Source organism: Quercus robur, chromosome 8 (genome assembly GCF_932294415.1).
Source record: "Quercus robur chromosome 8, dhQueRobu3.1, whole genome shotgun sequence".
Lineage (NCBI taxonomy): Eukaryota > Viridiplantae > Streptophyta > Magnoliopsida > Fagales > Fagaceae > Quercus > Quercus robur.
Window position 1 is genome coordinate 63,880,402 of NC_065541.1, and position 52,319 is coordinate 63,932,720.

Sequence of the window (52,319 nt, forward strand, 5' to 3'; positions counted from 1 at the left end):
TCCCTGTTTAGCAAGAAGCACTAGATTAAATGCTTTTAGGTCCCTCAACCCCATTCCTCCTTCCATCTTAAGGGCGCACAACTTTTCCCATGATACCCATGCCATTTTCCTCTCCTTCTCCTTTTGGCCCCACCAGAAATTGCTCATTATGGAATTCAACTCCTTACACAAAGTGTTGGGGATTTTAAAGCAACTTATCGTATAAGTAGTCGATGCTTGAGCAACCGCCTTAATGAGAATGTCTCTACCAGCATGTGAGAGGAGCTTACCCTTCCAACCAGCTATCTTCCTTCCAACTTGGTCTTTAATTTGATTGAAAGCCTTTCTTTTCCCTTTCCCCATAAGCGGTGGCAGCTCCAAATACTTTTCATGGTGCTGAACAATTCTCGCCCCAAATTTCTCCTTAACATACTCCTTAGTCTCCCTACTTGTATTTTTATTGAAGTAGAAGGAGGTCTTATCCTTATTAAGTTTTTGCCCTGAATCCGCTTCATAGTCTTCAAGTACTTTGACTACCCTATTGCATTCATCAGCTGTAACTCTGCAAAATATGATACTATCATCAGCAAACAACAAGTGGGAAATACTTGGGGCTCCCCTACTGGCTGCAATCCCCTACTAGCTACAATCCCCTTCCCTTTCCTCCTTTTTTAGCATGGCCGATAGGCCTTCCGCACATAGCAGAAACAAGTAGGGGGATATTGGATCGCCTTGGCGAAGCCCCCTTGATGGGGTTATCTTTCCTTTTGGCTCCCCGTTGATCAACACTGAATAGGACACTGTGCTTATGCACATCATTATTAAGGAAATCCACTTCTCATGAAGCCCCATCTTTCTCATCATTGCCTCCAAGTACAACCATTCGACCCTGTCATAGGCCTTGCTCATGTCGAGCTTTATAGCCATTAATGCCTCCTTCCCTTTCTTCCTTTGATCAATGCAATGCATGGTTTCAAAAGCTACCATGACGTTGTCAGTAATGAGCCTTCCTGGGACAAAAGCACTTTGAGAATCATCAATCACTGTTGCAAGAACTTTTTTCAGTCTGTTTGCATGAATTTTTGAGATTAGTTTGTAGATAACATTGCAAAGACTAATCGGCCTGTATTCAGTAATTTTTTGGGGGGATTTCACCTTTGGGATAAGGCATATATATGTTTCGTTGATTTCATTCTGCATCCTACCCGAATTGAAAGTAGTTAGCACACAGTTTACCAACTCAGGCCCCACAATATCCCAATAGTGTTTAAAGAAGATTGGTGACATACCGTCCGGTCCGAGGGCTTTTGTTGGATGCATTTGCTTAAGAGCACCCTAAACTTCCTCGGCCTTAAACTTCGCGATCAGCACCTCGTTCATATTAGGGGTAACCCGAGTTGTAATTGAATTTAGACTAGTATCAAACCTGGTTGGCTGGTTTGACTTCTATATGGAGTCAAAGTAGTCCAAGATGATTCTTTCAATACTCTCCTTATCTTCTTGCCACACGCCCCTAGAGTTTCGCAACCCCACAATCTGATTTTTCCTTCGTCTTTGGCTTGCCATTGCATGAAAAAACTTTGTGTTTCTATCTCCCCATTTTAGCCAAAGAGCTCTAGACCTCTAATTCCACATTATTTCCTCCCTTACTTGAATTTCATTAATCTCCTTTCTCACCTTCTTAATTTCCTCTACTTTTCCATGTAGGCTGTCCCACATTTCCAATTGCTGTAGCCTCTCCTTTTTTTTGTTTCAAAAGATAGTTTACATTCCTAAACTCCATCCAATTCCACCTCTGTAATTGATCTTGACAGCGCTTAATTTTGCTCATGATTCCCTCCATTGCCTCCACCCTACCCAAATCCCACGCCCCTTCCACAATCTCTCTACATCTTTCCTCTCTAATCCACATAGCTTCAAACAAAAACTTTTTCACTTGCATGAAATTGAATCTAATTAATTTCACTTGGCTAATTAATTGATTAAGTTACCAAAAGGCTCAATACATTCTTGGCCTATTAGTAGACATTATATATTAGTATACTAGAGCTACAGAAGAGATCAAGATACTTTACACTCAACTATTCAAGTTATTCTACCCAGCAACAATTACAGAGCATGCTAAAAAAAATCAATCAATCAATATACAAATACAAACTTACTAATAAAATTATATATAATTTTTTTTTAGTAATATTATATAACAAATTAGTATATTGATCAAACAAATTTAACAACATTATAGCTTGAAATGTAGCAAAGCCAATATTAATTTTTTCATTTAGAAATGATGAAGCATTCCTCCATTTTGATTACAAGTGAACTAGAACTAGAAAACATTTTTTTAGGTTAACATAATTTTATAAATAAAAAATATAAAGTCATACCATCACAATATAGAAAAAAAAAAAAAAAAAAAAAAAAAAAAAAAAAAAAAAAAAAACCCTTAAAGATTCATCAAAACCAAAAATTTAACCCATAAAAATAAAAAATAAAAAATAAAAAAACCTAAAAACTGATGTTTTGGTAGGATCGGTAGAATTGGTAAGATCCCATACGATCCTATATGATTCTAGTGTAATTCTAAACGTTTTGGTGAGATGGGATCGTAAAATCGTGTGATCCTACAATCCAGATCATGATTTTGACAACCATGATTTTTGCACAGTTGCAGTAATCATTTTTATGCAAGTATGCATGCTAAAAAGGAACATGTCATTAATGATTATGACTTATTATTAATTAATGTCATGAGGTGTAACGTTAGGGATAATTTATTTTCGTGTAAGTTGTGGCAATAATTGGACGAACTTATTGGTGGGTTCTAGTTAATTCAATTAGTAAAATCTTTTTAGTGTTGAATATGAGATCTAAGGTTTTAGCACCGCCTACATTAAAAACCGAATTAGTACCTAAGTTTGATGATAAAGAGAAATCATTACGGATTAGATTCCATAAGTTGATTTTTTATTTTTTGAAATCATATGGAGCGAATATCATAGGTTAAAATTCTATCATATATATAAAAAGATAAAAATAAATTTTTGGCCAAAATGCAAAACTCACCTTCTAAGTTTCTCTACTTTTCATTTTAGTCCTCTAAATTTGCATTTTGTCATTTCAGTCCTTTAAGTTTCAATCCTCCTCGATTCAATTTTCCGTTAACATTCCATCTATTTTTGCCATTAACTTGCCATTACTTTAATATTTATTTTATTATTTATTTCTTAATTAAAAAAAATCTAGAAATTAAAATAGCAGACAACTCGTCCCTCCCCATCTGAAGAACACGAAAAGAAACCCCACCCACCCTTAGCTTAACCCATTGATAACTGAGTAGCAGATTTCCAATTGGCACTCCACCTGGTAAGACTTAGTTTTGTTCTGATTATATAATAATAGTATAAGAAAATGTTTGAGAATAATTGAGAAAAAACTAGCACTGAGAATCACCAATCATAATCATCAAGAAAAAGAGATACAAAAGTAGTATAGTTTGTCAGCTTTGGCGATTGACTTGTTGGGATTGGAAGCGGCCATCGCCATGGTCTATGAGCTATGGCTAATTCCGTGGTTTTAGACCCAAATCCCTGATGCAGTTGCAGCTTGCACTTTCCACTTTCCAAATTCTAGCCTGCTTACTTTTTATAAATACTACCCTCCCCTTAGCACACCTTTTTCTTTTTTCTTTTTTCCTTAACCCAGATCTCTCTTAATTTCTCTCTTTCTCCCTCTTTAGTCTCAGTTATCAATGGGTTAGGCAATGGGCGGGTGGGGTTTCTATTCTTGTTATGGGGAACGACGAGTTGTTTGTTATTTTAATTTCCGGTTTTTTTTTAATCAATGTTTTTAAAATTAAGAAATAAATAATAAAATAAAAATTAAATTAAATATTAAATTAAGGGCAGGTTAACGACAAGAATTGATGAAATGTTAACGGATGACTAAATTGAGGAGGATTGAAAATGACAGAGTTCAAACTTAGAAAACTAAAATGAAAAGTGGTGAAAATGTTTTAGACTAATATTTTTTTTTTTTTTTTAAAAAGACTAACTTAACCTTTACATGGATTCATTAGTGACACCATTTTTATGATACATTAATTACAATAAACTAGGTCATTAATTATGAAAAAGAAAAAACATTGTCACCACATTTATTACCATAAAAATTTGAATAGTATCATCTTTCTTAATTTGCAATTACAAGGGAAAACCACCTGGTACTAGAATTCTAAACAATAACAACTCGAGAAATGATAGTACATACTATTTGGTTGTAGTCATGCTCATTAACCATATATCCTTAATCAAATGGTCCAAATTACAGTAAGAAAGCCCACCATTAGTCACACTTTCTTTGGCCAACCTAGCCTTCTCAGCAGTTGATTTCATGAAAATATCTGTCCTCTCCTCCATTAGATAATTCACCATTTTTTCTACTATAACTCTATCACACACATCCTTCATGTCCATTCCCAACTTCCAGACCTCACTCACAAACCTACTATTTACTTGTTGATCAGCAAAGTAAGGCCAACAAATCATGGGCACCCCAGCCACTATGCTCTCTAAGGTAGAGTTCCATCCACTATGAGTCAAAAACCCACCTACGGCCTTGTGGGCCAAAACCTCCTCTTGTGGAACCCAACCCACCATATACCCTCGATCCTTTGTCCCTTCAACAAGTTCATGTGGAATTTGACCTTCGCCATCTTTTTGGGTCACCAAGTCAGGCCTTATAGCCCATAAAAAGCGTTTCTTGCTATTAACCAAACCATACCAAAACTCCATGAGTTCTTCCTTTGCCATGACTGTAATGCTTCCAAAGCTTACATAGATTACAGATTTCAAAGGTTGAGCATCGAGCCACACCATGCAACTTTTGTCCACTTCGAAGAGGCTATTTGGAGACCGATATGGCAACAATGTCGTTTTGGATTCAAGTTTAGATTTAAGAATTGCATGGAGGGGTCCAATAGTGTAAGTTTTGGGACATTTTGTGCGTATGTAAGAGAGTATAGGTCCTTCTAAATCTTCAAATGTGTTGAGTATAAGCGCATGGGCTCGAGGGGATTGCCTAGTCATATTTTTAACGTATTGGAGATTCGAGTCTGTTAGGTTGCTTGCTCGGCAAAAACTAGGTAAGTCTCGGATTCGAAGAAAATTTTCCATGCCTGGCACACTTCTTATTAAGCAATCCATGTCTTCATTTTCTAGAGTGATTACCATACTTCTCATTAGTAACAAATTTGACATAAACGTTTCTTTGTTGAGAAACAAATCAAATGTTAGTAACAAATTTCACTAATATTTATAATTCATAAAAAAATAATAAAACTATCATAGAATTATTTATACTTTCAAACTGAGATAATTATAGCTATGTTAAAATAAATAAATAAATAAACAAATATATATATATATATATATATATAATTGTTTTGTGCAAACAAGTGATCATCTGTGATAGCAACAACACCAAGAAATGAAGGAATGACGACTTAAAAGAAGGATATTGAATATACTATGAAACTCGAAGATCAACAATGGAGTTTATAGAGAGTTTGTGAAGAAAGATAGTTTTTTATTAGATTGATAAGATTACAATGCTATTGATAATAGCTTAGAAGTACAATATTATCTTAGTTTTGGTAGGCATTATCACATGTATTTTGTGTTTATTCCCACACTCACACATAAATATGAAGTTTGCAAGTTTTCTCTAAAATATACTCATTACGTGTATTTTTCTCTTGTAGGAAATTTAAACTAATAAGTTAAACATGCAGACATGAAGCCAAGAGAATGCAAGGGTGAAGATCAATTGAGAAGTGACTTTTGAAGAATTTAGCGAGACAAAGATGTGTGGAAACATAAAAGGAAAGAGAGAAATTCGTTTGAGCCAAAGATGGAAAAAATCCTGGCATGGAAATATTCTGATCAGTTTTGGTATTTTGGCCATATCTTTTTACTTTAATATCGGATTGACTTGATTCTTGCGGCCACGGAAAGAGGACTTAAAGATCTAAAACTTTGTAGTTTACCAAAATTTCAGAATCTGCTGTATGAAAGGCCAAAATCGATCTGGAAGTTGACTCACTGTTGAAAAACGGGAATGACATTTTATATTTTCCTTTTTGGGAAGTATGTGTTTTAGGGTTTTGAATGTTATAAATATTAAAGGGATACAAGAGCAGCCACATTTTTAGCTGCTGAGAAATCTTATTTTTCATCAATTTTTAAGAGTTTTTATTTTCTATAGAAGCTTAAGAACCTAAGTTAGGGTTAGGGATGAAGCCCGTTGTAAGTTGTCTACTATTCAATCCAAGCATATTTTTCACGTTTTGATTATTGAAACCAATTGTTCTCTTTTTATAATTGTTTTATTAGATTAATATTTGATTTCTAATTCTTTCATAAGTCTATTCTTGAATCTTCTTATTGTTAGAATAGAGTTTTATAATCTCTCTAGTAAAACGTGGTAATTTTGTTATCTATTACTTTTGTCATAGAATTGCCTTTAGGATATGCAATGTTCTCAAGTTTTTCTAGCAAAGTTCTTATTTTCTAGACTAAATTGTTGGAAAAATTGATGAATATAATCAACCAAAGAGAGTTTTATCAATAAAGCTTATTTCTAAATCTTCCAATCAGATAATTTATGAGTACTTACCCGATTGTGTAATAAATTGGATAGGTAGTGGATGCTTAACAATATTGGTGGACAAACCCTAACACTCTAGTGATTTTAATTATTGAATTTTACCATACTTTATTTTTCCTAAGTTTCAATCATATTTTTTATATATATTATTGGTGCTTTTGACGTGTTCTTATTTTCCTTATCTCGGTGGAACGACAACCTTAGCTACACTATAATTTCTGTTACAAAATTAGACGACATCAGCTCTGTATATTGATGCTATAGCAGAGAGGTGGGAAAGTCTAACTAACCAAACTAATAAATGGCCAAACTATAAGGATCAAATAAAAGATTGACATCTGTCCCCTAAAACTGTAACTATGCAACTATAAAATACAGCTAATATGACAAACAGATTTACATATACAATGATAAAACGACTTGTAGTTCCAGTTGTATTATATACTTTCTCTGCTTGTCTTTAACAAAAAGAACTATCATGAATTGATTTCTCGATAGGATCAAATACATATATGAGTTAGACAATCATGGAGTGTGAGAGAGAGAGGCCTGAGCGTGAGCGGTCAAGAGAAGAAGATGCTGAACTCCAACGGAGTACCAAAAAAGTCAAGGAGTCTACGGATTCCACTGCGTTTACACCCCCGATTTCGTTCAAGAATAAATTGCTGGGTGAAATTCTAGGAGCGTTTATGCAAGCTTTCAACTTAGAAGCAGCAAGCATGGAGAGTAGTGTGCCTGCTGTGGACATGGATGAATTGAACAAGGGTCTGATAGCGGTTAATCTCCAACCGGAGACTAGAAGTCACATTAGAGCTAAATGGGCTCATGCACTTATTGTGAAGGTCTATGGGAGATCAGTGGGCTTCCATTTTCTACACTCCAGGGTGATAAGCATATGGAAACCAGCGGGCAGGTTAGACTGTGTAGACCTGGGGAAGGACTTTTTTTTTATTCGATTTGGCCTTGTTGAGGATTATGATAGGGTGCTTAGGGGGAGACCTTGGTTTGTTGGGGGTCATTACCTAACTATGAGATGTGGGAACCAAACTTTAAACCTTCATTGGCTGTTTGCAACCTGGTTGCAGTTTGGCTCGCCTACCTGAACTTCCATTTGAATATTATGAGCTTCCCGTCCTTAAAGAGATTGGTAATTCTATCGGACTAGTCTTAAGGATTGATGCCAATATGGCTTCGGAGACGAGAGGAAGATATGCCAGGATTTGTATCCAAGTTTACCTTAATAAGCCATTGGTAAGAAGAATCCTTTTAGAAGGGGTGGTTCAAGAAATCCAATATGAAGGTATAAGCTCTTTATGCTTTTCATGTGGTCGTGCTAGTCACCGGCAAGAAGCTTGCCCTTACACGGTCCGGGCAAGCAGCCCTGAGCAGAGACAGGAGGAAGAAAATGGTCCAAATGGAGGGGAAGATAGTGGGACTAGTGGGCCCGAATCCCGAGTGATGGACAAGCCAATTGAAGAGGTGCGTGAGGAATTTGGACCGTGGATGTTGGTCACTAGAAGAAAGGCTGGGCCCAAAACAAGTAAGCCTCGTTTCCCTGCTAATGTGACAACCCACGGTTCGGATGCAAATGCAAAAGGGAGTAGGGAAGGCCATGTGCCTCGAGCCAATCACCAAGCTTCCAGAAATGACTTTAAGTCCCATCGCGGATCTTTTGAAGGAAACGAGAAAAAAGGTAGACAAGACCTCTCCAATATTGCCTTGGAAAAGAGTGGATTTTGCTCACAAGACACGGCAAATATAGCCGTTGAGTCTACTCATACCATCCCCTCCAGTCAGTATTTGGCTAATTCTCTCTCCTTCGTCGTAGGGGTTGGGTCACATCCCAACTCTACTGGCATCAAGTTTAGAGAGAGTGGCCCATCTAAAGGCGTGAACTCGCTGAGTGCTTCTGCTGTGCGAAAATCAAGTGGGAAAGGAAAAAATTTGGCTAGTCCTCATGGAAGACGGAAGCAAGCACCAGTGGGCAATTTTTCGGCAGGGGAAAGTAATGGCATTATCAGAGGGGATGATGAATCAAATAAAAGCAAGCCCAACAATGATATGGGGGTGGTTCGATCAAGCCGAGATGGAAGCTTGGAGCCATATTTTTCCTTTGACTCTGGTAAGCAAAAAGACAGGGATGCTCCCACTAAGCGATCCGACATGGATGGAGTGGACAAAGCCTTGGTGGGTCTTCCCCTCGGACAGGCCAATGGAAGCAGAAGCCAAGATATTCGAGTGGAGAGCGCTATCGCCTCTCTCTCTGGAGCTAAGCTTGAAAGCCTCAAACTGCTCGGACGAAACCGTGGAAAGGAGAACTGTGAACGTCGGGATAGTTGCTGTGGGTTGCAAGGGAAATTTGAGGAACAAGATTCTTCTGCAAGTGGTTGCCCCACTTCCACCACTCAATCTGCTGATAAGCTCAAGGGAATACCCACTAGGGATACTAGAGCATGCAATAATCTTAGGGGAAGGGGAGGAGTTTCCCAGGAAAATCCTGAGGGAGATGGGATGGAAGGCATTGAGCAAGATAGGAGCCTTAAGTCCCAATGAGACTGGACCTTACCCCACTCAATCCAATCCAATGAATATACTTTTGTGGAACTGTCGAGGGGCTTTAAACCCTCGTTTTCAGAGTGTTCTTACTGATCTGGTTAATGCACATTCTCCTGCATTGGTGATTGTCACGGATACCCGAGTTGGTGGGGAGAGGGCAAAGCAAATTACTGATAAATTCCCATTTGATGGGGCAATACATGCTGATACTATTGGGTACTCAGGAGGTCTCTAGCTTTTGTGGAACTCTGACTCTGTGGAGGTCATTCAACTAGCAAAGACAGAACAGGAAATTCATGTTGTGGTTAAGGTATGTACCTCGAACCTTTCTTGGTTGCTTACTTCAATTTATGCTAGCCCTAGGTTTAAGGAGAGAAAGTTGCTGTGGGGAAATTTAGCTAATGTTGCATCGCTTCACAATTTACCCTGGCTCATGTTAGGTGATTATAACGATCTTTTATCTAGCCATGACAAAATTGGGGGAAATCCCCTTAATCCGAGGCATGTTCAATTGTTCAAAGAGTGTCTGGATGCTTGTGGTATGGTTGATTTAGGGTTTCATGGTCCTAAATACACCTGGGTAAATAAGCGAGATATTGGGATTTTTATTCAAGAAAGACTGGATAGGGGGTTCGCAAACACTGCCTGGAATGATCTGTATCCTGAATCCACCACCTCGCTCGCACTCATTCGGACCATTGTCCTGTTTTGTTGAAATGTGATAATTCCCCTATGATTAGGTTTACCAGGCCATTCAAATTCCAACCTATGTGGATGTCCCACCCCCTTTTCCCTAAAGTAGTGAGTGATGCATGGGAAGATGATAGGATTCTGAAATATAATATAAAGAAATTCACGGATGATGCTAGAATCTGGAATAAGGATGTTTTCGGCAACCTTTTTCACAGAAAGAATAGGGTGGAAGCTAGGTTGAGGGCATTCAAACTAGCATTGCAAATAGACCAAGTGAGAACCTCTTGGAGATTGAAAATCAGTTGAGGAAGGAGTATTTTGATGTTTTACAGCAGGAGGAAGAGTTTTGGTCTTTCAAATCTAGGTATAACTAGCTCATACAAGGGGATAGAAATACAAAATTCTTTCACACCTCGGCGTTGATCAGGAGGAAACGGAATAGAATTGTGCGTTTAAAAGATAGTCAGGATATCTGGTATCACAATGAAGAGGAGGTTGCTGCCCTTATCAGAACTGGGTTTTAGGATCTTTTTAAATCCAGTGTTGTCAGCGCTCCTAGGGGGACGTGGGATATTCTCTCTTGGAGTAACCGGTTGTCACCAGAGGCGAGCGAACAAGTGTCAAGGGATATTTCTATACAAGAAGTTAAGGAAGGTCTTTGGAGTTTGAAGCCTTTTAAGGCTCCTAGACTTGACGGTTTGCACGCTGGTTTCTTTCAAGCGTACTGGACTATTGTGGGGAGTTCTGTAATTGATGAAGTTAAGAGAATTTTTTGCAGCGGTACCATGCTCGAGCACTTAAATGAAACTCTTATTACCCTCATTTCGAAATGCCCTGGAGCGGATAGTTTGGGTTCCTTTAGACCCATCAGTTTGTGCAACACTATCTATAAGGTTGTTACAAAAATGATTGTTAAGAGATTGAGGCCTCATCTCCCTAATCTCATCTCCCCTCTCCAAACTGCTTTTGTTCCGGGGAGAATGGGGATTGATAATATGATCATAGCTCAAGAACTTATCCACATTATGAGTTTAAAGAAAGGACAGACAGGATTCATGGCAATTAAATTAGACTTGGAAAAAGCCTATGATAGGCTGGAATGGAATTTTATCCGAGATATGTTGAAGCTCTATAATATTCCTCCACATATCATCAAGCTTATTATGAGCTGTGTCTTAACGTCTTCCATCTCAATGCTTTACAATGGGGGGAAGCTTGAGCCTTTTTTGCCCTTTAGAGGAATTAGACAGGGGGACCCTTTGTCTCCCTATTTGTTCATTATGTGCATGGAGTTGCTGGGGTATCTTATTTTGGAGAAATGTAGTGCTAAGCTTTGGGATCCTATAAGAGCTTCGAGGAATGGTTCGGAATTCTCTCATCTATTTTTCGCTGACGACTTGCTTCTTTTTGCTAAAGCTGACATGAAGAACTGCTGTAATATTAAGGAAGCCTTGGATACCTTCTGTGAGTTATCTGGGCAGAAGGTTAGTCTTCCAAAGTCCAAGGTTTACTTCTCTCCGAATGTTAGCCCTGAGCATCGCAGTGAGATGTGTGAGGTGCTTGGTATAAGGTCTACCCCTAACCTTGGCAAGTATCTTGGCTTTCCCCTTAAGCATCAAGGTGCTTCTTCTCAAGATTTTAACTTTGTCATTGAGAGAGTTCAATCCAAGCTGCAGGGTTGGAAGGCTAGCATGCTGTCGATGGCAGGTAGAGTTGTTTTGTCTCAGGCTGTTATTTTGACTATCCCCTCTTATGTGATGCAAGGGTGCATAATCCCTTCCAGAGTTTTAAATAGCCTGGATAGAATCAATAGAAACTTTGTATGGGGATCAAATGATTCAGTTAAGAAAATGCATATGATTAATTGGAAGAAAGTCACTAAACCTAAAGCTAAAGGTGGTTTGGGCCTTCAAGAAGCCAAGGGAAGAAATCTGACGTTAGCAGCGAAGTTGTCTTGGAGGATGCATCACTGTAGAGATGCTGGCTGGGTAGAAGTATTGCGCAAAAAGTATCAGTCCCCGGGAGCTCGCAGGAAAGGGGCTCATTCTCGGGTCTGGACTGCTATCAAGAAGGGAGAGACCATTTGTGATTTGGGCTCTAAGTGGAGTATTGGTAGTAATAGCATGCTGACCTGTTGGCACAATAAGTGGCTTAACTCAGGTTGTTTGAGATCCTTGATTGAAGGTCCCCTTACTAGAGGGGAGGAAAACCTTTTGGTTAGAGATTATTGTAGATGGAAGTTGGGATTTAAGGTGTCTGTCCTTTGATTTGCCTCGGGATATCAAGCATGAAATCCTATCCATTCCCCTTCGTAGATTCTCGAACAGAGAAGATCAAAGAAGTTGGACTTCTACTCTAAATGGCTGTTTTGACCCAAAGAATGCCTACCTGTTGGCTGTGGGTGATGAGGGCTCACCTGATTTTAAGGGGAAATGGATATGGAAGGTGCGAACCCTTCCAAAAATCCAAGTGTTTTTATGGAAGTGCCTACATCAGAGTCTCCCCGTGAAGAGTGTCCTTAGTGATAGAGGTATTACTGAGCTTGGTGGATGTGATTCTTGTTCTGAAGATAGAGAAAGCATTTTGCATGTGTTAAGGGAATGCCCCATAGCCAAAAATTTCTGGGGCCTGGCGGGATGCCCCCCTGAACTCAGGGATTCCTTTTCCTTTGAGCTGGACCGATGGCTTCATTTAAATGCCAAAAGCGCTAGCTGTGCAGTGGGTAAGAATTATGACTGATCCCAGTTTTTTCTACTTGGATTATGGAACCTATGGATCCAAAGGAATCATAAAGCCTTCAAAAAACCGTGCTTGTAATCCGAACCTAGTGAAGCAGGTTGAAATGCAGGTGCAAGAATTCATCTATTGTGTGGACAGTCAGCCTGGAAAGAAAGATATGGGGTTGAAGGAGATAGGATGGAATAAACCTGCCGAGGGGTGGTATAAGCTCAACACTGATGGGTCTGTCACCAGTGCAAATGGACTCGCTGGGTGTGGTGGACTTGTTAGAGATCGGGATGGTCAGTGGGTTGCTGGTTTTGCAAAAAAGATTGTTGTAAATTCTAGTCTTGCAGCTGAGTTATGGGGCTTGCGTGAGGGGCTGGCTTTGTGTGTTGATATACAAGCCCAAGCGGTTGAAGTGGAGCTTGATGCAGTAGCAGCAATTTCCCTTATTTCTTGTAACAACAGGTCTAACGGGGACTTCTCTGGACTTGTTGATGATTGCAGGGATCTTCTGCTGCAGTTGCCTCAGGCTAAGGTGTCTCATTGCTACAGAGAGGCGAACTTCTGCGCTGATGCTCTAGCTAAGTTGGGAGCCTCTTCCTCTGATGGTGGTTCACGTTTTGCCCCCCCCCCCCCCCCCCCCCCCCGGCTGTTGTAAACCCCTTTTTGATTTTTGATTCAATGGGTCTGTATCATAATAGGCTATGTCGCAATGGTTGTGAAACTATTCCTGGTTAACTTTTAATGAAATCCGTTATTTACCAATATATATATATATATATATATATGAGTTTTCTTTTTATTTTCTGGTTATCTTTTGCATGTTAGTGTTTAAGAATGTCAATATGTATAAAATCAATAACTCATACGAAAAAATTCTAGTTTAGAAAAAAAAAAAAAAACAAACAAAAGGGTTCGAGTATATATAAGTCAAGGAGTTTCGTAATCTTTGACATATGCGCAAGGCTAATTTTATTTTGAATTTTAAAATGATATTTTACCAGTCCAATCGTCTGCTTATTGTGTATATGCAGTACCGCTGATGTACGCAGTGACGTAGCTCATCAATTTTATTTTATTTATATTTTTTTGGGTTGGACCATGACCATCTCCTTAATTAACACTCTGTAGACGGGTAGCTCATGACAAATAAAAGAGCTGGTTGTCCGTCGTTGTCCAATAATATTATATTTTTTATGAAATTATTAATAACATAATGTTTTTTATACACCAATAACACTAATATTCATTTCAATAATTATGAAAAAGATTTTACAAAAATTTATGTGAACAAGAATGCAAATACGAATTTGGCCAGAGTGAGAAAGATTACCTCTGATGGGAAGTTCGCCAGCTTCTATCATATCTTGAATACAAAAATAAGCCCAGAAGGAGCAAGCACTGATTGTACGGAAATGAATGACCGGAATACCAAGCTCATTGCCAACATCAATAGGAAAGCTCAAGCTACCATCTGCTATGATACAAGTCACCGACTGTCCAGTAGCTGAATTTAACTGACCAGAAGACATCATTTCTTTAAATAATGGCTCAGTTACCAATTTAATGGAATCAAACACTTCCATGAAATGGTCACCAGCTCGTGGGTAATCAACTGGAAGGCCATCTGGGATGGTCTTGAATTGGAATCCAGGAAAGCATGCAAAACGGTGTAGAATATTGGTGTGAAGGACAAGGCGATTGTGGTTGTGATCGGTGTTGAGAAAGGTGATGTTGAGGCCAGCAAGTGAAAGAAGCTGAGCTAGATTGAGCATGGAGTTTACATGTCCTTGTGCTGGAAGTGGAAAGATGAGAACATGTGGAGCTTTCGATTCTGGTTCCATGTGAGCTCGATCTAGGGTGCTAATTGCTAAGACGCCCGATCTACTTGGTATCATCTCTTTTCTCGCTTATTTGATATTGCTCTCTCTCAACTCTTAAATATCTGCATTTTTGGCAGTATCTTAATTTGTTTTTTGGGATGGTGGTAAAGATAATGATTTCAATTTAGTGCGTGTGGTCATCATGTGAGTGAGTCATGAATGGTTCTGTGACTGTGTGGGTCAGCGGGTGTGAGGTGGTACGTTTTTGGCGGTATCTTAATTTGTTTTTTGGGATGGTGGTAAAGATAGTGATTTCAATTTAGTGCGTGTGGTCATCACGTGAGTGAGTCATGAATGGTTCTGTGACTGTGTGGGTCAGCGGGTGTGAGGTGGTACGTTTTTCACAGGTAGATGTAATATCATTATTAAAGCAACTGTATCAGTTAATACAAAAATTTTGTAAATTCAAAAATAAAAATTATTTTTTTATTTTACATATTTATTTTTACAAATATTCATGTTAATTTGTCCATTCTACACATTTATTCAATAACATATACAATTTTTTTTATAATTTTTTATTATTTCCTTCACCCTTCACACTTCTCTTGAAATCCTCTCACACACGACCCAAGCCACCATCATCAAGCACAGTCACTACAGGCCGTGCACCATCATCAGCCACTAATCAAAACCCAGATCATCAAGCTCTCCCTTCACCTACTGATCAAACAAAGAAAGGAGTAGTCATACATTCAAAACAAATAAAGGGTACGAAAGAGTTGTTGGGTTTGTTTTAAATGTCAAGCTCGATAACTTTAAATCGAAAGAGGCACAAGCCCATGAGATTGAACCCAATATTTTATTTGAAATTTTAGGTCTTTTGCTTAAAAAATCACCAATATGATGTTTGTCAACTTTTTATTTTTGCCGGTGTTATATTATCATTTTGACGATATTATGCCAATGAATATCATGCATTCTTGAAAAAATAGAAATTTTTTCCATAGAAATAATAGTGTTTCACTAAAATTGAAATCTAATGTCCCATATCATATCATGTATCATGATGCTTTTTCAATCCAAAGCAAATCGGTCTTCTTACCACATTTAAAACACAAAAATAGTGAGATACTATTTTTATACTTAAAATAATTTTAAAAATTACTATTTATGTTTTATTGTCTTAGGACATTAAATCTCTAACACCTCTAACCCACTACTAATCAATAAAATATTTTTATTTCTTTCATTTTGGATTTTATTATTTTTACTATTTAAATAAAATAAATGGCAATTCCATGTAAGAGTGTAAGACCCTAAATCTATGGGGAAATATAACGGGGCACTAACACAACACCACTAATTCACGCGGGTTTGTCCCAACAAAGAGTTGGTGGACTGAGGGTGGGACCTCTCACATACTTACTATGATAAGGCTAGTGGTATAGGACTAGGAAAAAAAATGCAATAACTCAAGCTCATGCCATCACATATACAAATAGAAATTGTAGACTCAAAAGGAATTGGTCATTGTTGCAAGAAACAAGATTTTATTGTCTTAATACTTATTGACCTCATATCATCTTGAAAGGTTACAAGCATAGAGGTTATAAGGTTACAAGCATAAATGTTAAGCTACGTTCTAATGTTATAACTTACAACCAAACTAATGAATTTGTTTAATTATTACATTACAACACACTTATTACTAGTAATAAAGATTATAATTCCTGTTGTAGTCCTTATTCAGTGTACCAAACATACCCTAAGTGCCACAAAATAATATTACATGTGTTTAATTTGTCCAATAAAATAATGTCACGTGACGGACTAAAAATGATGTGAATAATAGACACAATTGATACTTATAATAAATTTCACAATAAATTTAGTTTTTCACAAATACTTATAATAAATTTCATTATAATTAAAACAATTAAATACTTAAATAATTTCACAAATACTTATAAAAAGTTGCATTGTTACCATTATTTAATCATTAAATTTAGATAATTGTTTGTAGCAAGAAGCCAAAGAGTCAGTTTAGCCAAAAAAAAAAAAGCAACCAAGAGTCCAAAAAAAAAGTTATCACTGTACTGTGTAAGCCTCTACGAAAAAAAAAAAAAAAAAAAAAAAAAAAAAGTTGTGTGGCTCTTTTTTTACCACGTATCCACGTGAGGACAACATTACTTTTCAGAAATTGTTGTGTAAGGGAACTTGTTTCAGCCAAGGGAGAACTTGTTTCAGAAAGTCTTGTTTCAGCCAAGGTAGAACTTCGTCTTCAGAGGTAAATGTTTCTTCTATTTCAGTTTCACTACAGTTTTTTTTCTTTCTTTCCTTCATTTTCTCTCAGATCCCATCTCTTTCGCTGTATTTTTTCTTTCTTTCTTTCATTCCCTCAACAGACAGAGACCACTAAAATCAAAGAGAACTCAAGCACGAAATGGGGATGGCTTCAAGGAACACCCGATCATGAACCAAGCCTGGCTGACGCACCCATTTGAAGGCCCCTCCTGTCGTCGGCAACAGATAGTTGTTTAGCTTTGAAGTTCCGGCGCCGAGATTCACAAGTATTTAAGACCCATATTGATTTCTTTTTTATAAATATTAAAGTCATAATTTTTTTTATTGATTATATGTTCTGGTTTTGTTCCAGGAACATCTGAAATTTGTATGTATAATTTTTGTAAGTGGATTTTTGTTTTAATGAGAATTTTTGTAAGAAGTTGTTTGGTGGTAGAGTGTTGTTTTCGGTTAGCTTATTTCAGGTGTGTAACTTGTGATTCAACTTTCGAGGAGGAGGGGGAGAAGAAATGAGTGAAGGGTAGTTTAGTTTTTTTGGAAAAATATAATTTGTCAGATGCTTTGCTCTTGTTCCCATAAAAGTCTTTTACTGTCATGTGAAAAAGCAAAACAAAATCAATAAAATAATTCCTTATATGTACGGTTAACGTGTGCCCTTAGGGCACACGTTAACCGGACCCTTTGTTTTTTGGGATGGTGGTAAAGATAGTGATTTCAATTTAGTGCGTGTGGTCATCATGTGAGTGAGTCATGAATGGTTCTGTGACTGTGTGGGTCAGCGGGTGTGAGGTGGTACGTTTTTCACAGGTAGATGTAATATCATTATTAAAGCAACTGTATCAGTTAATACAAAAATTTTGTAAATTCAAAAATAAAAATTATTTTTTTATTTTACATATTTATTTTTACAAATATTCGTGTTAATTTGTCCATTCTACACATTTATTCAATAGTATATACAATTTTTTATATAATTTTTTATTATTTCCTTCACCCTTCACACTTCTCTTGAAATCCTCTCACACACGACCCAAGCCACCGTCATCAAGCACAGTCACTACAGGCCGTGCACCATCATCAGCCACTAATCAAAACCCAGATCATCAAGCTCTCCCTTCACCTACTAATCAAACAAAGGAAGGAGTAGTCATACATTCAAAACAAATAAAGGGTACGAAAGAGTTGTTGGGTTTGTTTTAAATGTCAAGCTCGATAACTTTAAATCGAAAGAGGCACAAGCCCATATTCTAGAGTCTTACTTCTTCAGTGGAAAAAAAATCAGCTTTACTCCTTTAGGATTTCGCCTCTGGCAACCAGCGGCTTCACATCACAGGGATGAGATGGAAAAATGAAAAATCCCTCAAAATCCTCTCCTTTCCTTTCAATCAGAGCACTCCGTACAAGAATTAAGTAGGCAAAAAAGAAGAGAGGTGTTTTTTTTTTTTTTTTTTGGGAATTGATCTGGGTTTGAGGTTGAAACAACGATTGTTTTTTATTTTTTTGTGTTTTTGGGTTTTGAATGAGAAAACTGTTTTCTGGGTTTTGATTTGGGAATTGGGGGATGGAATTGAAAGAAGAGAGGTGTTTTTTTTTTTTTTTTTTTTTTGAGTTTTTTGGGTTTTGGGAATTGTCCGGTTCAGAGGAAGGGGGAGAGGGAGAGAGAGAAGTCAGATGGAGAAAGAAGAGAAGTGAGAGAAAAAAATATAAAATAATGATATGTACATCTACAATTGTGCATTTATGAACAATTTTACCCTCATTGATGTGGCTGTTTTTTTCTCAAAATGTGTCAAATGAGCAACTTTTTCCATTTTGTAAAACTTTACATCAATTGATGCAATTGCTCTTAGGTAAATGCAATGTTATTTCTTCTCGTTGTGGTTAATAATGTTTTCTTAAAAAAATATATACAATATTAATGAGGGATTATAATGCTACAAATCATTTCACAATTTTTTTGCTACAACTTAAATGGTATATTGTAACTAGCTATCTATCATTTATAACTCTTTCTCTCACACCCTATGATAAAAAAAAAAAAAAAAAAAAGAAAAAAAAATGCTAAAATTACAAATTATTTTACAAACTGTTGATGTAGTGAGCGATTATTGATAAATGAAAAAATAATGTTAGTAGCGGACTAATATGACAACCAGTAAGAATTGGTCAAACCAATAATTTATAAAAATATTGTAAAATAATTTGTTCTTGTAACATTACTCCCCTATTATGTTATAGTTATAGCAAGAAGTTGGTTAGGGCCCGTTTGGTAGGGCATTTCAAATACTCATTTTAAGTTTTTAAACAACATTACACATATTTCTATACATTTTTTCACCTACACGTATTTCAAAAATCTACGAACGACACTACTCAAATTTCTCTACTAAACGGTCCTAATTTGTAACCTTAAATTTTTTTTTTTCATATTATTATCGTTGTATATATATATATATATATATATTTTTTTTTTTTTTTTTTTTTGATCAGTATTATCGTTGTATTATTGTACAAGTAGATTCCAAGTTCAGGAATTTATATACACGTATTTCAAAAATCTACGAACGACACTACTCAAATTTCTCTACTAAACGGTCCTAATTTGTAACCTTAAATTTTTTTTTTCATATTATTATCGTTGTATATATATATATATATATATATATTTTTTTTTTTTTTTTTGATCAGTATTATCGTTGTATTATTGTATAAGTAGATTCCAAGTTCAGGAATTTATATACCTCTTACGTAAGCTATATATATATATATATATATATATATTTTTTTTTTTTTTTTGCAACTACTCCAAATGTGGCGGTCCTGAGTCCACATTGATCATTTCAACTCTTCAAAAGGAAGCAAGTCTTATAAAAAAAAAAGAAAAAAGAAATGCTTGGGCAGAACTTTTATTAGGTATTAAAAATAATAAATAGTGGGTCTCGTTGTATTATGGTTCCAACATATTAACTTTTATTTTATCATATAACATATTAGAATAATATATCTACACAATAAAATAATATAACCCAAAACCATACCTATTTTCTCCCATCTCTCTCCTCTCTCTAATTTTTGTCTCTCTTCCTCTATCTTTCTTCCACTGCAACCACCTGCTACCACCACCTCCACCATGAACAAACCCAAAAAAGATACCGAAACTCAAACAAACCACCCTTGCCTCACTGTCCATCACCCACCACCGCCAAAAAAAAAAAAAAAAAAAAATCCACAAATGACCAACAAAACCTAGCAAAATTGGACCCACACCAATCCAACAATATCACCAAAATCGGAACCAAACAAAAACCACAAATGAACAACAAAACCCAGCAAAATCAAACCCAACCCACACCAATCCAACAACATCACCGAAATCGAAACAATCGAAATTGGAACCAAATCGGAACCAAAATCAGGCCCACGCCTCCATCACAAAACCCACACCACTACGCCTCCATCATAGGACCTACCAAACTGTGTCCCCAGTGAAACGCAACAACCTCACCACGCCACACTGATCGCCGATCTAGAAACCAAAAACCTCCACACCACTGTTGGACCCACGACCCACGCCAAATAAACACCACCACCATGAGAGAAAGATGTGAGAGAGAAGCTTGGAATGTTAAGAAAGAGAGGGGGAGAGAGATGAGAGATTGCTGAAGAGAGAGAAAGAGATTTTTTTTTTTTTTTGATACAAGATAGAATTTTTACTCTAGCTTAATCTAAGTGTATATGTGTGTGAAGCTCCTTCCTGGAGACTTGAAACCCGGCCCTTGCCCCCACACCCCACAAGCGCTTATACTTGTAAAGTGACCATCGCACCAACGGTGTGCAGTGGTGAAAGAGATAGATATTTAATGGTGGGGAATAAAAAATAAAAAATTGGTTTAGAATGTTGCTACAATACCATCGTAAATTTAGGATGGTACAGTAGCACAATTGTAAATTTTTTTTTACAATTAAAAGACTGGGTAATGGGTCTTTTTGGTGCTTTGATGCTAAAATATACCGACGTATACCATTTGCATAACCAGGTACTAATGCTCTAATCATTTTTACATAAGTAAGAAGCATGCTAAAGCAACGTCCTGTCATTAATGATTATGACTTGTCATTAATGCTATGATGTGATATGTTAGGGATAATTTATTTTCCCATAATTTATGGTTGTAATTAGATTAACTTGTCAGTGAGTACTAATTAGTTTAATTAGTAAAGTCTCTACCATCAAATATAAAATCTAAGGTTTAAACACTGCATTTACCAAAAACCGATTAGTATATTGATTTAATAATAAAGATAAATCATCATATAGTGAATGCCATAGGTTGATTTTATTTTTATTTTTATTTTTCAACGATATAAAGCAGATGTCATATGTTGAAATTCTATAATGTAAAAAAAAAAGGACCAACCTACCCTTTTACATGAATTTATTACTGACATCACTGTAATGATACATTAATTACAATAAACCAAGTCATTAATTATGAAAATGATGGAAAATAAAATGTGTCACCACATTTATGGCCATACATATTTTTAAACAGTGCCATCTTTCTTAACTTGCAATTACAAGGGGAAACTAGTTGGTACTAGAATTCTAAGCAATAACAACTCAAGAAACAATAGCACATACTATTTTGTTCTAATCATGCTCATTAACCTTATATCCTTAATCAAATGGTCCAAATTATTGTAAGAGGACCCACCTTCACTTACACTTTCTTTTGCCAACCTAGCCATCTCAGTAGCTGATTTCATGAAAATCTCCCTCCTCTCCTCCATCAAATGATTCACCATTTTTTCTACAATAACTCTATCACACACATCCTTCATGTCCATTCCCAACTTCCAAACCTCACTCACAAACCTACTATTTGTTTGTTGATCAGCAAAGTAAGGCCAACAAATCATAGGCACTCTAGTCACTATGCTCTCCAAGGTAGAGTTCCATCCACTATGAGTCAAAAACCCACCTATAGCCTGGTGGGCCAAAACCTCCTCTTGTGGGACCCAATCCACCATATACCCTCGATCCTTTGTCCCTTCAATAAGTTCAAGTGGAATTTGACCTTCGCCATCTTTTTGGGTCACCAAGTCAAGCCTTATAGCCCATAAAAAGCGTTTCTTGCTATTAACCAAACCATACCAAAACTCCATGAGCTCGTCCTTTGTCATGACCGTAATGCTGCCAAAACTTACATAGATTACAGATTTCAAAGGTTGAGCATCGAGCCACACCATGCAGCTTTTGTCCACTTCGAAAAGGCTATTTGGAGACAGAGATTGCAACAATGTCGTTTTGGATTCAAGTTTAGATTTGAGAATTGCATGGAGGGGTCCAATAGTATAAGTTTTGGGACATTTTGTGTGTATGTGAGATAGTACAAGTCCTTCTAAATCTTCAAATGTGTTAAGTATGATTGCATGGGCTCGAGGGGATTGCCTAGTCATATTTTTAACCTGTTGGAGATTCGGGTCTGCTGTGTTTCTTGCTTGGCAAAAACTGGGTAAGTCTCGAATACGGAGAAAAGTTTCCATGCTTGGCACACTTCTTATAAAGCAATCCATGTCTTCGTTTTCTAGAGTGGTTACCATACTTTTCATTAGTAAGAAATTTGACATAAATGTTTCTTTGTTGAGAAACAAAACAAATGTTCGTAACAGATTTCACTAATATTTTTAATTTGTAAAAAATAATAAAACTACCATAGAATCATTTATACTTTCAAACTGAGAAAATTATAGCTATGTTATATATATATGCACACAAGTGATCATCTGCGATAGTGACAACACCAAGAAATGAAGGAATGGCTACTTAAAAGAAAGAAACTATTACATGATATCTCGATAGGATCAAATATATCTATGATTTTTCTTTTTATTTTCCAGTTATTAATTTTTTGCGGTTTAGTGTTGAAGAATATCAATATGTATAAAATCAATAACTCATACGAAAAATTCTAGTCTTCTCTATCCTATTAGTTTAGCCAGAAAACAAAAAGGTTCGAGTATAGCTCATGAAAGTTTTGTCATCTTTGACATGCACCTACGCATGGCTAATTTTATTAGAGTTTTAAAATGATATTTTACCAGTCTAATTGTCTGTTCCTTAATTACTAAATGGGTAGTTCATGAGAGCATTTCCATCAGGTGGTCTATAAATATGCCATTTTGACACATCAAAAAATCTACTTTATTATTTTAACACATCATTTTACAATTCACTGTTCATCACATTTTTCTATTTTTCTATTTTATATATTAAAATAGTATTTAAAAATATTTTAAAAAAACCATCAATATAAAAAAAAATACAAAATAAAAACCCACCACCATACACAAGCACAACCCGCCACCACCACCCACAAGTACAACCCACCACCACCACCACCCAATACTACTTCAAAATAAAATCCCCAAAATCAACACAAAACTCTAAAAAAAATGAAGAGATGAATCAACTCCATTTATACAACTCAAATCACATGGAATCAACACAACTCCATCCCCACCCACAACCACATACAAGCATAGCCCGCCACCAACACCCACAACCACAGGTACAACCCGCCACCACCAACAACATTCCACCGGCTGCCACCACCACCCAATACTACTTAAAAAAAATGACCAAAATCAACACAAAACTCTCAAAAAAAAAAAAAATGAAGAGATGAATCAACTCCATTTATACAACCCAAATCATATGGAATCAACCCAACTCCACCACCACCCAAAATCACATGGAATCCACAACTAATAAATAAATAAATAAACTTACATGCAATCTCTACCAGTCGACCTCATCAGTGAGGCCAAACTCCATGGCGACGGCCGATCTCAATGGCAACGGTTTAGGCGAAGAAAAAAAGAAGAGAGAGAGAGAGAGAAGGAAAAAAAGAAAAAAGAGGGAGAGGTGAAGATTCTGGAGAAGAAAGAAGAAACAAAAAGGAGGAGAGAGTGATGAAGGGAGAGGTCGAGAAAGAAAGAAGAAAAAAGAAGAGAGAGGAGAAACAAAGTCATAAAGGAAGAGAGAGAAAATGAATAATTTTTGTTTTTTTAGCATTTTTGTCTGTAGCATTCTTAAGATGAAAAGGTACTGTTTATATGTGCCAAATATGATAGCATTTAGATCATCTTATGAGAGGGGTTTTTTGGTGTTTGGTGTGTCTGGCATATTGATGGGAATGCTTTAATGTTGCTGTCATTTTGAGTCTAAAATATAAATAGCTTTGCTGCCATGCCATCAAGCATCATACTCCCTAGCTGAATGGTCCATATCTTAATATCTATAGTCCCTAGCTTAGCTGCTTGCTTGGCTGTTTTGTAGTGTTTGTTGTGTTAGACAGAAAAAGAAGTCACTGTCTTGACTCTTGACAGTGTCCCTAATAATTTAGAATAATAAAATTGTGATCGGTGAAATATTATATTTATATGAAATTATTAATAACATAATGTCTCTTAGGCACCAATAATGAAATTCACTACAATTATTATGAAAAGGATTTTAAAATTTTTTATGTAAACAAGAAAGCAAATACGAATTTGGCCAGAGTGAGAAAGATTACCTCTGATGGGAAGTTCGCCAGCTTCTATCATATCTTGAATACAAAAATAAGCCCAGAAGGAGCAAGCACTGATTGTACGGAAATGTGAAAGTTCAAAAACGTGTACAAAACACCTTTGAACGTTTAGACCCCCAAAATACAACTTAACCAATTCAAGCAATATGTCAAACAACTAGTGTGCGGAAACTTAACACATGCTATAATATGAAATTGGTTATAAACTATCTAAGCCATAACAAAATAAAATCCACAGCAGATAAATATAAAGGCAAAGATAGAGAGGAAGGAAGATGCAAACACAAAGACAACACGCGATGTGTTATCGAAGAGGAAACCGAAGTCCTCGGCGAAAAACCTCTCCGCCGCCCTCCAAGCGGTAATCAATCCACTAGAAAATACAGTTGGGATACAAGGACAGCAATAGACCCTCCAAGCCTAATCTACCCAGTGCACCTAAGCCCTCCAAGCTTCTTGCTCCAACGAGGTTGTGCCGAACCTTTTTCTTTTCTAGCTTTCCGGATTCCGTTACTAGACCGTAGCATCAACCAATGAAGATTGGCTCCTTCCTAACTGCTTCCCAGAAATCCAAACAACTGTCTCACAGAGATGATAATGGTGAGAACCAGGTTTGGTATAATGCCTCTCAAGGATTTGACAATGGAGAGGAAGAGAGTTGAGGAATTTGAAGAGACTCTAAGGTAGAGATTGTGGGTGAAGCAATTTGGTTTTTCTTTAGGGTTTCTCTCTCAAAATTCTCTCTGGAAGCTCTCTTTCAATCGTGGGTAAAAGGGGTATTTATACTGGAGTGGGAGAGGAATGTGAAACGTCAGGTTTTACAAAACAGGGGTGGCTCGCGGCTTGAGCTCGCGGCTTGACCAAGTCGCGAGATCCAGTCGCGAGTTAATCGTATGGCCAGTTGTCATGTTTTGTCCTGTAGTGCTCCAGCTAGCATGACTGTTCATCTTCCAGCATGCTTGGCACGTGTGCTGCTTCTGGCGGCTTGCAGCCGCGAGTCCACCCGCGAGTCCCAGCCGCGAGTCTCTGTTTTCTTGCACACTCTTGAGTAAACTTCACTCTATCTCACTCACTACCCTTACAACAAACCCACCTAAATACAGGGTTACTAAATGCTGAATTACAAGCAAATTTGGCACGGAATAAAGCCAATTAGATGGTTGAATAAATTCAACCTTACAAAATGAATGACCGGAATACCAAGCTCATTGCCAACATCAATAGGAAAGCTCAAGCTACCATCTGCTATGATACAAGTCACCGACTGTCCAGTAGCTGAATTTAACTGACCAGAAGACATCATTTCTTTAAATAATGGCTCAGTTACCAATTTAATGGAATCAAACACTTCCATGGATCGGTAACCAGCTCGTGGGTGATCAGCTGGAAGGCCATCTGGGATGCTCTTGAATTGAAATCCAGGAAAACACGCAAAACGGTCTAGAATGTTGGTGTGAAGGATAAGGCGATTGTGGTTGTGATCGGTGTTGAGAAAGGTAATGTTTAGGCCAGAAAGTGAAAGAAGATGGGCAAGATTGAGCATGGAGTTGACATGTCCTTATGCTGGAAGAGGAAAGATAAGTACATGGGGAGCTTTTGATTCGGGTTCCATCTGAGCTCGATCTAGGGTGCTAATTGCTAAGTTTTCAGTGTGTCTTTGGCAAGAACTAGTGCCATATACATGCATATATATGGGGTGGTATATATGTTTTTGACAGGTAGATGCATGTGACTAAAACTTGTTGCACATGTGTATATTTTGGTAATCCCCCTTGTTCCACCTCGGATCAAATTTCGGTCTGTTAAGGTGTGTTTCAGGCGTTCCGGGGAGTTTCGGTCAATTTCGGAAAATACAAGATACGGCCGGTATGAGTTATGGGTCTGAATAGAAGAGAGAGAGAGAGAGAGAGAGAGAGGTTTTGAGGTATAGGGGTGATGTGAGAGAGTGCTTGTGTATGACATAGAGAGAAAACGAAAGGGAAAACAAGTCTAATACATACTTATATTCTTTTGGAATCAAGAAAAAGAGGCAACGAGTTGAAGGAATTGTTCTTCTTCAAAGGCTTGAGAGACAGGATTTTGAACTTGAAAGAGTTGAGAGAGAGAAGAAGAAGTGTGTAGAATGGGTTGTGGGGTAGGTAGGGTAATAAATGGGAGATATATTTAAACAAATTTATTACTTTTTTTATTTTATTTTTTTTTTGAAACTATTACTTTTTTTATTTTACCATATGATAGATCAAGAGATTTTATCTATTTGTTCAATTATATTATTGGGATGTGTATTGCATACGTGGTAGATAGCTAATGTTTCACACAAACTCAATAATTAAGTAGTGGGTATTTAAGGGGAAAAATAAAAAAAATAAATAAGAAAGAAGAGAGAAGAATAAAAATTTATGGGTTGAAGCAAGTTAGGTCCTGTTTGGTATGCGAGTTCAAACACATGTTTTCAGTTTTTAAACAATATTACACGTATTTTCACACACTTTTGCACCCACACGTATTTTTAAAAAAGCTGAAAACTGTTGTTTAAACATACGTACCAAACAGGCCCTTAATATTTAGTTGTTTAACTTTATCATGATATTTAAAAAAAAAAAAAAAACTAAACTCAGTTAATTAAGCATTTTTTATATTTATTTCATTAACTTGTATTATTATTTAACTAAAAAAAAAGTAATACATTTTTTGATGTTAAGATGTAGGACTAAAATAGTTTGCATTGTTTGACATTTAGTTAATTTTATGTTATATAAGAATATATATATATATATATATTTTTAAGAACCCCGAAACACCTTGAAACGATACACCGAAATAAGGCGGTACCGAAATATTCTATTCCACTAGACAAACCGAAACAGGTTCCGAACAGTATTCATAACATTGCAACAAATGCTGCCAATATGAATGTAATATTATAATCATTGTGTGGGAATCATGTTCAATTAGAGCTATCTATATTTTTTTCAAAAACTCCAAATCCAGCGGTCCCAAATTTAAAATGAATAAATAATGTGGCCGTCTAGAATCCACATGAAGCAGTTTTGATTTGATAATAAAAACCAACTGGCATTATTGGTTGATAATAAGACAATTATCATGGAGTAAGTGCTATAGGTTGATTTTTTTTTTTGTATGAACCATATGAAGGAGACATCATAATTTGAAATACTATCATATTTTAAAAATAAATGATAAAAATAAAATCAGACTAACCTTTTACATGAATTCATTAGTGGCATCAATTTTATGGCAAATTAATTACAATAAATCAAGTCATTAATCATGAAACAGTAGGTAAAAAAAAATTTGTCACCACACTTATATGCTTAAAAATTTGAATAGTGCCATCTTTCTTAATTTGTAATTACTAAAGAAAACCACTTGGTACTAAAATTCTGAACAATAACAACACAATAATTGACAGTACACACTATTTTGTTGTAGCCATGCTCATTAATCTAATATCCTTAATCAAATGATCCAAATTACGGTAAGAGGACCCACCTTCACTCACACTTTCTTTTGCCAACCTAGCCTTCTCAGCAGTTGATTTCATGAAAATTTCCCTTGTCTCCTCCATCAGATGATTCACCATTTTTTCTACCATAACTCTATCACACACATCCTTCATGTCCATTCCCAATTTCCAAACCTCACTCACAAACCTACTATTTATTTGTTGATCAGCAAAGAAAGGCCAACAAATCATGGGCACCCCAGCCACTATGCTCTCTAAGGTAGAATTCCATCCACTATGAGTCAAAAACCCACCTACAGCTTGGTGGACCAAGACCTCCTCTTGTGGGACCCAACCCACCATATACCCTCTATCCTTTGTCCCTTCAACTAGTTCCACTGGAATTTGACCTTCACCATCTTTTTGGATGACCAAGTCAGGCCTTATGGCCCATAAAAAGCGCTTCTTGCTATTAACCAAACCATACCAAAACTCCATGAGCTTGTCCTTTGTCATGATTGTAATGCTTCCAAAGCTTACATATATTACAGATTTTAAAGGTTGAGCATCGAGCCACACCATGCAGCTTCTGTCCACTTCGAAGAGGCTATTTGGAGACCGAGATTGCAACAATGTCGTTTTGGATTCAAGTTTAGATTTAAGTATTGCATGGAGGGGTCCAATGGTATAGATTTTGGGACATCTTGCGCGAATGTGGGAGAGTACAGGTCCTTCTAAATCTTCAAACGTGTTAAGTATAAGCGCATGGGCTCGAAGGGATTGCCTAGTCTTATTTGCAACAAGTTGAAGATTCGGGTCTGCTAGGTTGCTTGCTTGGCAAAAACTAGGTAAGTCTCGGATTCGGAGAAAAGTTTCCATGCCTGGGACACTTCTTATTAGGCGGTCCATGACTTCATTTTCTAGAGTGGTTACCGTACTTCCCGTTAGTAAGAAATTTGATTCAATATTTCTTTGTAGTGAAACAAAACAAACGTTAATTGGTAACAAATTTCACTAATATTTTTAATTTGTAAAAAATAATAAAACTATCAAAGAATTATTCATATTGTCAAATTGAGAAAATTCTAGCTATGTTCAAACAGAATTGTGAGATGTAAAGCCTGTAATTGTTCTTTGAAACTAGTGATCATATGTGACAGCGACAACACCAAGAAATGAAGGCATGGCTACTTAAAAGAAGCAAACAAAGTAAAATATCATGATATCAAATATATCTATGAGTTTTCTTTTGTTTCCTATTTTTTTTTTTTTTCAAGTTAGTGTTGAAGATTGTCAATATGTATAAAATTAATAGAGTAATACTACATACACAAACTATTTTACAATATTTTTACAAATTGCTAATGTGGCTTTAGTATTTTCCAAATAGTTATTGTAAGTAAAAATGTGATGTTAGTGATGAGCCCATATTAGAATTAGTAAGAATTTGCCAAATCAACAATTTGTAAAAATGTTGTAAAATAGTTTGTGTATATAGTATTACTCAAAATTAATAACTCATACGAAGAATCTAGTCTTCTCTATCCAATTAGTTTTAGCCAAAAACCAAAACAAAACAAAAAACAAAGGTTCGAGAGTATGGCTCATGATGAAGTTTCGTCATCTTTGACAAGCACCTACGCATGGCTAATTTATTTGAATTTTAAATGATATTTTACCAGTCTAATTGTCTATTTATTAATTATTAAATGGGTAGCTCATGACAAACAAAAGAGATCGCTGTCATTTTGAGTCTAAATAGCTTAGTTGCCATGCTATCAAGCCATCACAAACCTTGTGTTTGGTATGTTAAATTACTAAGGTTATGTTTGGTAACAGTTTTTGTTTTCTATTTTCAAAAACTTGTTTTTGGGAATATAAAGAAAAACCAATTTTCTTGTATTTTTTAAATTAAAAACATGTTTGGTTAGTTGAAATTAATAAGATAGTTTTTTGAAGAAAAAAAAATAGAAAATACTGAAATATATTGCTATTAGGATTTGAACTCTAATACTAACTCATTAAATAAGACCAATTCATTAATTAAATGCCTTTTTTCATTGACTTTTAAAAATTGGAAACTGAAAACAGTTTTTTGCATGTTTTCAGTTTCCTTCACAAATTGAGTTTTAAGAATAGTTTTTATTTTCTGTCCATTTTAGGTTGCCAAACAAGTTTTTTAGTTTCAAATATAGAAAATTGTTTTTGAAAATAGAAAATAAGGGGAAAAAACAATTACCAAATATACCATAATTGTTCTAAAAGTTTAAACTATTGAGATATGGTAAATTTAATTATTTAACCATACAATTCTAAAACTCCTCCTTACGTGTGGGCTGAAACTACCTTTTAATAGGTGAAGTCCAACACGTGAGAATTTAAATAGGAGGTAGAGTAGATGAGACAAGGATCGAACTCAGGATTTCATAGACTCTAATAACATGTCAAAATTTCAAGCATTTCACAAAAACAATCTCTGTTATGACCTCCATAGCCAAGGCTTGAAACCTTGACATGGTCTATTTCGCTTTGATTGATGATTGGCTTTGGCCTCCCCTCTGTCTAGTTTATGTTATCAGGAGGGTGGTTGCTGCTTGCCTGTTTTCAAAACAGTGTTTTGTAGTGTTGGAATAAAACTATTTCATTCAAAAAAAAAAAAAAAAAAACAAAAAAAAGAGAAAAAAAAAAAAGAAAAGAAAAGAGAGAGAGAGAGAGAGAGAGAGAGAGCGATGTCTTGACTCTTGACGGCCTGCCTAATACTTTATAATGATAAAATTGTGATTGCTGTAATATTATATTTATATAAAATTATTGATAACCCAATGTTTGTTATGCACTAATAAAAATAGTAACTACCATAATTATGAAAAAGATTTTATATTTTTTTTATGTAATTAAACAAGAAAGCAAATACGAATTTGCTAATGGAGGCCACATGACAGAGTGAGAAAGATTACCTCTAATGGGAAGTTCGCCTGCTTCTATCATATCTTGAATACAAAAGCAAGCCAAGAAGTAGCAAGCACTGCCTGTACGGAAATGAATGACTGGAATACCAAGCTCATTGCCAACATCAATAGGAAAGCTCAAGATTCCATCTGCTATGATACAAGTCACCGACCGTCCAGTAGCTGTATTTAACTGACCAGAACACAACATCTCTCTAAATAATGGTATAGTTACCAATTCAAAGGAATCAAACATTTCCCTGAATCGGACACCGGCTCGTGGGTGATCATCTGGAAGGCCATCTGGGATGCTCTTGAATTGGAATCCAGGAAAACATGCAAAACGGTGTAGAATATTGGAATGAAGGACAAGGCGATTATGGTTGTGATCTGTATTGAGAAAGGTGATGTTGAGGCCAGCAAGTGAAAGAAGCTGAGCTAGATTGAGCATGGAGTTGACATGTCCTTGTGCTGGAAATGGAAAGATGAGAACATGTGGAGCTTTTGATTCTAGAGGTTCCATGCTTGTGAGAGCTCGATCTAGGATTCTTCTAGTTCTAGGGTGCTAATTGGTAAGTGTGGCAGTCAGGGCTCTATATGGGTGTACTTCTATATGTGGTGGAATTTATTTGACAGGTGGATGCATTATTATCATCATTGTATAAGTTGAAATGACGACCATGTGGGCTCACTAGATAGGAGACAATAATTTTATGAGATACTATCTTCTATACTTTTTCAAAATAAATACAAATTTAGCAGTCTATGTCAGTGCTATTTATATTTTTTCAAAACTAATACAAATGTGGCGGTCCATGTCAGAGTATTCTAATCAAGCAACCAGTGGTTTTGCGGTAGCAACGTATTCTATTTTTCTAGCTCATGGGATGGAACAAAAGTCATGTGGTACAGGATTAATTGGGAGTCGGGAGTTTGGCATCTTACCCTTTTTGGCATGTACTTTCTCCGTCTCACTTTGTTTGCCCTCGATTTCATTTTTGGATGTCTTAAAATATTTTTCTGTTTCTAAAAATAAAATTAATTAATTTACTAATGTTCCTATTATACCCCTACTTTATTTTCAAAACTATTTGAAAAGAAAACTAACAAATATTTTTTAAAGATCAATTTAATTGGGGTACCTTTTTAGTTGTCTCATTAAGAATAACTCTTTTTTAAAAAAAAAACTGATAAATTTATTTAAGGGTAGTTTTGTAAACTTATACATTTTTATAAAGCAGATAAGATAATAAATGATGTTCCCTTAATAAGTTTGACTTTTCAAACAAGACAAACAAATTGGGATAGAGAGAATATAAAAGTAAATATTTTCCATTTTTAAATTCTAGAGTCCAGAAAATTATAACAAATTCCCAGTATGATGTATGGCTAAAGGGAAACATGCATGAAGTTAATTATTTATTTATTTTTTGAAAACCAAGTAAATTAGGTAATAAATAAATGAAATAAGCATTATGCCATCTATCAAAATTGTATTTATAAGATATTTGGTTGGAACTGAAACAATTGAAGCATTTAGCTAAACCAATCTAGCTATGCATTGGAGATTTTAACCAAGTTTTGTCACATGAGGACAAATTTTCTTTTAACAATAGGAACATTGTAGGAGCTGATTTATTTCTAAATACCCCAAATGAGCTGGAATTGAGTGAACTTGAGGCTAAAGGCCAAAGGCTTACCTGGATGAATAGAAGAGAGGATGAAGCTTTTGTTATGGAGAGACTAGATGGAGCCTTTGCTTCTGTGGAGTGGATAAATACATATCCTCATTATGTACTTTGAAATCATCCTATCCTAAGATCAAATCACAGGTCTATCTTGTTGGATTTTGAAATGCAGCAACCCTTTAGAAGAAGGCCCTTTAGATTTGAAAGGATGTGGATGACACATAGTGATTGTTAGGCAATGATTCAAAATGCATGGAAAGTTTATACAGAAGGGTCTAAAGCATTTAAACTTCAACATAAGTTAGGCAATGTTAGAAAGAAAGCCATTGAATGGAATAAAACAGTTTTTGAGAAGGTAGAGAAAGACATCAAGGAAAAACAACAAAAACTTCAAGAAGTCCAAAACACCATTCAAACCTTAGCTGATGTTAGAAAAGAAAGAGACCTTACAGAAGAGATTGAAAGTTTGATGATTAGGGAAGAAATTATGTGGGCTCAAAAAGCTTGAAGTGATTGGATTATTCAAGGTGATAGAAACACTAAGTATCTGTTTGGCTAGCTTATTTTTTGCCAACTTATTTTACTATTCAGCTTATTTTTGCTACTATTTATGGGTCTCACTACACTTTTTGGTACTATTCATGAGTCCCACTGTACTATTTCAATTAATATTTACCTTTATCTACAGTACTTTCAGCAAAAAATTTTCAGTTTCAGCAAAATAAACGGATCCTAAATAGACCCTAAATATTTTCAAACACTAGTGAAGCAAAGAAAAGCTAGAAGCAAAATCTTACACCTCAAAACTGATGAAGGAATTATCACTGAGGACTATGAGGTTATTGAAAGCACCTTAATCAATCACTTTAAGAACCAATTTTCTGAAATAGGAACAAGTTCCTTTCACTCTTAGGCAATGGAACAAGAAACACTTCCTATCCCTAAAATTGACCAACATCAGCAAGCTACCCTTGACATGCCTATAACAAATGATGAAATTGAAAGGGAAATCTTCCAATTTGGTCCTCATAAAGCACCTGGACCTGATGGGATACCTGCTTTCTTCTATCATGAATACTAGGACATTGTGAAGCAGGACATCCTCAACTCTGTCCAGGCCTTCTTTCATTTTGGCTACCTTCTCAAATCCCTAAACCAAACTTTCCTTACTCTTATACTCTAGCTTAGTAACCCTAAGGAGGTAACCCACTTTAGGCCAATTAGTCTTTGCAATGTCACATACAAAATCATCTCCAAAATCCTTGTGAATAGGTTAAAACCTCTCATGGATTGACTTATCTTACCCTTCCAAAATGCTTTTATCCAAGGTAGGAGTATCATTGACAATATTCTACTTGCTCATGAAATCTTTGATACCCTAAAAAAGAAAAAAAAGGAAGGAAAAAAGGGTTTGGGGCTTTGAAAATTGATATGTGCAAAGCATATGACAAAGTTAATTGGAACTTCCTCAAAGCTGTCATGCTAGCCATGAATTTCAGCAACATATGGGTGAATTGGATCATGGAATGTGTCACTACTGTCAAGTATACCTTGTTTATTAATGGCATCCCCACACAAACCATCCACCCAACTAGGGGTAACAAACAAGGTGATCCCATTTCCCCCTACATTTTTCTTCTTTGTGCCAACATTCTCTCAATTGCACTCACTCAAGCTAAAAACATAAGACAAATCAAGGGTATTTCCATTGGTAGACAGGGTGTCTCTTTCACTCACCTCTTTTTTGCAGATGACTCCCTTTTCTTCTTCCAAAAAGATAAATCCTCCCTTACCAGGTATTGCTCTATTTTGTGCTCAATGCATAAACTTCACTAAATCAAACCTATACTGCTCTCCTAACATTCCTCAAAATGAACAAGAAAATATCGCAAGCTCCTTACAGGTCAACCTTGTTCAGAATCCTAGTAGGTACCTAGGCATTAACTTCAAACTTCAAGGTAGGAGAGTGTTTGACTTTCAGGATCTAGTAGATAGAGTCCAAGCTAAACTAAAAGGACGGAAAGCCAAACTCTTGTCTCAAGCTGGTAGAGCAATATTAATCTCATCTGTTCTTCAATCTATGCCCTGGTATACCTTTTCCTGCTTCAGAGTCCTTGAATCTATGTGCAACAAGTTGGATGCCATAATAAGAGCATTTTGGTGGGGGCATGATCTTAGAACTAGGAAGTTACACTAGGTGAATTGGGAAAAAAATCTGCAAACCAAAGAGAATGGGAGGCCTTGGGATCAAAAAATTTAGCTACATCAACCAAGAAATGGTGTCAAAACAATATCAGAGAATCCAGAACAATCCTAACTCTCTGATGGCCAAGACATTCAAAACCAAATATTTCCCTAGAACTTCCATAAAAGAGTACAAACCTAAACCTCATCATTCATGGATCTGGAAAAACATCACAGAAACCCAATTTACTCCCCTTCATCAAGGTCGTTGACTGATTGGAAATGGTCACCAAATCACTGTCTCTCATCCTAATTGGTTTCACTGCCTAAACCAAACTGTTAGGACATATGTGATTTAATATTAGGGACATATGTCAAAATAGAATTGGTTGATCCTTTGACAAAATACACTTTACTTGTAATTGGGTAGATCTAGGATGTGTTTAATGCTTCAAGGAACAAGGTTTCAAGTTTAAAGTTTTAAAGCCATGCAAGTCTGTCCAAGAAACAAGTGAAAAAGTGCTAGATTTTAAAACTTGACAGCTAGCTCGACAGCTAGTATCTAAAGAGGTTTAAAAAGCTGCTGAAGCCCAATGCTCGACAGCTATCTTGCTAGATAAGCTATTTATCGAGGTTTATGAAATTCAGTTTTTCAAAGCTGATCTCAATCCAATTCGTGAATACATGTTTGGGTTTTCTTTTCTCACAACCCTAAACATATATAAGGATTGTTTTAAGGGCCGTCAAAGGTTGCGCAAGTTTGAAGCAAAGTTGTGTTCGTGTGAAGCAAAGTTGTGTTCATGCAAATTGTGATCGGAGACAAAATTTGCCCTAGTTTACCTTTCTCTTTAAAAAGCTGCTGTGTTTGTACACCGTAGGGTTCTGTAACCAATGAGCTTCATGATCTTCATCATGTGATGAACTGAACAACTTTGCAACTAACATCTTTCTCAAGTTGGTGAGTAAGCCACGTACTGGGATCCGCGCATCAAATTGATTAGTCACGTATTGGAAGCCGTGCATAACAAGGAGAGATTGTCACAAAACAAGTCCAATTGGGTATTAGGGTAAGGGTTCAACTGTAGGTTAGTATAAGGTACTAGGATTCCTTTAATTGTAACCTTCTGTTATGATAGAAGTGAATTCTCGGGAGTAGTGACATTAAAATCACCCGATGAGGTTTTTGTCGTGTAAGTTTTCCCAATTCGTAAACAAATCACTGTGTCAATTTATTTTGCACTGCATTTTAACTTAGTTGGTGATTTGTTTGTGCTACCACGCGTATTGCATGCTAATTGAATTAATTAATTAACTTGGCTAATTAATTTGTTAATTCATCACAAGGGGTCAACACATTCTTGGCCTATCACAAACCCTTAGGGAGCACAGGCTCACCAATGGCACAATGGCTGATCTTTTTGATAATCAAACAAAATCATGGAATTGTGACCTGGTTAGGAAGCTTTATCATCCATCCATTGCTAAGAAGATTCTACAGATTCCAATACCTAAAACTCAGGGCAATGATGACAAGCTAATTTGGAAACACTCCACTTCTGGTGATTACAAAGTTAACAAGGCTTACAAGTTAATCCACCAACACAAGAATCATTCATGCACAACATCATAGAATACTTCTACCTTAGCCCATCTGTTTGGAGTTTCTTTTGGAAAGTTAAATTACCCTTAAAAATACTCCTATTTATATGGAAACTCCTGCACAATAGCTTACCTACTTTTGAAAATCTGAGCAAAAGAGGTACCTAGGTTACTAATAGATGCTTGATGTGTGATGAAGAAAAAGAAACAACAATACATCAATTCTTGAACTGCCCCTATGCAAGAGCTATTCAACATGGCTCAATCCTGGGACTGAGAACTTCTGAGCTTCAGTGCAATTCTACAAAACAATGGCTAAGTCAATGCATAATCTCAAACAGAATTTTGGAGCACAACAAAATGAATTACTTACAAGCTCTTTTCACCACCTTTGGTCAATTTGGAACCATAGGAATATGGTTCTGCATCAAGGATAGATTCCTAACCCTATTGAAGTTATTCTCATATCTCAATTTCTTACTTGCAGGTATCAGGAAGCTTTCAATCAAAGCCAAGTGCAGAAAATCAAATTAAATCCAAAGCAAACCAAAAGCATCCCCCATCAGAGTTGGCAAATTCTCATCAAGGTGGCAACAAACAGAAACAGAAAGGTTGCGAGATATGGTTTTTCTTTTGAAGCCACTACTCTGGATGGGAGTACTCTTTTCAAAAGGTGAAGCCAATAGAGGTAGGTAGTCTATCTACATGCAACTTAGGAAGCATTGGTGGAATCAATTCTCAAAGCCAAAGATCTTGGATTCTACAGAATCTTGGTATTGTGCAACAACAAGAAACTAGTGCAGACCTGTAACCAGGCCAACAATCCCTCTTGCCAAGATCAAGCTCTCTTATCAGACCTATATCAATTGCAGCAGCAAAGTCTAATTATATAGGTCTTTTTTGCTCCTAGACTTGTCATATCTCATGTACTTAATCTTGCTACTAGAGCTGCTAACTGTATAGGTCAATTTTGCTACATGGACCTGAGCCCAATATAAGGCTTATCTTCTGTATAGCTCCTTTTAGTTCATGAATGTTTCAGTTGGTATAAATTTATAATAAAAAAAAAACTATATTTATAAAATTTGATGATCTTGAATCTGTCTAAGATTTTTTTTAGAATGATTTTGTCTAAGAAATGAATGGACATATTCCCTCCAATTTCTAGTATTATAAAAGTTAATAGATGCCCTGAAGATATTGATTTAAAAAATATTTTTCAAAACTTTTTATTGAAAACAAAATAATAATTTTTTTTTACAAATTTATATATATATATATATATATATATATATTTTTTTTTTTTTTATATAAAAGTTGTATCAAACTTTCCTAAAATTATCCATTAACAAATAATCTAAAAACACCATTAACCGTACCCTATTTTCTTGATATAAAATACTGAACCATCTCAACTCTTATCAAGTTTTGGTGATTGAGTGATACTATTCAGTTCTTCCTTATTTTGTATTTATAGATACAATAAAATTTAAACCTATGGCATCTACTTTATGGTGATTGATCTCTTTATCATCAAGTCAAAACATCAATTGATTTTTTGTGTATACAGGGTTAAAACCCCAAATATCTTATTCAAAGATAAGAGTTTTTACTAGTTGAACTAACTAGAATCCACAGTCCTCCTTAAATTAGAAATTTAGAATCACAATATTATTGCAAGTAACTACTTCGGATATAGCTCAAAAGCTCTTAGCGTTAAGGTCTTGTGGGCTTAGCAGCCTATTATTGTAAGTTTCTTCAAAAAACATTCTCCCTTCTCCCCGTGTGCGTGTGTTAAAAATACTTAGTATTTTCAACCAAAAAAAAAAAAAAAACTTTCTTTTGCTAACCTAGGCTTCTCATTCTCTAATCTTAGAAACTCCTTCCTCCTTTCTACTATTAGATCATTCAAAATTGAATTTATAAAATTTGATGAATGGACATATTACAATTTTAATATCATATTTTCTTATCTTAGTATATAGTATTGAACCTTCACAACTCTCATCAAAATTTTGGTGATTGAATGATACTATTTAGTTCTTCCAAAAATTAAAATTTTAGAATCTCAGTAATGATGGGACTGACGAACTCAACTTCCATGGACGATGTCATCGTTACCAACAAGGTCATCCCCTAAGATGAGCTAAGCAGATGTCCACATCATTGACGAAGGTAGCAAAGCCATTCAATACGGGCAATACTACCTCGGGTGGTTACAAAGACAGCTGTATGGACTGTTGGAAGCCCATTGAAGTCCACATTATTGAGCACAAGGCATTACCAAGAGAGGCATTAAAGCCACAATAACTGCCACAATGGCTAGGGGCTGTAGAAACATATATAAGGCCCTCATAAACACCAGCACAAGGTACAGAGATACACCTAGAAATACTTATTGTTGTTCCACTACATTGCTTTATTTTTTCCAAAGAACTTCCTTGTACTAACTTTGGCATCGGAGACGTTGTGGCAAGCACCACACCGATGACCACTCTGAGGGAGCTACCTTACCATTTCTATAGTCACAAAGAAGAGGGCTTGGCTCCATCTGGACGCACTTACTTCGACTGACGAATTTGCACTTCATCAATTTGGCGCCGTCTGTAGGGATGACATTTTCATACTCATATTCGAAAACGTAGTTTCCATCAACTTCTATATTCAGATGGAGTCCAATCAGGATTCTGCAGCCTTAGCTCTACAAGTCTAGGCTCTAGCGGCCACCGTTAAAGAGCTCACCAAATAGAACCAGGAAATGAGGCTACAGCTTCAGCAAGAGGAGAACCAGTCTAAGGCCAATCGAGAGGACGAAGGGGATAGCCATAGAAGGAGTGACCGTCGAGGGCCAATTACCCTAGATGAACAAAACACGAATCTTCTCTGGGAGATGAGAAAGGAGATGGACGAGTTGAGGAACGCCATTAAAGAAAAAACCGATCGAAGCCTGGATAGAATGGTTAGGGCAACAGATTCGCCCTTGAACACGGCAGTCTTGGAATGTCCTATGCCGTCGAAATTTTGCTTGCCTCAGCTTGAGCCGTTTGACGGACTTAAAGACCCACAGGACCACCTCAACACCTTCAAGACGACACTAGGCCTTCAACAGCCTCCTGACGAAATATTGTGTCGTTCCTTCCTCCCACCACTCTTAAAGGAGCTACTGGGGAGTGGTTCATAAAGTTACCAACATCATCCATTGACAACTTCGAGCAGTTGAGCAACACCTTTTTGCACCACTTCGTTGAAGGACAACGCCCGAAGAGGCTAGTAAACCATTTACTCACCATTAGACAATGAGAGAACGAAACCATGAGGTCGTACGTGAAACGCTTTACTCGAGAGACCTTGGAGGTGGACGAAGCTGACGACAAAATGTAGCTGACGACCTTTAAAGTGGGGTTGAAGTCTAGAGAATTCATGGTTTCATTCGCGAAGAATCCTCCTAAGACGATGGTGGAGATGCTCATGAAGGCACAGAAGTACATGAACGTTGAGGATGCGTTAGCCGCCATAAAGGATGTGGAAAAGTCGGGGGACAAGGGAAGGAAGGATGACGATCACAGAGGACAAAAAAAGGAGCATCCAGATCGTCAGACTAATGACGGGGGTAGAAGGAAAGACGAGAAAACTCCCAGAACGGTAAAATTCACTCCTTTAGTTATGCCTGTTGATAAAATTTTGACGCAAATTAAGGATGAGCACTACCTCAAATGGCCAAGGCCATTACATTCATCCCCTAACGTCCGTGACAAGAAGAAGTACTGCCGGTTTCATAAGGATCATGGCCACTACACAGAAGATTGTCGGGACCTAAAGGAGCAGATAGAGGAGTTGATACAGAAAGGAAAACTGCAAAAGTATGTAAAGAAAGGGAGTCTAGCAGGTTCAGGACGTTAACAAAAACTAGCACGAGTCCTTGCCCAGAGACGAGGATCACACGCCCCAGCCTCCGCAAAATGTGATTAGGGAGATAAAGACGATCGTAGGAGGGCCATTCATAGGCGGGTCATTCAGATCCCTCAAGAAAGCATGTCAAAGGCAGGTGAATAGTGTCCATATAATACTCCCATTTAAGCAAAGATGAATGGACCAAGACATGTCTTTCAACGAGAAAGATGCTAGGGGAGTGAAGCAGCCTCATAACGACCCCTTAGTCATAATGCTCACGATAGAAGGATTCAATACCAAGAGAATCCTCGTGGATAATGATAGCTTTCACAGATATCATCTACCTTCCCGCTTTTCAGTAGCTGAAGCTAGATCCTGGAAGACTGCGCCCATTTGACTCCCCCCTCGTCAATTTCAGTGGAGACAAAGTATATCCCAAGGGCATAGTGACATTGACAGTATTAGTGGGGACCTACTCGAGGCAGTTGACCCATTAGTTAGACTTCTTGGTGGTAGACTGCCCCTCATCTTACAATGTGATTATTGGAAAGCCCACGCTTAACCGATGGAAGTCAGCCACGTCCACCTATTGCCTAAAGGTAAAGATCCCAACTGAGTACGATGTTGGTGAGGTAAAAGGAGATCAAGTCCTAGCCAGAGAATGCTACCAGGCCGTGTTGGCTGCGAATGAGAACCATACATGGATGATCGAGAAGAAAGAAGAAGATAAAGTGGAAGCCCTGAAGACAGTGGAATTGGTCGAAGGAGAGGCAACCAAGATGACAAGAATAGGGACGACACTAAGTCCTGAGATTAGAATAAGGCTCGTCCAGTTCCTTAAAGAAAACCTGGACGTCTTCACGTGGAGTCACGAGGACATGCCAGGCATATCTCTAAAAGTCATTCAACATAAGCTGAACGTGGACCCGAAGAGAAAGCCCGTCTAGCAAATATGACGAGTCTTCGCCCCAGAGCGGAACCAAGCAATTACAGACGAAGTTAACAAACTATTGTCAATAGGCTTTATTTGAGAGGTCTACTATCCTAATTGGCTCGCAAATGTCATCCTAGTGAAGAAAGCAAATGGGAAATGGAGAATGTGCGTAGACTTCACGGACCTGAACAAAACTTGTTTGAAAGATAGTTTCCCTCTACCAAGGATAGACCAGCTAGTGGATTCTATAGCCGGGCATAAGTTACTAACATTCATGGATGCTTTCTCAGGATACAACCAAATAAAAATGGTTGAAGAAGATCAGTAGAAAACTGCTTTCATCATAAGTCAAGGGCTCTATTGTTATAAGGTAATACCCTTCTGACTGAAGAATGCAAGAGCAACTTACCAGAAGTTAGTGAACAAAATGTTCAGCAAGCAGATTGGCAGGAATATGGAGGTATACATGGATGACATGCTCCTCAAGAGTAAAGAAGAACTTGCCCATCTGGACAACCTGAAGGAGACGTTTGGCACCCTCAGACAATACCAGATGAAGTTGAATCTTGGCAAGTGTGCCTTTGGTGTAGCCTCGGGGAAATTCTTAGGATTTATGGTGTCCCAAAGGGGGATAGAAGAAAACCTGGAGAAGGTGCAGGCTATACTCAACATGACATCGTCCAAGACCGTCAAAGAAGTCCAGAAGCTCACAAGAAGGATTGCAGCTCTCAATAGGTTCATCTTTAGAGCGACAGACAAATGCTTGCCCTTTTTCAAGACATTGAAGTAGGCCTTCGCCTGGATTGACGAATGTGAGGTAGCGTTTCAAGAACTCAAATATTACTTGAGTAATCCACCCCTCTTGAGTTCATCCAAGGAAGGGAAAACTTATATTTGTATTTGGCCACATTAGCCACGGTCGTGAGCGCAGCCTTCATTTGAGAAGAGGACAGGAAGTAGCTCCCAGTTTACTACATCATTCAAGCTTTCCAAGGTGCTAAAGCTAAGTACCCAAGGATTGAAAAGATTACATTCGTGTTAATAGTAGCTTCGCATAAACTGCGACCATATTTTCAGGTGAACCCTATCCTAGTGATGACAGATCAACCCATTAAGAAGTCCATGAATAAGCATGAAGTAGCAAGGAGAATGGTCCAGTGGGCAATCGAACTCAGCTAGTTCGACATTGAGTACCACCCCAAGACAGCCATTAAGGCACAAGCCTTAGCAGACTTCATCGCCGAGTTCACCCTCTCAGACAAGAATGGCCTCACCAACGAGACCAAATGGTGGACGATACAGACCGATGCTTCGTCAGCCCAAAGGAGGGGGGAGTAGGGGCCGTCATAACCACCCCTAACGGAGAAATGCTTTGATATGGAGTTCAACTACAATTCCTGGCCACCAATAATAAGGCCGAGTACGAAGGAATACTGGCGGGGTTAAGACTCGAGAAAGCACTAGGAGCAAAAAATCTCCCTATCCAGAGTGATTCTAAGCTGGTAATAGGGAAGATTCAAGAGGAATACGAAGCAAAGGAGGAAGGAATGCAGAAATACCTCAGGTTGATGAAGCATCTGACCCAAGAATTTGATAGAGTAGAATTCGTGCAAATCCCTAGAAGCCAGAACAGGGTAGCAAATGAAGTTGAGAAACTAGCATCGTCAGAAGAAGGATCAATCAGCCCGGGCTTGGAGATGGAAGTCCAAAAATGCCCCAGCATCGAAGAAATCTCCATATTTGCAATCTAGAACACAGGTAGCTGGATGTCACCGATCATATCCTTTCTCCAGGATGGACACCTCCCACAAGACACCGAGGAAGCCAGGAAGTTCAGAAAGAGGGCCGCTAGATTCACGATCCTGAATGACATACTGTACAAAAGAGGCTTTTTCATGCCTTACCTAAAGTGCGTAGATGAAGAGGAAGCCAAGTATATTCTCAAAGAGATCCATGAAGGGGTTTGTGAAGACTATGCAGGCCCCAGATCCCTAGTAAGTAAAGTTGTCAGAACGGGTTACTTTTGGCCCACGATGTAGGTAGATGCAAGGGAGCTCATCAGGAAGTGCGACAAGTGCCAGAGATTTGGCAATGTCCAACGCCTTCCAGCCAAGAGACTGATGACGATATCCTTCCCCTGGCCATTTGCACAATGGGGAAGCGACATCATTGGCCCATTGCCTCAAGGTAAAGGACAGGTAAAATTCTTTCTAGTCGCTATTGATTACTTTACAAAAAGGGTTGAAGCAGAAGCATTAGCAACCATTACCGAAGCAAGAATCCAACGCTTCGTATGGAAGAATATAATTTGCAAGTTCGGGATTCCACGGACGATCATAACAAATAATGGGCGGCAGTTTGACAGCCAAGGCTTTAGGGATTTCTGTTCAAACCTAGGGATCAAGAACCAATTCTCATCCCCGAGGCATCCACAAGCAAATGGACAGACGAAGGTGACTAATCGGACGCTACTCAAGATTATCAAAGCCAGGTTGGACGATGCAAAGGAGGCCTGGCCAGAAGAATTGCCCAATGTCTTATGGGCTTACAAGACTACAGCAAGGACGCCAACGGGAGAAACCCCCTTTAGACTCACTTATGGCACCAAAGCAGTAATCCCAGTCGAGATAGGAGCAACCAGCATTAGGCGAGAGATGCTCCAAGAGGAGGGTAACGACAACCAGTTAAGAGTCAACCTGGATTGCCTAAACGAGGTTAGAGAAAAAGCTTCTCACAAGATGACGAAGTACGAGCAAAAGATGGCCGAGTACTACAACAAGAGGGTGAAGCTTAGACGACTTGACATAGGAAACCTCGTCTTGCGCAAAGTCACCCTAGCAACCAAAAACCCTGCCCAAGGGAAACTTGGCCCCACATAGGAGGGACCCTACCGGGTCGTCCATTACTCTAGGCAAGGCAGCTATCACCTAGAGACCATAGACGGATAGAGGCTCCCACAACCATGGAACATCGAGCATTTGAAGAAGTACCACTAATAAATGTAACCGACAAATGTATTCATTCTTGAAAGCAATAAAAGAATTATTAAGCCAATGTGTTAGTGCAAGCAAGTCTAGTCATTTGAAAGTCGCAAGGAAACAAAAAAATAGCTAAGTAACAAGACTCCGCCTAGACGGATGTAAGTTACTGACGAAGCCAAAAAATGACAAGATCCCTTAAGAGGGTGTAAGTCATGAAAAAAAAAAGACTAAATAACAAGATTCCGCCTTGACGGATGTGAGTTACTGATGAAGCCAAAAGATGACAAGATCCCTTAAGAGGGTGTAAGTCATGAAAAAAAAAAAGGCTAAGTAACAAGATTCCACCTAGACAGATGTGAGTTACTGACGAAGCCAAAAGATGACAAGATCCCTTAAAAAGGTGTAAGTCATGAAAAGAAAAAAAATGGCTAAGTAACAAAATTCAACCTAGACAGATGTAAGTTACTGACGAAGCCAAAAGATTCCGCCTAAACGGATGTAAGTTACTAACGAGGCTAATGTACGACAAAGTCCACCTAGACAAAAGTAAAGTACTAACGCAGGAAAAGAGTGAAGAAAAGTGCACAACAAGAAAAAGAGTGACAAGCAAGTAAGTATGCAATCATGAATATAACTAAAAGCCCAAAAACAATGAGCAGTTACCATTGTTTTAGCATTAAAATTAAAAGCCCATAAATGCTAGGCTAAAAGCATTGTTCTTAAATTAGAAATATTGTACTGAAAATGTAACTAAAAGCCCAAAAGACACCGGGTAGCGAAATATGTAAAGAAAACAACAAATCGAACATAAGGCAGGGTCAAACGTTAGCAGCATCGTCACCATCTGGAAGAGGCATAGGAGTGTCCCCAGGAGTATCTTCAAGAGTAGTAGATTGAGCAGCCTCGTTTGTCTCTATCTCTTAATCAACCACTTCCATATCAAGATTCTCGAGGTCTACTCCAATAGGATGTTTGATCATGTACCAACAGAGAAGCTCGAAGCCCTTGAAGTACCAACTAAAGAGCACAATATTGTACTCCTCAATTTGCTGGAAACCCTCGACGGCCTTTGCAGCAATGACCTTCAGCTTCTCCCGAGCGGCTAGGAGTTGTTCATCCTTTTCCAACGTGAGCTACCTTTCTACCCTGAGGTCATCTCCCAGAAACTTAACTTTCTCCTTGACAGAGTTGGCCTCATCCATAGCAGTGATCAAATCCTTCTTCAATTTAGAATTTTCCACCTCCAGCCTAGACACTGACAAGGTAATCTTTGCTTCCTGAGTAAGGTACTCGGAAGTGATATGAAAGCTCTCCCCAAGCACCTGAAAATTGAGACCAATGTTAGAGACAGCACAAAAGGAAGAAAAAGGTAAGATCACGTAAATACAATACCTGTACAAGCTTATGGAGATGACGGACCCACAACCTCGTTGGCCGACACTCCCGAAAACACCTTCATATCATTGGCGGTAAAAATGTCTTATGTCCAAGCCTGCGCCACCCCGGCATCATCCCAAACGTTAGAAGACCGGGAGTCAACTTTCTCCTTCTACTTATCCCCGGTCCTTCGCCTTTTACTCCGTTGAGGAGGAATCTCCTCAATGAAGTGGCCGGGGAAGCCGTCCTTGCCGATTCGACAGCAGGAGTGGATGGTGTTGCTGTAGTGATGGGAATCCCCTTTTCCATCACTCGCACTCCCTTGGTCCTAAGATTGGACAGCGGCTCATTCTTCTTAGCCCTCATCCAGGCATACATTCCTTGGTTAAATTTAATAGTCATTCCTGCAAAAGGAGAACACTTGAAGAAAACAAAAAAAAAAAAAAAAAAAAAAAAAAAAAGATGGTTCAGCATGGACAAGCCTAACACTTACTCTTTTTTTCTTCAATGTCCAAGTTTCGCAGGACAAAAGCAAATGGTTCATGACCAAGGTATTAGAAGGCAAGAGTCCGTGGATCCACCAGATCGTCAAAGTCCTCGATCGTCTTTGCGTACTCGATTTCCTTCTCAATACGTCCCTTGTACCTACTTTTGAGCTTGGGTCATCTCTTAACTGCATAAGACAATGGGAAAAAGAGTTAAGTGACGACAAATAAACAAAGAAAATTAAGAAGCTAGGAGGAATAATGATGCACCTAAATTCGGGGTACTCCACCGACGAAGTAGCCTTAGGAGATCACCCTAAACTTCATTAAAGGAAGTCTCCCAGTCGTCCCCGGTCACAAAAAAGGACCGAGACTTCCAATATCTGAATGATGAGGGTAGATTCCGGACGATCCTAGTCCTCCTCTCCCATGGCACCAGCTCATAATACCCATGTTCCTTAGATGCTTTCAAACAATACTGGTAGACGAGCTCATCCACCCTGATCATATCTCTGTCTGTAGCAACCAACCATATCCCCATACAGCTGACCACTATCCTCCACGAATTGGGCATAAGTTGCCCAGGAGCAATACCAAAGTGGCCCAACAACTCCATGATAAAGGGATGGACGAGGAACCTAAGCCCACAAAGAAAGGCAACCTCGTAAAAGCATACCTCCCCAGGGAAGAAGTGGCAAGCCTGATCCTCCTCACTAGGTAGACGGACCCTAACCCTATCTAGGAATTGAAATCTGTCCTTAAACCTAGAAAGTGTATCGCCGTCTAAACCACACACCTCATCGAGAGCATAGAAAGATCTAACCTCTCGAGGGGTAGAGACGGCAGTATCCCCCTCCACAGGTCTATCACTAGATGATAACCCAGTCTCTAACTCGCTTGACCTTACCTCTGACATCACTCCCCGCTCCCTTATCAAACCCTCAAACCAATCGATTGATTGACGAAATAGTGGTAGCAAGTCACCCAATACTATACACAAGCCACTACCCTCTAATGCGAACTTCTCAAGATGTGGGAAAACACATAAAGACCCCCCTTAAATGGGTGAAAAGGAAAGAGACAGGGGAAAAAGGGCCCTAACTTCAGAGCTACCAAGCATAGGACTCAAAAAAGAAGAAGGGTAAAAATCCTAAAAAGACCAAAAAACACAGAAAAGACAGAGAAAAATCAGAAATTGCCACAAAGTTATCTACTTAAAGAAAAATAATGGGAGGAAAGAGGCCATACCTCAAAAGCGGTGGAGAGAAAGGGCAAAATGCAGAAGGTTCATAGCAACAATGGCAGCACAAGGTCAGCAATGGAAACTTGAAAAACACAGAGTAAAAGGGAAAGTGAAAGTGAAAAGTAAGGAAGAAAGAGAAGAAAGGAAGTTTAAAAAGCTAAGCACAGAAAATTGAAAAAAACAATGGGAAAACCGAGAGTCACATGGAGTGAGCATTAAAACCACCCCTCAAGTTGCACCATGTGGCCAGAACACACCCAACACTGCCACTGCACATTGAATACAAAAGGAAATCCTAAGAGACAAAAAAAAAAAAAAAAAAAAAAAAAAAAAAAAAAAAAACACCTTTCGCCTCTTGGTGATCGCCGTCACACGAACGACCACAGAGCCTGGGGGGCAACTGATGGGACTGACGAACTCAACTTCCATGAATGATGTCATCGTTACCAACGAGGTCATCCCCTAAGACGAGCTGAGTAGATGTCCACATCATTGACGAAGGTAGCAAAGCCATTCAATACGGGCAATACTACCTCGGGTGGTTACAAAGACAGCTGTATGGATCGTTGGAAGCCCATTGAAGTCCACATTATTGAGCACAAGGCGTTACCAAGAGAGGCATTAAAGCCACAATAACTGCCACAACGGCTAGGTGCTGTAGAAACATATATAAGGCCCTCACAAGCACCAGCACAAGGTACAGAGACACACCTAGAAATACTTATTGTTGTTCCACTACATTGCTTTATTTTTTCCAAAGAACTTCCTTGTACTAACTTTGGCATCGGAGACGTCATGGCAGGCACCACATCGGTGACCACGTTGAGGGAGCTACCTTACCATTTCTATAGTCACAGAGATGAAGGCTTGGCTCCATCTAGACGCACTTACTTTGACTGACAAATTTGCACTTCATCAAGTAATATTGCAAATAATTAGTCAAGAAATAGCTCAAAATTTTTCAAAAGTAAGGCCTTGCCAGCTCATCATCTAGAAATCCTCAATTAAATGGTCCAAATTACAATACGAGTATCCACCTTCATTAACACTATCTTTTGCCAGCCTAGTCATTTCATCGATGATCTTAGACATCCCTCCCTCCTCTCTACTATTAGATCATTCACCATATTTTTTCACAATCTTTGTATCACATGCATCTTTCATGTCCAACTGTAAAAACAAATAAGTGCAAGATAATAATTGAATTTTCCAACCTATCAAAACCAGTGTTGGTTGTGCTGCATATTTATAATACGTGTTTGAGTTACAAATTACAAGAGAACAAAGTTACAGATAGAAGAAGTTTAAAATACAAAAGAAGTCTATCTTGAAATACAAAGGAAGTCTACCTTTGACAGCTGTTCTTATCACTAGCCTGATTGTTATCTGCATAACTCTTTTGTATATTGGAATTCAAAGACTCCTCTTTATCACAACTAGCTTGAATTCGTATTTTGGAGTTGTCATTGATCTTATCTTTAACACCAACCCAACCTTCCACTCCTCCCTCATAAGCCTACCATTCACCATTTGATCAGTTGAGTAAGGCCAACAAATCATAAGCACAACAGTCACAATGCTTTCTAACACTAAGTTCCACCCTCTATGAGTCAACAACCCATCAATTGTATTGGGACATATGTGATTCACTTGTTAGGAACATATGTCACTATTTTATGTAATTGGCTAATCCTTTGAACAAATACACTTTACTTGTATTTGGGTAGATCTAGGATGTGTTTAATACTTCAAGAAACAAAATTTTAAGCTCAAGTGTTAAAACCATGCAAGTCTATCCAAGATTCAAGTGTGAAATGTGTTATTCATTAAAGCTCGATAACTAGCATCTATCGAGTCTTGAAGAGTTGTTCTAGCCGTGGCTCGACAGCAGCTCGACAGATAGGGTATCTATCGAGATTTATGAAACTCAAAATTTTTGGTTTGTTTTTCATCCAATCCATGATTGTATGTTTAGACTTTCTTTTCTCACAATCCTAAACATATAAAAGGATTATTTTAAGGGCTATCAAAGGTGACACAAGTTGCACAAGTGTTGAGCAAAGTTTGTTCAAGCAAATTGTAACTGGAGATAGAATTTACCTAGTTTATCTTTCTTGTGAAGAAGCTAATGTGTTTGTGCACCGTAGGGTTTTGTAACCAGGGAGCTTCTCAATCTTCATCGTGTGATGAACTGAAGAACTTTACAGCCAACAACCTTCTCTAGTTGGTGATTAAAGTCGCGTACTGAAATCTGCGCAATTGGTTTGTCACGTACTGGGAGCCGTGCATTAAAAGGAGAGATTGTCACTACAGAATAAGTCCAATTGGGTATTGGGGTAAGGGTTCAACTGTAGGTTGGTATAAGGTATTGGGATTCCTTTACTTGTAACCGCTTATTGTGATAATAGTGGATTCTCGGGAGTGGTGACCTTAAAATCACCTGGTGGGGTTTTTGCCATATAGATTTTCCCCATTCGTAAACAAATCACCATGTCAATTTAATTTCCGCTGCATACTTAGTTTAATTGGTGATTTTTTTGTGCTATCACGTACTTTGCATGTTAATTTAATTAATTAACAAACTTGGCTAATTAATCAATTAATTTATCACAATGGGTCGATACGCTTTTGGCCTATCAAATTGCATGGTGGGCTAGTAGCTCTTCTTATGGGATCCAACCCAGCCACCATATACATTCTCTTCCTTGTTACTTCCACAAGTTCTTTTGGAACCTCTTTCTCTTCTTTTTCACGCACCAAGTCTGTTCTTAGGACCCACAAGAACCTTTTATAACTATTCACCAATAACCATACCAAAACTCCGAGAATTGATCCCTTGTCATGAACGTGACACTTTCAAAGTTTACATAAATTACTGATTTTGATGGCTGATTGTCCAGCCATTTCATGCAACTTCTATCCACTTCCTAAAGATTATTCAAAGACTAAGTTGTTTTGCCTCCAAGTCTAGTTACTAAACTCATATATATGGAGAGGTCCAATGCTGTAAGTTTTTTGGGATACGGTTACGTATATGGGTGAGTATAGGAACTTCTAGGTCGTCAAACGTACATTGATGATGAGTGCATTGGCTCTGACTTTTTTTTGGCCCTCACTAATAACAAATTGGAGAGTTGGGTCAGCTAAGTTGCTGGTGCGCAATATCCAGGTAGGTCTCGGGGGCGAAGAAAATCCTCCATACTACCAGAAACATGTTCTTGTTACGAATAAGAGCTGAAGATAGGATAAGATGAAGTTTTTTGTAATTTAAACTCTCTGCTGAAGTTAATCCAACATCCACAGCAGCTATGATAATCTCAAATACGAATTACAAATTGTAGATAGGATATGCTGAAGATAGGATAAGATGAAGTTGTTTGTAATTTAAACTCTTTTATATTTTGAATCTGTGTATCTGTACAATCCTATATAAATGAAAAGTCCTAAGCCAAATTGGTTGGGCTGAAAATATTTCAAAACACTATTGTGTTTACATGGTATCAGAGCTTTTGTGACTCACGTCCTCTTCATGGCTTCTTCATCTTCCTCAGCCTCCACTGTCAACACCTCTGCCCTTCCCTCTCGCACCACACTCACCACTATTCATCATCTGATCACCATCAAACTGACCCGTGACAACTACTTACTGTGGAAAGCACTTAAGGGGTAGCATCTCTATGGTTTCCTCAACGGAACCACACCTACTTCACCTAGAATCATCACCATTGCAGCTGATGGTGCCACTCAAGCTATCCAAATCCAGAATTTCAGCATTGGCATTTGCAAGATCAAATGATACTCAACACTATTATCTCTTCTCTCTCTGAGAAAATTCCGGCTCATATGGTAAAATTTACCAACTCTTGAGATGTCTGGCAAGCATTAGAACGCATGTTCATGTCCCAATCCAAGGCTAGAACAATGCAAATCCACTATCAGCTAGCCACTTTGAAGAAAGGAAACTCATCAATAGCTGACTATTTTCACCAGTTCACAACACTGTTGACACACTTGCTACCACTGCTCAACCTTTGAACGATTTTGAAATCGTCTCTTTTCTTCTAGCTGGTCTTGGATCAGACTATGATTCATTTGTCACGTTAGTGACTACAAGGGTTGATCCTCTCTTCATTGAAGAACTGTATGGGCATCTATTAGCTCATGAACTTCAGCTTGAACATCAACAACCAATTGTTGACCTCTCACTTGGAGGGGCAAATTTTGCAAGGTGAGGAAACTCACATGGTGGTTATGGAGGTGGCCATTCCTCTGTCTTCTGGTTGTGGCTCTCCCTCCCCCAATCAGAAAAATAATAGAGGCTAGGGACGTGGCCGTGGTAACACAAATTCTTCGAATCGTCCAATCTATCAAGTGTGCAACAAGATGGGACATTCAGCAATCAATTGCTATTATCGATGTGATAATTCTTATTCCAGTGACTCCTCCAATATGCATGCACTGCTTACAACTCCACAGATCCCCTCGGGTCTCAACTGGTATCTGGATTCAGGTGTAACTCACCATCTCACAGCTGATCTTGCCAATTTAAATGTGAAGGTAGATGAATATCATGGTCCTAATCAAATTCGAATTGGTAATGACCTTGGTTTGACTGTAAAACATATTGGTTCTACTAAATTATCCACTCCTACTTCTTCCTTTCTTTTACAGATGTTTTGCATGTCTCATATTACCAAAAATTTAATCTCTGTTCATAAGTTTACCAATGATACTAATACGTCAATTGCATTTCACCCCACTTATTTCATTGTGAAGGATCACACAACTAAGAAAGTTCTGCTGCATGGGCCGAGTAAAGATGGGCTGTACCAATTTCCTTCTGCTTTCAATAAAATTCCCTTGTTGTCGTCCATCTTTGTTGGTGAACGTACCTCTCCAGATCAATGGCATTCATGCTTAGGACATCCTGCTTTTCGTATTGTTCATCATGTTCTTGCTAGATTTAGTTTGCCTTTTAGTTCAAATAATATTATTCGCCCTTGTTCTGCTTGTTTCAGTTCTAAGAGTAAACAACCTCCATGACAAATATTATGTCTCATTTTTGGATGCCTATAGTCGTTATACTTAGCTTTATCCCATGACAAATAAAAGTGATGTTCTGTCTATTTTTATTAAATGGCAAAAATATGTGGAACGATATTTTAATAAAAAAGTTTAAA

General features: G+C 37.7%; 2 protein-coding genes, 1 long non-coding RNA gene and 1 pseudogene across 4 annotated transcripts; 1 reads left to right on the forward strand and 3 right to left on the reverse strand.

The window, feature by feature from the left end:
- Positions 1-4,104: 4,104 nt before the first annotated feature.
- Positions 4,105-14,608, reverse strand: LOC126697625 (7-deoxyloganetic acid glucosyltransferase-like). 2 transcript variants are annotated; one of them, XM_050394697.1, is made up of 2 exons: positions 13,952-14,608; positions 4,105-5,245 (listed from the first exon to the last, which is right to left on the reverse strand). In XM_050394697.1, exons 1-2 carry the CDS (start codon positions 14,514-14,516, stop codon positions 4,248-4,250), a joined length of 1,563 nt encoding a protein of 520 aa, XP_050250654.1. In that variant the 5' UTR covers positions 14,517-14,608; the 3' UTR covers positions 4,105-4,247. The 2 variants fall into 2 exon arrangements, with proteins under 2 accessions (XP_050250654.1, XP_050250655.1); XM_050394698.1 differs by having other exon boundaries at positions 4,105-5,194; positions 13,952-14,604.
- Positions 14,609-14,658: 50 nt separating this feature from the next.
- LOC126697631 (uncharacterized) lies at positions 14,659-17,181 on the forward strand. The gene is made up of 2 exons (XR_007646234.1): positions 14,659-16,731; positions 16,850-17,181. It is a non-coding gene; the product is annotated as an uncharacterized LOC126697631 (long non-coding RNA).
- Positions 17,182-21,149: 3,968 nt separating this feature from the next.
- Positions 21,150-26,486, reverse strand: LOC126697629 (7-deoxyloganetic acid glucosyltransferase-like; annotated as a pseudogene).
- A 1,192-nt stretch (positions 26,487-27,678) lies between these two features.
- LOC126697627 (7-deoxyloganetic acid glucosyltransferase-like) lies at positions 27,679-31,387 on the reverse strand. Its single transcript, XM_050394701.1, has 2 exons — positions 30,767-31,387; positions 27,679-28,729 (listed from the first exon to the last, which is right to left on the reverse strand). Exons 1-2 carry the CDS (start codon positions 31,278-31,280, stop codon positions 27,783-27,785), a joined length of 1,461 nt encoding a protein of 486 aa, XP_050250658.1. The 5' UTR covers positions 31,281-31,387; the 3' UTR covers positions 27,679-27,782.
- Positions 31,388-52,319: the final 20,932 nt, after the last annotated feature.

Bases quoted from the DNA above. Each gene is read 5' to 3' on its own strand.
- LOC126697625 (XM_050394697.1), bottom strand. From the start codon at position 14,516: ATGATACCAAGTAGATCGGGCGTCTTAGCAATTAGCACCCTAGATCGA. The intron at 5,246-13,951 runs GTAATCTTTCTC...TTCTCAACAAAG, and splicing joins TGGCGAACTTCCCATCAGAG to AAACGTTTATGTCAAATTTG.
- LOC126697627 (XM_050394701.1), bottom strand. From the start codon at position 31,280: ATGGAACCTCTAGAATCAAAAGCTCCACATGTTCTCATCTTTCCATTT. The intron at 28,730-30,766 runs GTAATCTTTCTC...TAACCACTCTAG, and splicing joins AGGCGAACTTCCCATTAGAG to AAAATGAAGTCATGGACCGC.